Raw genomic sequence first — 72,089 nt, forward strand, 5'->3', positions numbered from 1 at the left:
TAAAATGATTATATTTAAAAAATATTTATTTTGATTTATTAAATAAAAAAAAAATTCTGACTTATAAGGAAATTATCCAAACACTTATATAACTTGTAAATATTTGTTTACTTATTACTTATAAATTACGTATTCATTATAAGTCATAAGTTTCCTATTTTAAGATTTCTCAAACAGGCACTAAATTACATCTAATTCTGATTATTATAATATAGTATATGATAGATGAATGGTGTAAGAGCAAGTCCAATGCAAAATTCAAAATAACTATAACTATTGCTATAATTTGGCACCAAAAAGTGTCTTTTGATGCTAAAATAAAACTTCAACTCCAATGATACTCCAATGCTAGATGTATTTTGAAACCAAATATTTCCTAATTTACCTAAATTTTGTCACTTTCCCCTAAGTTTCATTTAAAGCACAACAACATTATCTCATTTATAGTAGTTTGATGATGTGGCTAGATGCATAAATGCATCATTGATTTCAAATTTAGAACCAAGAATGCATATATGCATATTTGCATCCAAGTATAAAACTCCTCTGAAGTTTAAATTTTTGATATTTGATTTCAAATTATAGAAATAACATCACTTATAGCATTGCATTTGACTTGCTCTAAAAGGCAGTAGAAATACAAAGAAGAAGCGGCGAAAGATACCAAGCAGAGAAAAATGAATGAAATTCAAAAGGGGGGGAATGAAAGCATGGGCGGAAGCAGCTAGTCGCGGGGACAAGGAGCCGCTCTCTTGTCCAACTCCTTTGGAATTGGAACCCCTGAACTAAACTCCCCCCTTACTTTTTTCCACACCCTCTTTTGTCACTTTCACTTATTCCAATCTTTTCTTTCATTTGCCACTTTCAACTCAAATCCATTAACCAATACACCCTCCCTCATTTTTTTACTACCTCCCTCGACAATGTGTAGTGTAACCACTCGACTCTGACTAGGATTCAGGTTTAGTTTATCCTCATTTTTTCTTTTTTACAAAAGAATTATACAAATTGTTGATCTCATAGATTTTATTAAAAATTTAAATTTTAAAAGTAGACATGGGAAAATAATTTAGAATTTATAAAGCTCTTGATTTTCTAAAGGAATATCCATGAATTCGAATTTCAGGGTATGGGTGTGTTGTACACTGGTAATCTACTAAATTTATACTTTTCCCATTTTGACTTTTGTCACTGTTCACGTTCAGCGATTGACTATTAATTTACGTTTAATCTATAAGATCAACCATAATCATGAGTGATCTTGTTGTATTCGTGTTTACGAGTATTTTAATACATTAAAATTTTTATATTAAATACTAATACGAAATTAAAGATATTAATAATCATAAACATGTATTGACAAACGTGTCTGCCACGGATGAGAAAAGTATTTAAGGACAGATGGAGTATTAGTTGAGTCATAAAATTAATAAAAAAGATTGTAGGAATCATAGATAAATACAACATCATAGAGACAGAGCATACATGAAAAGTTTATAATTTAAAACAAGACATGAAAATTTCAAATTTAGATTCCATCTCCACTACACAACCCCACCAATAATTCACCCTTTAACCTTTTCCTACAATGCATGCATTTGTTTGCTCTATATAACTCCATCCCTTTCTTTCCTTCAAAGCCTCCCCCTCAAACATTCATTTCCTTTCCATATCTAACCAACACTCTCCTCAAGTTTTGTGTTTAGTCGTTGCTTATGCTGTAAGCAATGAGTTGCAATGGCTGCCGTGTTCTTCGCAAGGGTTGTAATGAGAATTGCATTCTTAGACAAAGTCTCCAAGGCATAGATCATAGCCCTCAAGCTCAAGCTAATGCTACGGTTTTCGTTGCTAAATTCTTTGGCCGTGCTGGCCTCATGTCGTTCCTCTCCGCTGTACCCGAATCCCAACGACCAGGTATAACACGAACTCAAGCAAGTAGTGTTCTAAAATTCGGTTAAACCAATATTATGTTACAGGATTAGGTTTGTATTTTTTAAATTGTACATTTTTATAAATAAATAAAATATTTATGCCAACATTGTGGATCTGATCATGTTTGTTATTTTGTGTAGCTTTATTTCAGTCATTACTATTTGAAGCGTGTGGACGGACGGTTAATCCAGTCAACGGAGCCGTCGGACTACTATGGACCGGGAACTGGCACGTGTGCCAAGCCGCCGTCGAAACTGTGCTCCGCGGTGGCGAATTATCCTCGTCGCCGGAATTATTCGCCGGAGCTCCTGCGCCGGGATGTGACGTCATCGACTTGTTCCGATCATCATCTCAAGATTTGAATGGATTAGAGAGATGTAATTTTGATCATGACGTGGCAAGAGCACAATCGAGCGACCTTAACCTAAGTTTGACATCTAATTTGCCGGCGGCGATGTTTTCCGGCGGGAGAATGAAGCGGCGGCCACCTTCTGAAGAGTCTGAAACGACGACGTTTGGGAGTGGGCTTGTTTGTAATAATCAGAGCTTACAAGGAGAGAGAAAACTACTTAGACTATTTATTTGAAAAATAAAAAAGGAGTAATTAAGGAGGTATAATTAATGGTTTTATATAAACCACCGGAAGTAATTTTTCTTTAAAATAATTAATGAAAATCTTTTAGTTTCGTAATTCTTTAACTTTCAAGGCATTAACTTTTTGTTGTTACCCCAACAATATTATAATTACAGTTTATAATTGATTGATTAATCAGATGAATCGGGTTGGAATATTTATTTTCAATATTTTTTGAATTTGAATAAATAAAAATTTCAAATTTTAATATAAATTATGTGATACTCGAGCCGATGATAATCCTTGTTAATTAGGGATGCTAAACTGAAAGATGTCACTAATAATGTTTGAGTATATATCAAATTTAGAGTTGGATATATTTACATAATGATACGGTAAGATGACAGTGAAACAGGAGAAGTAAAGTAAATAATGTAGGAGGAGATAGGAAGGCTGTTACTTTCGGCTGTCATTTTCTGGGAAAATTGAAATTCAACAACTACCCGCAAAGTATTATAGCTTCCAACTGGAGAAAAACAAGATAGATAGGATAGGAGTATATTAGTTTAAAAATAAGCTTGGCCAAATAAACAACATAGGAGACTTGTAGCGATTCGATTGTGTTTGTGTGTATCAACAACAACAACCTCAATATTCTTTAACCCTCTTACAATAATCCTTGACCTGCTGATAACTCCATACACATACTTACAACTAGAGTCGGCTAAACGAGCGATTTGACTCGGCCCGTTCGCAATTCAGCTCGTTGAAATTCACCTAATTCGACTTGTTGACGAGCGGTTAATTATTCGGCCCAACCCGTTATAATTAATGAACCGACTACGAATACAATTCTCATAAACCGGGACCGGCCCGTAACCGAACCGGCCCGACTCGCCTTATTCGTCAACGTTGTGCAAGACGCGAACCGGCCCGCTCGGCACGCGGTTAACCGGCTCGGTCACCTGCCTGTTTGCTGCTCTGCAAGACTGCAACTCAGATGTCACAGTCACAACGTTCAAATCAACTGTACTCCCTCCGTCCCCCTCAATTCTTTACATTGGGGCACAGGGGTTCGGCACGCACTTTAATGCTCTTATTAAATGTAGTTGCAAAAAAATTTTTAATTTTTTTTTTCTTCTAAATAAAAATATAATATTTAAACTTTTATACAAAAAAAATCTAAAAATAAATTATGGAGATATACTTTATAGTTGCCTTAAAATACGTGTTAAGCATATAAAAAAAACAAAGAAATGAGAGGGACGGAGGTAGTAACATTTTTTTTAATTAATAAAATTTATGGAGGCACCGTCCTATTTTCCTTATTTTAATACATATTATATTTTAATACATATTATTTCTTCAAAATCGAAAATATATTTTAACAGAAAAAATTAAGATCAGATTAAAAAAGAAAAAGTAAAAACAAAACATACATTATATACAGTTTGCGTATATGTGTATAAAAAAAAGAAAAAAACAAAAAAAAACAAAGTAATAAATATAAGGAGAAAAACGTGTACAAAAACAAACTAAAGCTGAAGTAGTGTGATTTGTGAACTGTGAAGTCGTGACAGTTCACAACATGGTGGAACAATTTTATTCGTTAGTTATTCGCCTAACCGCCTAAACCGTGTAGCTCGACTAAACCGCGTGCCGTTCACGATTGATTGTTTTCCGGGACCGGCTCGACACGGCCCGGACCGTAAATTTATACGGGCCGTTCAGGAATTATGTTCAACACTAACCGGCCCGTTGGCACGCACGGCCCGTCAACACTGCACGCCTAGACGGTAACATATATAATTACGTACATTATATTATATACTATTGTTCAAACAAAAGTTTGACAGCAACTGAATATGCTACTGTTCTGGACTTCCATCTATCAATCTGAGTTATTCAATATACCCAGTACAGTACATTTTAGAAAATCAAAAATAACAAAAAAAATGTTAGAAAATGGGTAAAAAAGTAGCAGTTGTGTATGTTTTGTAAGATTAAGCAGTAAAAGCATCAAGTAATTGTGGTCCCGTAGTTCATATGACTGTATAGTAACTGGAGTCTGGAGAGAGCTGTAACAAAAGAACAACAGGGTTCATTTACGGAAACGAGTACTACATGAGAGAGCCATAGATGCATGCACACAAGTATACGTTGGCAATTTGGCTTTATCAAATTCATCACGTTTCTGTAGACCAAATTAGTAACTACCTCATAATTACATTAATTAACTTGCAAATTCTAATCGTAATAGACCAAATCATGAGATGACACTCTTTACTCTTTATGATAAGAGGTCAAGATTTAACGAAAATATCAGGTTAAGTGTTCATATTTTTGTAGTCGAGCACCAGAGTGCGAGGTTCAATGTTTTGCTTAAACAGAGTTTAAAATAGTAATTAGTGGGGGCCTAAAGTGGGAGTAGCATACATGCGGCGCTTAGAATATAAGCTTCAACCTTTTATTCCATTATACATGTAATGTAATATTCCCGTGACCTTGCTGGATTCGAAAGCCTTGTAACTAGCATCGTGTGTGTGCTTGCTGAGCGTGTGGTTCTCTCTATAAGCTAAGAGCCTAAGACGCGTCTCTTTCTATACACCCTTCAAACCTTTACAACTATTCAAGAGAAAGCACAGAACTAATACATGGTTAGCCGTCATTTTCATATAGGATACATTAAGCCCTCGTTTTCTACTGATCTCCAAAAATTGCAAAATCAGAATCCATCATTGCTGTAAGACTTCGCTTGTTGCTTCTCCAGGGTGAAGGTTTCCGTATTTTTGTTAGCTTATCTTATCAGTCCTACACTTGTTGTCAGGTTGTTGGTATATGCTTATGCTGTAACATATGGGTTCTCAAACTACAGTACTTAACCTGCTTCGATTTAAAAGAGAAAAGAAGTTAAGGTGAAAGAGTCGAACTTTCAGTAATTGGATTGGAATGTGCTTTAAAGCACTAGATCAGAAGGCAGCTCTTACCTGCATAGCCGCTAGCATGGACAAGAAATCTTTGCACTGTTCCAGTAAAGCCCGCTCTTTTCCGCAAACTTGTACAAGTTCAGCCACCAAGGAATTCACTTCCTCCACCTAGATATGACAACTAAAGTTAGGTTTCATCGGAGAATATTCAAATCAGGTTAAGAATGTCCAGCTTTTACTTTGTCTTTTTATCATTATCGTAAGTATGAAAAAAATATTGAATATTCACGTGCCTACTCGCTTAATTATAGAAATCGATTAAACATTATAGTAGATGAACATTTTGCAAACTGAAATGAAATCAGATTTTCAGTATTGTACTCTACAAGCAACCTAATTGATGAAAATTCTATGAGATTCTGTTAAGCTACTCTAGATACTCAAGATTGCTCTTATGATTTATGAAATAGTAACATTAAACTCTCATCAAGTAAGCATTTCTATTCGGTCCAACATAGAAAATAAAGAAACATGCAGTTCACGCTAAAAGAAGTATAAAGAAACTTTGTTGATAAATTAAAGAGGAGAAAGTAGATGATATCTGCCAGTATTCAGTGCTTTTTCCATTTATCATCATTTCCTACCCTTCTATGTAAAACGAAAAAAGAAAGCTTCTACTACTTTATAGCTGCTTTTTATATTAAAAAGGAAGAAACATTAACCTAATATCATCTCTGAGAAGGCAATTGCCCACCTAGGTTTATTATACGAAAAATGACAAATAAATTACAATCTATTTACAACAGCAGCTTCCAGATTATCTAATTGGTGTTTTTATCAAAATAACCATAAACCTAATACTTCCAAGAAGGCAATTACCCTAGGCTAATTATGCGCAAATAAGAAATACTGATACATTTGAACCCATTCATAGCAGGAGCTTCCTGGTATCTCATTGTAGTTTCTATTAAAACATAACTAGGGGTGTGCATGGCACGATTTGATGCGGTTTCGAGCATTAACCGTTACCAAACTGTTATATGCAGGTTGATAATTGTTATTAACCAGTAACAAACGTTTAAAGCGGTTTATCGGTTTTGGTTGAACACTTATCAGTTTCAGTTTATGTAGCTCACCCATGTTAATTTCAAGTAAAACAGAGGAACAAGTTTAAACCTAATAATATCACCTAGAAGGCACACTCGTGAGGGGAACCACACATTGAATTCATTATTATTTATTACCCAAAATGAAAGATAAATTTGAACCGATTGATAACAGCAGCTTCCTGCAATCCAGTTGATGTTTTCATGGATCAGAAAGCAGCCACCTTCTTATAGTCCAAGCTCCTTACAAAGTGAATATATCTCATTTCAACAATATTAAGATACATGTTGCCGTTTGAGAACATAAACTTTACAAATCCATTTTCATGCTTCTTGAAGCCACTTCTCAAAATTTATACTACACATAGTTAGTTTAAGTGCTTGCACTGAAGCAAGATGTATCGCAATTCGCAAGTGCAACTTGATGAGTATGGAGAAAATATATTAACTCGATTTCACAGTCATCAATTACATATGACATCATGTATCGGTCAACCGACAAGATACGACACCAGATGACTTCTAATAAATATTTAATCGATGCATAACTGAAATATCTCATTTTTGTGATAGCATATTATAAGTTACTGTAATGTACTATGCCCCTGACCAATATAATCCATGAGATTATTAGTTATATAACTAGTTACTGATTTAAAGGAATTTACTGCAAGCTTCTATCTTAAGTGGTTACTGATAAACGCAATATTAGTAAAGCTCGAGCGGAATTGGAAAATTTTCACGTGGATAGCTGATAATAGTACACAACTGGTCTTAAAACCCAACTTTAACTACTTAATTAGAATCCATAGACAAATGATGAAATTAAATAAAGAACCTAAGAGAGAACTGAATAACTGGCCGAGTAATTTCTTTTGTTGCTAAATCATGGTAATGACCTTTACCAACAAGAACTTGTACAAAATTACAGAAGAAAACAAAGCTAACGATACAGGGTCTTAATTGAGAGAGATTACCTTTAACAAAAGTGAGCATACTGAGGAGCCTATTGCCTGCATCACGTCAACAGATGAACTAATAGCTTCTTCCATGCTTTGAATGTCAGCCTGCAAATAATTAAAAACAGCCCAATATGCTCAACTTCACTCATAAATGTGTTGAGTAGATGCCGTATACTTAATAATTGAATAAAGGAAATTTGTGATTGAGAAAATGGGCATACTAGTGCTCCAACAACTGGAAGCCGAAGAGTGCTAGCCTTCAATGCTTCTATTGCTCCAAGTAATGAAACAGAATGGTCTATATCTAGAGATTCCCAGTTTTCAAGGAAACCCATCTGTAGTATTCAATGGAAACCAAATTAATAATAAAAAAATTACTTGAAAATTCAATAAGTTATTAAATAAAATACAAATTCTCAGACCAAAAAGTATATCATCTACTATGTTAAGTCTCAGATTTTCACAGGATGTGCAAGTCTTTTAACATTTCATTTATGCATAACCTTAGACAGCTTAAGAACTGCTTTATAGGGTGGAGCTCTTTTGTATAAAAATATTTTCTTAATAAAAAAAGAATATAGAATGACCAAACATGCATGGAGACTCTATATGCAATGCAATAGAGAAATATTGATCTTATTTGTAAAATTCGCTAAAAAAAGCATAAAATAATGAAAAGAATTCCTCTTCATTATCATGAATGAATTGCGTTAAAGTTATTAGGTTGCTAGAAGTCCACAGCTAAGCTAAGTGGATTTGCAGAGGAAGGTGAAATAGAAGCTTCATCTACATGATTCACCAATTGGGTAATGCGATGCTTCAAGGGAAATTCCATAGGATAAGCAAAACTAAAATATTTTATTTTGATGGTTTCTTCAAAAAAATGCTAGTGGATTTAGCGATCTTAGCAATTAATAGTGTATATTTCTATATGAAAAAATCATAGATGACAGGAGAAAGGGTAAAAAGGGTAAAGGATACACATCTGTTAAAAAGGTATATGAGAATGATCTCTAACCAGATAAAGAAGACACACCAAGCCATAAATATTCATACATCCCTGTACGTTGAATCATTGAAGTATAATGGGTCTTACATCAGCTATTAAACTATCAGAACCAGAAAGAAATGAAGAAACAAGGTGGTAGGCTAGTTCATAAGAACGTTCACACATCAATTACAGAAACCATGTAGACATATTTACATTAGAATTCCCATATAGTAATAGGCAGACAAGAACACAACTTAGACTCTAAAACCTTGGCAGCCACTTTTTGCTACAGAGCTCTGCAAAAAGAACTGACCAGTGAATCACTTAAAATAAATGCATAATTTTATTTATAATAAAAGGAAAAATATGATTTTAAGCTCATGTGATGATAAGTACAAAGAACCTATAGTATCCCAGACAAAAAACAGTTTTTATGGGTCCTAAAATAGACAACACATAAGCAGTTGGGTTACGGAGGAGTAGTGGGTGCAGTAAATATTTTATATGCAAGCATCAGGCAAGAAAAAAAAAATTACACAGTACTTAAGTAGCTGGGTCAGAAACTGCTATCAATAGAGATATGAGGGACTAATACTGACTTGTCGTTTAAGGATGGAGGCTAATTTCAATTTTTGCTTTAACAGTCGTAATCTGTGCCTTCTTTTCGTGACAGAATCCCGTAGATCTGAGATTGTAAGCCATGCATTCCATAGATATTTCTGGTAGAAAGAAAGGAAATATTACACCAAATCACTTGGGATGATTAGCAACTTAGATAATTAGTTGGGTCACAACTTGTAACTATAGATCTGATACATCTTATCATCATAAGGTCCAAGAACAGCAACAATTAGTTAATTATAAAACTAGTAAAAATCTTAACAAAAACTTTTCAAATTGAAGGACCGTATTAATCCTACTTTATTTTAATCGCAAGACCCTCAACCATTGTAAACCTTCCCTTATATTAAGCACCATAAACAGCACCTTCGAAGCAGATTAATTTTTATATACAATATACATGCATGCTAAATATTTCAAGAAAAAAAATAATTATGTCCACTACCGTTGTACCTCATTCACTCCCTAAAACTTTTTGATCAAGCTGCCTTAACTCAAGGGTCTGGTTCCCTGACAAACGATTGATACAACCATCTATCAGCTGTTTTTTTATCGTTTAACGGGTCAACAGCTGATTTTATATTAAATGCAGGGTAACATCACCCTATCAGCACCTCAGACTAACATTTTAGTGTTTCACACATCAGCGATATTTAACTGCTGATAGTTGGTTGGCAATAAACACTTGTCAGGGACCAGCTTCCTCAACTCAATTACTTGGTAGTAGAGGATCATTCTGATCTGGTGGTGAGCATCAGAGCAGAAATAAATCCGAAATCAATCCCAAACCATAATGATCCCGAGAATAACCTTACCAAGAAGCCAAACCGATGAACTGGTTTGGCTCTGGTTTCTCTAACAAAAAAAACCATAATGACCAAACCAAATTCCTAATTTACATTATGTATACATATTTACATATGATGGGGTATGCCAATAAAGCCAGGAAGTTCAGCAGAAATTTCAATTATATACCACGCCCCTCACTGAATTTTAGAAATCTTGACTTTTTAATATTTACTATTTATTAACTTTATTTTAACAAGATAATTATGCAATTATGTAATGGAAATGGTAGACAATATTTTTTTCTGTTTAATAATTACCAGTGCTAAGATTGTAGAAAATTGTATATGTAAGTTAAAAACAATTGTTCAAGAAACAAAAACCAAATATCTTAGTAAGGTCAAAAATACGGCGGGTCTTTCACGGTAATCGTTCATGTGTCTATAGAGACCTACCTTCATCTTTTGAAATGTTCTTGGCTTGGAGAAGGTCCTCGGAATTAAAAAATGCAGCCTATAAGTTAAATATCTTAACTTATAATCTACTTGATCAAATTAAAATTATATTGACAATATTTGCATGCCTGCTTGTTTGACTTTGTAAAAGTTAATAGAATTCTCTGAAGGGACATCCCGAAGTCCGGAGATATAGCATATTACCTTTCACAAGAAAGTTCAAAAATTGGCATGCACTTGCAGTCCGAGATCTTTAGAAAAAAAATTATAATAATAACTCTATAAAGTTTGAGCTACATGCTTTCTATATCATTCTATCTAATCGTTTACCTTGTGAAACAAATTAGCAGCACAAGAAAAGGTTTGTTATCATCAATTACAGCAGAAATACACGTTCACTTTCAAGGAGAATTAAGAAAACATATTCTTTGAATTGCTTACCTCCGCTCTGCGTCTCTGCACCAACAATGTAGCTTCTATCCTAGCATTTACATAGCACCACTGCAGTTGTCGGTTATACAGAAGCCTCAAGAGATGAGCATCAACAAGACGATTCTCCCCCACTTTGCCCCTTCGGACATCAACAGCAAAACTAAGAACTGAGGGTGATTCACTAAAATGACTACTAATCGTACTGCTAACTGAATGGCGGGCCCGGGATGGACTAATCACCCCCCTTGACGGTGATGATGAAACAGATGGCATTAGCTTACTTGGTGATGCAGGTCTAACTACTCCTTGATTAGGAGATGCCATTGTGCGTGGTGATGACAACGGACTATCACTTTGAAACTTTTTTAACTGAATAAACTTTGGTGGGACACCCATTTTTGAACCAGGACTTGTCGATAATGGTGAACCAGGATCTTGTAACCTTCTCAGCCTACTGTTTGTTTCTTGCCAAAACTTTGCTGATGCAATAATTCCACGAGACCTGTTACGTCCAAGGGATACCCCACTGAATTCTTGAACGCCTGAGGTGCTTCCTGAAGAAACACTTTCTGTATCTGATGTAGTAAGATCAGAAGCCACAGATGAAAAATTAATTGAGTTACCATATGGGGATCGTTCAACCGACTTTAGAACCTCGGCATTGCCCAGATCAAGACTTAATCTACCATCAAAAGATGCCCTCCTACTGTCACCATTCATCGACTGCTGAATTTCCCTCACAACATTTCCGGATCCAATTAGCTTACTATCTATGTCACTACTACAATCTGCACTCCTGTATAAAGGATTCGGTTGTCTGCTTCTAGCAGGCCACCTATGCTGGTCAGTTGGTCTAGAATTCTCCGCTTGATCTCCGCCGCCACCAAGCTTACCCCTCACTGGAGTATTACTCCTCCTCCTTTCAGGTGTACCCTTCCTCACATTACTCACATTAGGTGAAGCCGGAGCAACTTTAGTCTTACTAATGGGAAGCGAAAACGCCTCCCCTTGAAACGAAACAGACAAACTCCTAGTAGAAGTCACCAGCATTTTACTAGCAGCTGAAACCTCACTAACATTCCCTAATTTAGAACCAAGATCCTGCCTAAAGGGTCTTCTCCGGTCCACAGATACCGACCTTTTAGGCAACACAGCAGGACTACTTAAACTATTTGTACTATTTCTTGAAACCAAAGGAGATGCACATCTTCTACAAGTAGAAGATGATGTAGACACTGAAGAATTAGAAGTTGAAGGTGAAGGGGTCAAGTATCTTGAAGAAACTTGCCTTAATTTGGGTTTTCTAGGGTTAATTCCATTATCTTTTTCCAATGGTCTTCTTGAATTATCATCTACTTGACTTGTTTTAGCATTTCTTGATGAATTATTCGAAACCACTTCAGAAATTGCAGCTACCATCATTACTCAAACTACAAACACACACAGTACAGATTGGAGCACTAACCTCGCATTATCTTTCAAAAATGACACATACCCATGAACACCATTACTGCAAAAAGCCTGCAAATTTCAAGATTTAACAAAATAAGTAAAAATCAGTTGATGGGTAATTGAAAGATCCCAGCTATTTCAAAATTCTATGCTTGTAAATGAAGCACGCAGAGAAGAGAATGTTGAGTGTGTGTGCTTGTGAGTGAGAGAAAGTGACTACAAATGTCAGACACTATAGGTGCATATTTAGGTGAGTATTTTTGTAGTATTATCAATCTTTGGAGCAACGTTACGTTAACAAAATCACCATTTTTATGTATCTATAATTAAGTACTTGTCATTACTTTTATTAAATACATTTGTGGGTTAACCATATGTTTTAGTCTTGTGATATTTATGGGAGAGAAAGTTGTATTCGGACCACTAATAAAGTACTTAATAAGCAGAGATTGATGGGAGTGTTGCAACTTAAGATGAGCCCACATGTAAAGTCTACTCTTAATCAAACTGTAGGTCCCCCTCAAAAAAGACCTTTGGGTCCAACCCTTTTTCGTTTTTACTTTTTTCCCAAATATTAAAATAATAGTTCTGGGCAAGGAACAGAGAAATTCATGATACGTGTTAGGAGTCTAATCATCTTTTACAGAGAAAATAAAATTTCAATTACTGTACTAATTCTATCAATTGGTACATTGTACTAAATTTTTATTGCTCACCGTATTTTCTTCGAGTTAGCAATGGCCCCGAATTATATTTTTCAAGTACGGACCAACCATTTCTGAGCATGGATCATCATAGGTCACTCAGATGATAGGATCATAGCAGTGGAAATTTGTTTCTCAAAGTACAATTTAACCATTATCAACCAACAATATTCAGTATTTAAAAATGAAGATGATATATTTTGTAATCAAACTCTTTAAATTATATAGATATATATATATTTTATTTAAGAATATAAAGCAAATATGTTATTTCAATGTAGTAGAATTTTTTTTCACTTTTTCAATCTAAGTTTGAAAAATGTGTAACCGAATGTTTTGTAAATAATATTCAAATCTTTTCAAAATTAACAAAACATTCTTAACATGACCGAGAGACACAGAGAGAATATCAATAATCAACATATTAATGTAATCAGAACAATAAAAAAAATCTTTTTTTGACAGGTAAAACAAAACTTATACTACTATCACAGTAATTAGTAAATGTAAGATATAGCCCCGAAATTGACAAAAACAATGCATGAATATGTATTTCGATCATTCGATTATATCAAGTACAATTACTAGACAAACACAGAACCGTGACAAATTAACAAATGGGATCTATTATAATACAATAATAATTGTTAAAAACAACTATGACTGACCCTGCAAAACACCCCCTTTATATTATGCTCCATACATTCGTGTATATTGTAATATGCTATGTATGCAGGTAACAAGTCATTAAGCCCACTTTATAAGTGATTAACGCTTAACTACTTTTAAGCATTGCTTTTGCTTCAAAACTCTCCCCTTTCTTTTTCTTTTATACAAAAGTATATGGATTATAGAGGCTCCATCATGCTAAACTGTTGAATATGACATCACAAACTATTTTCATCAATCTCCTCCCCTTGTTGCGTCTGGATGGAAATACCAATACCATTTCTTCAAGTTTATTCCCCAAGACAATGTAATATTTCCTATTTTTCTCTTCATTTCTAATCTATACTCTAAAGTTGTAATGTTTTTTGGAAGACTACCTGGGATGTAAGGCAAGAAATTTTAAAATTGTTTGCAGCGCTAAAGAAATAACCTTGACGATCCGAGCTTTTCATAAATAAACTTCACTTCCCATTCTAAATATATATTTTTCATATATTTTATAATTTTTCTACCTAAAATCTTATATTTTAATTTACATTAATTTTTAATTAAATATATATTAATATTCAATTAACACGACATACACAACACGAAACAAAAGTACACGAACATGAATGTACACGAACGCTAAACATGTCGGTTGTGTTTAGCATTCAAGTACACGACACGAACGAATTGCCAGGTCTATACCTAAATCATTCCCAAGTCTACAAGATCTACACTTCCGTAACACCAAAATGCAAAACATTCACTACGGATTTTCACCAGACTACAACCAAATCATATATAGGATGTTTATAGATCGAAAATACAAGATGTAACTAAACAGAAGGAAAAAAACAATAACTCGCTTAGAAAATTTCTAGTCATTTAAAAATAAATTCAGAGTCTACAAATTACTTGGTCAGCAAATACACCATCTGGATAAATAATTTGTCTCCAAAATCACAATAATAATATCATAAAGCTCCATTTATATGAAATCAACTACCAAAATCCTGCTTTGGCATGATCATCTTCAATATAGATCTGAATGACATGCCCTCATTAACGATACTGCAAAAGAAAACCAATTTAATTATAAAAATATTATAAAAAGTTCCACGTCTATTTTGCAAAGAAAAACAACCAAATAAATTTAGATATGTATAGCACAATAATATATGTATGACAACTATGGATCCAAGTAAAATTGCACAATATGACAATCAGATACAAAAGGAAAACTGAAAGACTATAAAATATATGTGCAACAAACATTGATCTTTATAAATTTCATGTCTTTCATTGAACATTCAACATGAAAAATACTATTTACCTTAACAAAGCCAATCTCCTTGGCATTTGTTTTAAAGCATTGTCTGCAACACATTATCCCATACTTTCTAATTAATCCATGAGGATTACCACAAACACGGCTGCAAAAAGAAAAAAAACACATTATAAAAATAAAAATAGGATAAATATTAACACAAATTGAGGTGACCAGGACAAACAAATTCAAGTAGTCTGCTGTCAACACTACAAAACTTACATTTAACAACAATAATAAAAAAAATTAAATACTATTGACGTCATACTGGCTTCATTCGTTTAACATCTTCTAGAAGATTCTCAAAGATATTCCTATTGCTTTGCAAACACAAGACCGTATTGTTGTCCAAATGTAAGTCACTTAAAAATTTCAATTAAGTCCACATATATAGAACTTTAAAAACATAGGCCCAAATCATTTTCAGCTTTATTTGAATTTCAAAATTGTCTGCAATGTTTTGTAATCCACCATGTCTCCAAGAATGAAATGAATATATGATGGCAGGGGCACAGTGGATGTGGAATAAAGTAAAGATCACAATCAACGCCACAATGACAAACTTCATTTCAGACACACTTGTGCAATCGTTTCCGACCATAACCTTCGTTCCAAACACAGAAATATAATGTAATAAAATGAAACAGAGATAATAGCATCAATTGACCTTAGCAGAAATCTAATCTTACATGTTAATTATCACAATTACATATACTAATAGAAACAGTATCCGTTTAGCATACACAAACTATTTAAATAGCTATATCAAGGGACTGTAACGACAGGGAACCATCTAATTACAACATTTTGTACACCTTTAATCCAGCTTCGCCTCTCGGAAACCCGGTGTCTTTATTAGAACTTAAAAAATGCACCTGTCTAATTCAAGTGCATATCTTCGCTCCCAATCTACTACTTACACTAAATTAATAAACATATAAATTGTGTTATACATAAACAAAATTCTACATTATATAGCTATTTTCTGATTCGACCAATCAGCAGCATACAGCTTGGAAGTAGATAAAATAAAAAACCACGATAGCACTACAGTAATTAAACGAAAAACATGGGAGGGAGGGAGAGAGGGAGGGAGGGAGAGAGAGAGAGAGAGAGAGAGAGAGAGAGAGAGAGAGAGAGAGAGAGATTACCAAGCACGAGAACCAGGACCGTATGTCTTAGGATGCGCGTTCCAAATGTTGGAGTGACCCATCTTTCTCTTCCTCAATGTGACACACTTTTTAGCCGCTGCAGAGACTGAAATAATAACTTTGAGCTTCGAGTAAAGGAGGGTGTGATAATATTATATGACTAAACCCTAATTAGGTTGGGCCTTCAACTTATTGGATTGGATTCATGGGTTAAAATGCCAAATTTGGCCCAACTTCAAATGGTAAATAAAGTAGGCTTTTTATTTTTATTTATAGAATATTCAAAATATTATGTGCAAGATTTTTCTTCGCTTCAAAAATAATTTTTATAACTAGTCAACAGACGCGCTTGGCTCAGGCTGTGGTGTGATTAATTATTTTTTTAAAAAGTCTACAAAATTATATAAATTAATTATATATATAAACAATAAATTAATTATTTATATATTTTAGATATATTAATGGGTTTTATTTTTTTTATGGATGCTCGTTGTAATAAATTAATATTGTGTTATTGTGCAAAACATACTTATACATAACGGTATTAAGTCATATTGACAACTCTAATAATAATAAGTTGTATGATAATTTAATTGTACTATGTAATTGTATTTCTTGAGAATGTAAAAATGCTAAATAAATTAGAATGAAGGATTTTTCCATGAACAACTATCAAACTAAGAAATAAATTCTGGAAGAAGATTAATCTTGATCATAACTCAGAGAGAAGCATAAAAGTTTGGAGTTGAATAATGTTGTCCTAAAAAAATGTTTAAAGTCAGATATCGACAAACCACAAATTAAGGAATATCGAAAACTATGTCAAGAATTTTGAAATGACTTGTAGAGAAGTCGCAAGAGATATCGACAAGTTAACCTGCATGTAGAGAAACAAATATATCGACAAGTCAAAAAGTCCATATAGAAAACTAAAGATATCAACAAGTCAATTCCTCATGTAGAGAACTATAGATATCGACAAGTTCAAATCCTCGTGTAGAGAACTGGAGATATCGACAAGTCAAAAAGCTTATGTAGAGAACTGGCGATATCGACAAGTCATTCTACTTGTAGAGAACTAGAGACCTCGACAAGTCAAAAACCCATGCAGAAATCCCATGCAGAGAACTTGAAACATCGATAAGTCATTTTACTTATCGATACTAGCATAATAACTTGTGCGAGGCACGAGTCTGGTAATATATCGAAATTCGACGTATAAAATTTTAGAATTTTTTTTAAGATTAATAAATAAAGTATAGTTCCTAATGATTTAATTAAAATTTCACGAATGGACTAACGGAAGTTTCTCTTTTGAGTGGATTTGAGAATGAGCCGTTTGTAACTGGTCAGACGGCTACAAAATCAGATGATGCAAAAGTGCGTAAACATGATCAGGCATGCAAAAATAATCAACATGTGTTCATGACTTTTGCTTTTGATATATTTGGAATATTGGCATATGATGTTGTTGGGTTTCTTAAGAGAGTTTAGAAGATCATGAATAAAAAAATTATGACTACAGGTTCGGTTGAATATGTTTTTTGTATGGTATGATTTGCAATCCAACGAGATATTGGGTGCAGTTTGTTACTCGTTTACCTTGTACACTTGTATAGACTTTTTATCCTATTAATTTATTTCATTAAAAAACGTGCAAAAAATTATATTGTAAATAGTTTGTGTTCAATTAATATTTAGACTCTAAATTGATTATTTATTGTGTTCAACGAGATATTGTGGCGCAGTTTGTTGCTCGCTTACCTCGTACACTTGTATAGACTTTTTTATCCTATTAATTTATTTCATTAAAAAACTGTACAAAAAATAGCATTGTAGATAATTTATGTTCAATGAATATTTAGACTCTAAATTGGTTATTTATTGTGTTACAAAATTTTTTCGTGGGTTTGATGATTTCGGTGATAACAAATATGTACATGATCTCTAAGTCAAATAAGTTGTTATTTTTATTTAAATCTGCGTAGTTCATATATGAGTGTAATGTGATTTTCCATTTGATGTAGAAGATGTCTCATCCTAGTCAAAAAATTCGGTGTTGAAGTGTGAGTATAATATTATTAAATTATTTATTACGGTGTTTAGTTAAAAATATGTGCATATATACTACTATTTGTACATGTGATATGTATTTTAAAATATTGTGTGTGAGAGGGTTGATATTATACTGCATATTATTTCTAATATAGAGACTAATGTAGCAATATTTTAGTCATTGTCATTTTCTGTGTATGATTTTAACCGTTTTTCATATACATATTCAGTAATCATATATATTGACTTGATACGCCAGACTACTATAAATCAATAAAATATTCATAAATATTAGTAATTAAATTTCCAGTGCTTTAAATTATTAAAAAATAGAGAATACGATAATTATATGATCAATATAATTACTTTTCATTTTTAACATAAAATAAATCAAATTAAATTATAAATTTCAGTGTGGATACAAGTTTTATACATATATTATAATTTCAAATATGAAAAAATAGAAATTAGAACATCAAATTTGCTATTTAAGAATTTGCATGTATTAAAAAATTACATACATTTAGTTTAAATTATAATACTACTGTATATTTTGTTTTAACAAAGTGAAAATAAAAAAGAAAATGGTTGAGTACCAATAAAAGAGGTTGTTAAAGGATGTCAAATTGAATTTACATAATGTTAACATGTTAAATATATGGCTCCACAAATCGTCTAACTCACCTTTGTAAAAAGGTTGTTAGTGAGTCAAAGTACGGAGTTTGTAAATACAATGAGGCACAAACAAATGATCCCTATTCTTTCTGCATTATGAAAGTTATGACTCATGAGTTGGGAAAGGATCTAAAATAAGTTAACTTCAGATTTGCGATCAAATAAAAAAATACTAATCAAACCAAGAATGTTGTTTCTTTTAAATATTCAAGTTCTACTTCTGCTAACTATGTCAAAAAGAAAAGAGTGCCCAACACTGCTTGGGTAGCTAAACACACTTAAATCTTATTGTGTGCGGGGTAAGAAGAATAAAGTCATAGGATCATTGACAGTGGATGTTCCAGACATATGAAAGGTGATAAAGCCCTGCTACATAGTTTGAGGAGATGTCTGGGCCACTGGTGACCTTTAGAGACAACATCAAGGGATTCACAATAGGATATGGTAAGTTAATTTATGAAACTTTTGTCATTAAAGATGTAGCACTGGTTGCAGGTCTTGAAGTGAATCTTCTTAGTGTCAGTCAATTTACAAACAAAGATTTTAAATTTATATTGGACAAAGAAGATTGTCCAATCACAAATAAGAAAAATGGTGAAGTTGCTCTAAAAGGAGTAAGAAAGGGAAACCTGTTATTGCAGACATGAACTCAGCAAATAAGGACATAATATGTTACTTCTACACCAAGGTATATAGTGAACAAAGCAAATTATGGCACAAAAAACTCTCTCACTTGAACTACAAAACAATTAATACTCATCTGAAAAAATAATTAGCGAGAGATATGCCAGCTTTGGAATTTGCTCAAAATAAAGTTTGTAAAATTGTAAAAAAGACAAAATGAAGAGGTCCCATCACAAAAGCAGAGCTGTGAATTCCAATAATGCTCTACGACAACTTATCCACATAAGTTTTTTTGGACCTGTAAATGTCATGTCCATGTCTAGAAAAAAATATGCTTTGGTGATGGAGGATGACTACTCAAAGTACACTTGGGTGAAGTTCATGCATTCAAAAGATGAAACTCCACACATCATCATTGAACACATAAAAATGAAATTGAGAAGCAGGCTGAAGACCAAAATTTTGTCAAAAGATTGAGGAGTGACAATGACACAAAATTTAGGAATGCAATACTAAGTGAATTTTGCAAAGATAAAGGCATTGTTCAAGAGTTCTCAGCTGCAAGAACACCTCAACAAAATCTGCGATTGGAAGAAAAAATAAAACTCTAGTCGAAGCTGCAAAGATAATACTGCGAGATGCCAAACTGCCAACCAAATTTTGGAAAAAAGTTGTTAACACAACATGTTACACTCAGAACAAATATATACTAAACAAAGACATTGGCAAGTCACCCAACTCAATTTTGTCAAAAAGAAAGCCTGTTGTTAAGCATCTTCATGTGTTTGGAAACAAGTATTTTGTGCTAAAAGACAACTCTAAATATGTTAAAAAATTTGACTCCAAAATATTTGAAGTGATTTTTCTTATATATTAATTGGAAATGATTTTTTTGAAGCAGGAATGTGTTGACGAACCTGAAAAATTGGGTGATTTAGGAGGAACCGGAGAAATAACTAAATCATTTTCCTATTTGGAGAGGTGATCGAATCAAGTATGTGTGGTGCGGGTTAAATCACCATCCCCAATCATCACTAACATAATTCTCCTCCACCAAATAGAATAATCTATCTTTAATAAAATGCGATAGCACTCCTGGAGACGATGTCGAGTAACACTATCTTATAAAAAAGAGATCAAATTGTTGTACGGTTTAAAAATTACATAGGATAAAAATATAATCATATTAGATTTTTTGAAAGTTATTTTCCAATAATAGAACTATATTTGATTGTGTCAAATTGAGGCGAAAACAAATATAAATTTGAGAAAATCATATTTTATTATTGGTTTTCAATCTCAATTTTTATAACTTCAATTAAACAAATTCATATTGTACACTCAATTATAAGGCTTCAAAAGATCAAATTATGGGATGAAAAGTGCAAACAATGATGGATGCACAGATGAAGAACAAAACGTTAGTGAAATTAATATCATGTGCGATTGTGAACAAGTTTACAGGATCTTGTAGATAATTTATACTGTTAAGTTAAACTCCGAGTCTTCAAACATCATTCTGTTAGGCACTACTCCATGATAGTTAATTCATCACGTTGTACCTTCTCATTAATCTACTGAATTAAACTATTTTAGCCAATTGTTGGTCCTCTACTTGAACACACACATGCTCTCCCGCATCATTGCACATATTAGGTATTGACAAATATTTGTAAAATGAACACTGGCCATTAAACTCTGCATAGTAAATAAAATACATAAAATTGTCACGACTCATTCAGATGCAAAATTTTTTGTGTGTACCTATACATGTTAAGTAATATAAATGAGGTAATGTACATTTTATATTATTGAATAAAATTTTCCGATTATTACCGAATTATGATTCATAAGAACACATGTAACCGTTAAAAATTTAAATACACATTTTGCTTAAGACTCAAATTTTGCTGGAGAAAAAAATTCTTTCATTTATATTCAAGTGTTTTACCAACCAATAGTTTATGTAGTTTTATTTACATACCATGATCATGTTTTTCTATACAATTTTAAATTTTTTAATTGTTCGTTAATATAATTAAGAGGATGAACATTTTAAAATACGATGGTGCGATTCCTTTCTTTTATGAGAAGTAATACGGTACACGCACACACACATATATATATATATTCTAATATAATTAAAAGGGCGATTATTTATTTTTTTTACATTTCTAAAATATCGAATAATAAACGTGCACAGGGCGGACATAAGTCCCTAGTTAAACCAACGTTGTAGAAATCGGCATATTAGCCGATAAATCGGCCGAAATATCGGCTGAAACCATATTGCCGATCTAACTCCGGCTAATCGGAGCATTATACGTTTTGTTCATTTCGGTCGAGAGTCGGTAAAAGTCGGGAAAATCAACGACAAATTAACAGAACACAGGTCGGCGATATACATCAACAAACACAACACATGCGGCGACAGAATGGAAGAAGATGAAACATGAGAGAGATTCACGTAACTCGGCTCGGAAGAAGTGGCCGCCGACAGGATTTCAGGAACTGAACTCAATTGACTGGACTCATTCTTTATTGAATAAAAAAAGTATATATAATGAGAGCACAGTTAACCATCTACATTCACGATTTAATAATTAAATAGTCACTGGTTGAGGAATATATGAAGTGAATTGCCTGAAATCTGGTTAATATTTTATTTATGTGTTGTTACATATTGATCTCATAGCAATTGACAAACGATGAGTTAATGATTATTTTTTTACATAAAAATGTATTTAATATATAATTTAAATATATATTTAATTTATATATAAATATGTAAATAATAATAAGATTAATCCAATAAATCATATATTTTTGAAAAATAATAATAAAATATAACTGATTTTATTTCGATTTAACATTCTGATAAATCCCCGATTTCCGATAAATCGTAAATCGGTAACTCGACCGATTTAGTTCGATTAGCGATTTCTGTAATGCTGAGTTAAACTAGTGTTGTAAAAAGCGCATTAAGCGGACCTGAAGCGGAATCGGAGGTTAAAGCGCCTGAATTAGTGCAGAATCGGATAATTAAGCGTTTAGTAAGGTTTAAACGGGTTTAAGCGGCTTTAAGCGGAATTAAGCGGATTTTGACTGTTTAAGCAGTTTTGACCAAATTAAATGGGGGTTAAAAACAATTAGAATAATAATAATATTATTTTAAAAAAGGTGTAATTTGATATTTTTTAATGTTACTTGTATTTTTTAAGTTAATTATGACTTTGTGAATGATCATTTTATTGATTTATTATAATATATGGATGTTATCTCTTTATTCAAAATAAATATTATTATTTTTAATATATATATATATATATTTATTTATAATCCGATTAATGGTCCGTTTTAAAAACCGATTAAGCTTCCGCTTTAATGCATAAGCGCTAAAAGGTGGGCTCACCGTTTAGTTCCGATTTGCGCTTTTTACAATATTGAGTTAAACTAGTAAATGTAAATAATTTATTGAACTTGCTAATAATAATGAACAAAAGAATCTCCCTCTCAATAAATTTTTTCGGTCACACTTATTCTGGACAAACACAAATGTAAAATGTAAAAAAGGGTAACAAACGGAGCAAAGGACGTGTAAAATAAATCCTAATCATCGGGGGCGAGAAATTGTTGACTCCAAAAGGGCCGGAATAGAATTGGTGAAATAGTGGAGAAATGGCATCGTCATCTTCATCATCATCATCACAACCAAGCTTTAACTTTGTTTATGAAGCTGACGGATCCGAATCGGGTTGGGTCGAAGCCCGAAGCCACTGTGATCATCTCGCCTCTTTGTCTTCCGATTTGACCCATATTCCCACTCCCGATACTCATTGTAACAGGTACCCTTTTTTAATCTAGTATTACCATGATTTGTTTAGTTGTCATTTTATATTAATGCTCATTTTACTGGTTAGCCACTTATATTGCTTGTAATTATTGTGTTCGTGTCTTGGTCGGGGTATGTGGGGGGGGGGGGATTTGTGTTTCGGGTTGTTATGATGCTGCGTAAATGAGTTATTTTTTTTCATTATCTGATTTGTTTTGTTTTGATATGATTGTAATGTAAGGTTTATGGATTGAGTTCTTAATTGACTGATAAACTCTGTGGTTTTGGAGTCATGTTTGGCCTACTGTTATTATGTCATGCATTCTTCATATGATTTTTGATACAATAAAAATTAGTTGTATTATCAAGTATATTTAGATTTTTTGTTGCTATGTTCAGTTACTTTTTCCGATTCTTTTTATAAACAAGGCTTAGGGGTCTGATTATTACAGAAACGGGTGTATACTTTCCCTGAGTCATGTTGCGTCATTTTTAGTTGTTGTGAGTGATTTTTTAATTGTTGTAAATGATGGAGCTGGGTGTTTCTTGGTCGTGTCATTAACACCCTCTAGGGAGGTGGGGAAGAAGGGGTTGTACTGTGCACGGCAAGTGTAAAGTGTGCTATTAGTTAGTAGAATGCTTCTGTGCTTTATGCTTTTGAGCAGCTTCAGATAAGAATTTCTTACTAGAAGAATTAGTAAGATGATTAGGTGATTGATACCATATAATTAGTAATTTGAACTTCCTTAGTTACTCTGTTTTCTTGTTATACAATGTGTTTTTGTTCACTTTTTGCTCACAGTTTACGTCATGTTTATGGTTTTCTTTTCGTCGTAATAATTACTATGATTATAATTATTGTGTTTGCAGTTTTACCAAGCTAGTGTAATATAATCAATCTGTAAAACTCATACCTACCTTCTTGGATTAAGGAAAGGTTTATGCAGCCGGATTTATGGTGCTACTCTGGTTTATTAAGCTCTAGAATTTGTAGGAGAGTGGTTTGCTTGAGGTGTTATAGAGTTGGACGATTTAGAAAATTTTATTGGGAACACTGCATTGAGAAAAGGGACACAGCCTTAGTCTTTATTATACATCTAGTTTGGCTAGAAAGCTTTATTAAATCTGGTTTGGCATTTTGTTAAAAACAATTATTAACATCCAGACAGATATATAAAACACGGGTATCAAACTTTTGTGGGAGAATGCATATAACTGTGCCACTAAAGTTCCGCTATAAATAAACTTTTGCAGTTTTCCGAGTAGAGGTCAATGGTTAACCAATAGGTCATATTTTCAAAACAAAGGATAGATTGGTGTGAAGTTATGTTCTCAACAAAGTATAGTTGAAACTGAATACCATAAATAGCCAGATAAAGTTACTGCTTGTTTGGTTAAAAAGATTCTTAAAATAATGAGTTCGTTTATTGGTTTGATACAAGTACAGTACTGTGCGTGTACATTTGAATATGTACAATACTTATAATTGTCCTTCTCGAATATTAAGATTAATCTGTTCCTTATTTTGCATTTGGTCTAGTCCATGTGTTGTTTCCTTGACCATTTGTATCTAGCTTAGCATTGGACTATATGTTTTGATCAACCTACTCAGGAACTAGAATAAGTCCGTTTGTGAGTGTATCTAGTTGACTAGTTCTGTAATCAGATAGACTTTGACATATATATACGCTTAACAAAAGTTTGCTCGATTAGCCCAATGTTCTAATCTGTACGTATCACCGATATCTGACAGTCATTTAGTTCTTTTCATTTGTGAATTATTTTTTTTTTCCAAATTTAGCAAGTGATAGTTGCTCTTTAAGCTCTACAGTTATCACATAATTTGCGTCATACTAACTTATATGTGATATGTACTAAAAGTATCATAATTACATGTCTAATAGCATAAGAGTACAAGACTATTTAAAATGTTGTCAAATGTATCTAATCGAACTGGTGGAATAAATATAGTGTAGTAAAAAGTTAATTACCTAATGCACTAAAAGCCCAACCTTTTAGCATATGTAGAAACTAATCCTGCCTGTAAAACTATAATTTAAAGGTGCCAACATCCAAGTGAGAATTGGTTATGCTTATGCTGCAAGGAAGTTCTTTGCAGTCGTTTTGTGAATAAACATATGCTCGAGCACTCTCAAAAGAGCAAACATTATCTTGCACTAAGCTACAGGTATGCCTGCTCTCACTTCCATTCTTTAATATATATATTTATTGCCATCAATTTCCATGTCATTGTTATCTAACATGGTGCTCTGAAATACAGTGATCTATCAGTTTGGTGCTTCTCCTGTGATGCATATCTTGATGCCCAAGTGATTTTGCCTCTGAGGCCAGTGCATGAAACTGCTTACATCTTGAAATTTGGTGAAGCACCGCCAATTCCAGCAGATGGTAGGCAATAGAGACAATGAGAATGACCCGATGTGCAAATAGGAAGGGGGAAGTGTCAGTTATTGACGACTATATCTTTAAAGTTCTACATACTTTAAGTAACTTGGTACAATTGTGAATTGCCTATAGACACTTTGACAAGTGATCAAAACAATGGTCAATTTCTATCGAAATTATATATTGTTGAATGAGGGTAATTTTACCACGTAATAAGCTTTAGCCTGGTGCCCCAAACATGTCGTTTAGCCTTGTTGATAATGCGCTATCTAAAACATCCAAAAAAATATATACACAGGAGTGATTGAGTTGAGCAAATGTCCAATTTTACGCCTAGGACTTTGGGAATAATTGTTTCTGTACTCTTCAGAAAGAGCAAAATACTATAATATAAGAATACTATAATAAACAAATGCTGATGATGTTGTGTAACACTTTACAAGCGTTGGGGCTCATTTGTAAACAACTGAATGAGACAATAAATTGTCTAACAATTTACAAGAGTTCAGAGCAAGGGCTCGGATTGAACTGAGAATGATTCATAGTGAAATCGTTAAAGATTGTTTGTATGGATTTCATTCCTCTGGACGAAGAACAAATATCATATGGATTCTCTGAATTAGCAATTTTTTTGCTAATTTGATATAATTCGCAAGTATTGATTCATAATAAAATCGTTAAAGATTATTTTCTCACTCTTCTACTGCTCTGGTGATAAACAATCAATATAGATTGTAAGTTCGTCATGCTGTATTAAATGACTGAATAATTATTTGGTCACCAAATATCAAATGAGCTAGTGACGGAAGGCGATATACTAATCTGATGATTTGAGACTGTTATTATTATAGAGTCCTTTATAACAAAGGATATAACCATTGTTTGACGACTAAACAGATGATTTGAAACTGTTATTATTATAGAGTCCTTTATAACAAAGGAAATAACCATTGTTTGACTGCGAGAAATAATCTAAAATGATTCGATAGCAATCATAGATATTGTAAAATTATAAATATTTATTTCATATTATTTTCTTGCATATTACTTTGCCTCAATAATATCTTACTATTATAAATCACTATCAAATTTATTCAAAACATCAGTCGACATGCATGCATTTAAACAAAAAAAATGTCATATGTTCATTCAAATCAAATTTGTTCATACATTAAATTTAAGTACTAAAACTATATTAAAATTTTAAGAAAATAAAAAATATATCCCAAACACATCTAAATTATGTAAGCTACAGAAAACCAAAAATGAATTGATAAAAGTGCGCCAATTTTTGGTAGCAAAACAAGCCATTTCCTCCTTTTCATTTTGGGCCATCTTTACTTCTTTATTTTTCCCAAAATAGAAACCAATAACGAAACACACCTTAGGAACTCAAAGCTTCTTACCTGAAACAGATCGGAAGAGATTATAGTTTGTAAGTAATTTCTTGAAACATGTTCAAAAGTCCGAGCTTTTCATACCGAGCTTTTCTTACATAAGTCCTCGTTTGGTCTTCTTCATTAGACTCCCAAAAAGTTCAATTTTTCATTCAGATACTTAAACACCCAATTTGGAGAAAATCAAGAATTTACAACTATATTTCAAGAACTACAACGTGGGTGTTTCATCAATTTAGGTATTTTCTTAACTTGTTTGTGTTCAGTTTCCTATTGAAATGGGTTTCAATTAGATTCAAGAATTATGGTTAAATGGTGTAGTTTAGTTGTATTTATTGTTTATGTGTTAGTAAAGCTATATATTTGTGTGATATTTGTGTGTGTGTTGGTATTACTTAATATTGATATTTCCTTAATGGGAATAATCACTAGTTTTGGTTTTGATATACTCTTGATTGCTTTAGATCCCTACTAGGTGAATAATAAGTAAAAAATATGTTTTTAGCATGATAGTTGTTTTAATTTTTGAAAATATGATAGTGGTTTTGTTGGAGATGATGTAAAATTGTACAAAAAGGAACCTTGTATCTTTTTGTATAGTGTTGGAGATACTGATGGAAGGTTTCTGCTGGTCAATGTTAAGGTGTCTTGACTCAATATGGTGTCTGACCAGAAGTCTACTCCAGTTGGTGCCCTAGAGCTAAAGGCAGCTATTTATCGAAAAATTGGGCATCGGAGAACAGAGAATTACTTTGATCTGCTCAAAAGATTCTTTTCATTTAAGCTCAAGAAATATGAGTTCGATAAATCCTGTATGCGCATAATTGGAAGGGATAACATTTCTCTTCACAACCAGCTTATTCGAACGATCCTTAAGAATTCTTATGTTGGTAAAGTTCCTCTATCGAGGGCTAAAAACGTGGCAGTGGTAGCTTCCCATAATGTAAAAGTTTCTAACTGCCTTCCAGTAAATAGTAGGTCTCTGGTGAATAGAGATCAAAAGTTTCGTGATCGCCCAAGTCCCCTTGGCCCACTAGGAGAGAGTCAGCAAAGTGAAACGGAACTACTTTCTCTTGGTAGCAGACCCCCTATTAAGTTGTATCGGTGGAAGATGGGGAAGAAGTCGAGCAGGCGGCTGGAAGCCCTAGCATTCAAAGTAAGAGCCCTGTTACTGCTCCTTTGGGAATATCAATGTACAAAGGTGCAAGTAAAGAACTTTCTAGTGGAACTAAACAGAAGTTTCAGTCATTGACCTATCAGCAGACTTTTGAGCTGCCTGATGCTAGATCTTTAATGATTATTCTGGAGCGGAAGTTGGATATGGAAGGCCTTAAGATTTCTGTAGACTGCGTTAATGTGTTAAATATTAGTTTGGATTGTTACCTGAAAAGATTAATAGAACCTTGTATAGGATTGGCGGGTTCAAGACGTATGAAAGAGCTCCCTCAACATTAAGCTGGTCAAAGATTTACTGCTTTAAATGGAATGTTATCTGCGAGTGGGATGCTTTTGCCAAAACCATCCAGCTCTATATGTGCTTCCCTTTCAGATTTTGGTGTTGTAATGGAATCAAACCCTTGCATACTTGGAGGTGACTGGGCAGTGCTGCGTGAAAAGGCTTATGCTCAAGCATTTGAGGAATAATGTAATCATTTTCTCTTCTTGATGATTACCTGAACCTTGGGTTCACCATGATGCGGTAGCTTACCTAGTCAGATAAAATATCTGCTTCAAATTTTTCTAGAACTATAGATTTATACTGTGAGATAACATCACATATGATTAGCCGTAATTGGGATGTGAGTCTGTTTATATGGTCAATACATGAATTACCTTTTTGTACTTGGGGACTCACTCTCAAAACTCCATCCTCATTGATAGAATGGTTTTTTTTTTTGTACCAGATCTTTGCTATAGAAAAGTTTCATTTGATACCAAATTGATATGTTATATGATTGCTTATACTCGATTATCATCTTGATTTCAAACTAACATTTTCTTATAGCAGTTAAAATCTATAATCTTGTATTGATCTGTATTGTTCTTTTTTTGGCTGCACCTTGAATTTGATGTTATTGTCTATCACACGTTTATTTCTGCAATGTGTCACTAGTTGCCTATACGTGTCAACAGTTAGCTATAGAGCATGTGGGAACATACTAAAGTTCCCTGTTTATATGTTTTATAGCTTTCTCCTTTCGTTCCCTTATAATGATAATGTTAGTACTTGATTTAAGAAGAGATTAACAATCTACCTCGCGCTTTTCTATTATGGATGGCATTTATATATATAAAGATATTGTCTATTATATCGTCGTGTTGTTAGCTTTTTCCAAGTAGGACGACTACATATTTTTTATTTACTTGTAGTACCCATTTATCTCCAGTACCGTTACAGTTTAAATACATGTTAAAATATTGTTTATCATATTTCTTATAAAATACCTAATAATTCTGAGGGTCAAATATACATATAACACTCCAATTATCTACACTTGGTGGCTTATTCCGGGGTAAGTTAAACTCGGACTAAAAATAAAAAGAAATTGGAGAGGTATTGAGCGAGTGAGCAGAATTGGCGAGAAACTAGCGAATTTGGGGAGAGCTCTCTTGATTTTTCATCCGGAACAACGGGCGATTGGGGATAATTCCTCTCAAATCTTCTTGTCACCGTCTCTTCTCCTGAATCCGATTTCGCGAAAGGTATGTTGTTTTGTGATATATGGTAATATTCTTTAATTTCTTGGTGTATCCTATAATATTGGATTATAATTGGGGTTTTTTTATAACTCACAGCTTCTTACCTTATAAAGATCGGACAAGAATTATAATGTTGTATTTTATAGAAACATGTTTTGAAGTTCTAGCTTTTTTTACATTAGTTCTTTTTTTGTATGCTTTATTAGACTCCAAAAGAGTTCAATTTTAAGATATTAGAACAACCATTTTTTGGGAGATAAAGAATTTACAACTATATTTCAATAACGACAACGCGGCTGTTTCATCGATTTAGGTATTTTCTTTACATGTTACATTCAATTGCTTATTTTCTTAATTGGGTTGTAAGATTTTAATATTTTAATGAAGTTTAAATGACTTTTAATTAGATTTAAGAATCATTCTTGATGATGTAGTGTAGTTGTATTTTATTGTTTTAAGTGTTAATTAAACTATATATGTGTGTGAATGTTTGTATATGTATTCTTCTAGCTGAATCTTCAGATTCTGCTTGTTTTCCTTTTTGGGGATTACTTCAGATTGGATGTTAGGAACAGTTAAATTTCCTTTTAAATTATAATCACTAGTGTTGTCTGTGATGTATTTTTTGATTGCTTTAGATCTCTACTAATTGAATTATGTAAAAGGTGTGCTTTTTGGCATGCTGGTTTCTTTATTTTTGAAAAGATGATAACTTTTATACGTGTATGTAGCTTTGTAATTTTATTGGATAGGGTGTAGAATTGTAAAAACAGGAGTTTTTTCTGTGTGTCGGAGATACTGATGCAGGTTTTCTATTTGTCAATGTTAAGGTGTCTTGATAGTTGATTCAATATGGTGGCCAATCAGAAGCCTACTCCAGGTTGTCCCAATAAGCTGAAAGCGGTGATTTATCAAAAAATTGGGCCTCAGAGAGCGGGTAATTACTTTAATCTGCTCAGCAGATTTTTATCTCTCAAACTCAACAAATGTGAGTTTGAAAAATCCTGTAAACAAATATTTGGAAAGGATAATATTTTTCTACACAACCAGCTCATTATAACCATACTCATGAACTCTTCCTTTGGTGAAGTTCCTCTGCTGAGGGCTAAAAGCACGGCTGGGGTAGCTTCCCATAACGTGGAAGTTGCTAACGGCCTCCCAGTAAACAGGTCTATGGTGAATCGAGATCCCAAGTTATATGATCTTCCAGGTCCCCTTGACCAACAATGGAAGAGTCAGCCAAGTGAAGCAGGACAACTTTCTCTTGGTAGCAGACTCCCTATTTTTGCATTGGTGGAAGACGGGGAAGAAGTTAAGCAGGCTGATGGAAGCCCGGGCATTGAAAGTAAAAATCCTGATACTGCTCCTTTAGGAATATCAATCTACAATGGTGCAGGAAAATCACCTTCTAGTGGAACTGAACAGAAGTTTCATCCACTGACCTGTCAGCGGACTCGTGAGCTACCTGATACTAGATCTTTAATGATTCTTTTGGAGCAGAATTTGGAGATGAAGGGCCTGAAGATATCTGCAGACTGGGCTAATGTGTTAAATTATGGCTTGGATTGTTACCTGAAAAAATTAATAGAACCTTGTATAGGATCGGCGGGTTCAAGACTTATGACAGAGCGTCCTCAACATATAATTGGTCAAAGAATAATTTCTTTAAACAAAATGTTACCTGCAAGTGGTATATTCTCGCCAAAGTCATCCAACTCCATAAGTGCTTCCCTTTCAGATCTTGGTGTTGTAGTGGAATCAAAACCCTTACATACTTGGAAGTGACTGGGCAGTTCTGCATGAAATGCTTTTGCTCAAGCATTTGAGGAATAATGTTATTCATCCAACAACTGTTTGAACCAGAAGATTAATTCTCATCTTCATTATTACCTGAACCTTGCGTTCACCATGATGTGGTAGCTTGCGTACTCAGATAAAATCTCTGCTTTAAATCCTTCCAAAACTATAGATTTTATCATGCGGTTACATCACATGTGATTAGCAGTTATTGGGATGTGAGTCTGTTTTCATGGTCAGTACATGAATTACTTTAATTACTTTTAAGACTCACTCTCAAAAACTACATCCTCATTGATAGAATGAATTGTTATGTATTGTGTACCAGATTTTTTCTATAGACGAACTTTACTGAGTACCAAATTGCCATGTTACTATGATTGCTTATACTCACCATCTTGAAGTGGCACAAGCATTGTCTTATTGCATTTAAAACCTATAATCTTGCATTGTGCTGTATTGTTCCTTCCTTCCTTTTGTGGCTTTACCTTGAACTAGCTCTATAGCCCGTGCGAGGCACGGACAAATTCTAATCTCAACTATTATAGTTCTTATAGGCACGGGTATGTTCTAACCTCAACTATTATAGTCTTTGTATACATATTTTTAAATGGAATATATGTAATATTGTGAGGACTTATTTCTGTTTGGGTACGTTAGACCTCTATTGTGTGTGGATCTATTGTGTGGATGAGTTTATGCGGTCTGTATACTTTATAGCTCGTGCAAGGCACATATATTTTTTAAAATCACGTGTGTTAATAAACCATGTTCATGTTACATATATGAAATATATGTTATATTTTGTTGTGAAATAAACTTTTTGCCAATTTTGCATTAGATAATTGATAGATAATATTCGTAAAAAATATATTTAAAAGTTTTTTAAATTTTGCAATTAAAATTGCTGCAATTGAGAATGAATATTTATTCATGTTGATCGATTGAGAAGAAATCGAGGTAATATGTGTAAGTTACCTAAATTTTATATGTTGGTTTATATTATTTATGGTACCGGCTAAATTCATTTTGATCAATTAAGAAAAAAATGAGTTTATATATGTTAATTGGCTTAATTTCCTGTGTTTGGTTTATAGCACTCACCATAACATCTATCTACTGTCTCTTTCATTAATTATGAGAGTAAGCTAATTGAAGTTTTTCAACACGTTCTGTGTAGGTTTGTTTGTTTCGAAACGAAGAAGGTATATCAGTGTATCAAAGTATAAACGGTCTTTCTAATGTGTGTCTAGGGTACACAATAGCAATAAATTTTATGAGTTTGGTACATTTTTATTGGTGGAGTTGTTGTAAATGCAGGAGGTCCATCAATATTTATGATTAGAGGACCAATCAAAATGCACTAAATAATGAGAGTTAATGCTTATTGTGCGCAGTTGAACACACATTAGAAACCCCAAAGTATAAAATATAAATATTGTTTGCACAATACTTTGTAATCATGTTTTTACGCAACACAACGATCGTGCTCTAGATAAAAATAAATTTTTATTATTTGTAATATATATATAAATGTGTATATATATATACACACACATGCATTTAATGTATTTGAATGTATTGTGATTAATAATCTAAGTTGTTAATATACAATAATGAAATTGTAATAAATATATTTATATTAATAATTAATGGCTAGACATCATTAATATATGGTATTAACTTGATATTTATTAATATATATAAATGATGGGTAATTTAGTAATTTTAAATGAATTAATTGTCTCAACCAACCCCTAGTTGTTCTATTATATATATAATAGATTTGAGGTTATCGTCTATCACACACTTATTTCTGAAGTGTGTTAATAATAGTTACCTATGGAGCAGGGGTGAGCAGAAAACCGCAAAAACCGCAAAAACCGCCCGCACCGCAATATTTAATATATTATAAATAAATATAAATATAAATATATATATATATACACACACTTATATTCCTATCGGGTAACATAAAGAACCATTTTATGTTCTTAGTTAAACTGAATTTCACCATACGGCCATAGCATCCTTATTGAATTAGAATTATATGTTAAATTCATTAAGGAATTCAAATGGACTACACGATCTTCTGACAAATAAAAAAGAGACTACACAATCTCTTGTTTGTATTTCTTCACTAGGAAAACCAAAATCCAAGTATTTATACTAGTGAACTAAGATGTTGCATTCTGATTGACTAAAACTATTTTCGGAAATTTGATTAAATTTAAGTTTTGTATTTATTTAATTTTTTTGAATTTGTAAAGTATAAACCCCAGTGAACCGCACCACACCGCACTGCATTTTTGTGGTGTGGTTTATGCGGTTTTCGAGGGTACGCGGTGCGGTTGCGGTTTGGAAATTTGAGCAAACCGCATGTGCGGTTTGGTTTGTGGTTTGAGGAAAGTGCATTTTGGTTTTAAAATAAAACTTACTCTCCAATGCTAGTTGCATAATTAGTTTGAAATTTCCATAAATTTTTTAACTTCTACTTAATTTAATATTGTTTTGATACTTTAAGATGTACAAAACAATAATTATTTAACTTTTCTCCTCCATTTATAGTAATAGATAATGTGGAAAGGATGTATATATGCATCATTGGTTTCAAATATAGAACACAAGGATGCAATATGCATATTTGCATCTAAGTATGACATACCTTTGTAGTTAGTTTTTTTTGCATCTAGTGCTATAATATAGCAATAATAGAATTCCATTGAACTTGCTCTAATTGATTAAGATGAGATTTACATTTTGCTAGGGATAATATTTATATAGAAGGATCTTGATAATAATACTGTCATTTTCCTAGTGGGAAAAAAAAATATTGTTAACTTGCCCCTTTGTTTTTACTCAATAGTTCCAGCAGCGTTAGAGTTTAAATACATATTAAAACATTACCTATAATTTTTAAAAAAGAATTATAGCTACTAACATATAACACTCTAGATTATCTACACTCAGTGGCTTATATGAAGCTGAGCCAAATTAGGCAGAAAATAAAAGAAATTGAAGCGGAATTGAGGAAGCAGAATTGGGGCGAAAGTAGTAGAATTATTAATCTAGTGTTTTTTTTTGATTCTTGACATTTCTCTGGAGGAGCAAGAATGCAGATATGAGGGTAGAGGTATATAAATGTTAGTTGTTGAATATTGTAATAGGGTATGAAGAGAAAGCTAAATAGCTAGGTCAAATGTTGGAGTTCCATTTTCCAACTTGTGCTGATGTTTGTAAAAGGGAACACCAGGAAGTAAAAACAGATAAAAATCTAATGTCTATGTTCAACAGGTTGTCTGAAAAGAATCTGATTTATATATGGGTTGGGACTGTAAAAATGCCTTGTTCCTTGTATAAGTTGGTGATGAATTCTAGGGAAAAATCTAAAAGCTAGGAGATTGTAGAGGTGTGATGTGGATAAGGAGCATCAAAATGATTCCCTTCACCGAATGACGATTAGATTTTATGTCTTTCCTTGATTCTGTTTCGTATGAACTAATAATGGTTTGTTTGATGGTTTTCGGTTTTATTGGTAGCTTTGCTGACTTCTTTTGTTTCTCAATGTCTCTCCTGTGTCTCTGTGCAGTGGCATAGAGCTAGTACTAGTCTGTCTAGGCTTATGCGAGCTAGCAGAATTATTAACTGAAAGCAACTTACATGATGGTAATTGGTCCATTTGTGGAACATATACCGTACATTTCAATTTTTCTATAAATTTTGCTTGCATTATTTGTTTTCTGTCAAGGGAGTCCGCCCCTGCTCAACCACTGTTGAGTAACCTTGTAAAGTGTCTCGTTATGTAATTTTAATGCTTAAATAATACAGTTCACTGAATATCGGGAATGTTACAGGGGGCACAAAAATTTGAAACATTTCTCATTTTATTTTCATCAGACTTCCGAGGGAGGGAGTATTTGGTTGATGGTTAATGTGTCCGGTTAACGGAAATCGGAACCTTAAACCTGTTTGGATTACTAATTTAGTGGCGGAGAATGAGAAATTCATTATCTCTTGGTGGGTAAATCAAAACCACCGTATCCCTTGGATTTTCATTTCATTCACATTCCCATCAACTCTCATTCCCAAATCCTCCATTATGATTCTCGATTCCCATTTCCATGGTGCATCCAAATACCTTCATAATATTACACTTTTCTCTCAATTTTATAGTTTTTTATGTTCTATACCTCATTTTCCTTGAACATAACAAACGATAAATCAAATCATGGTATAACCCCACAATTGTTTTGAAAGATATAATGCTCTAGCAAATGCTGTATGATATTAGCACCTGACTCAGATTTAATAGTTTGGCAGGGGCAACAACCAACAACATGTAAATATGTAATTTTGCTTTTGATGTCCGCTAGGCATCATATGTATAACAATTTTTTTTTTATACCGAACAAATTAGTTGAACTTAGATGTAATATAATCAACTACAAATTAAGGCAAGCAACATTTTGCAGGATAAATTAATCTAATGTAATTTCTTATATACAAAATTTATACGATGCTACAGCTTATTGAAGGCCAAAATTTTAGTATACAACACATATCATTGGTCTTTATTTAAGAGAACTCTGTCAGCATCTTTGATGCATGACCAACATATTGTTGGCATACCAATTTCTCATGATGATGATCTTTCAAGATGTCTGAGAACAGATTGCAGATTATTTAGGTTATATATTTTAATGATAGAGTTTGTTGTAACTTCTGTTGCATACGAGAATGGACAAAAATGCTAGTGAAAAAGAAGTATTTCAGAATCCACAATCTGAACAGTTAAGTGCATACGATGACAACCCACAATCTGGACAGTTGAGCATGAGTGAAAGTGATACAGACTCAAGAAATACGTCTCACAACGAGGTAAACACGCTATCACTCAGTAATACTCCAATATACGTTATGGTGCATTTTCAAATTCTGACAGTGAAGTAAGCAGCCAGCCACCTAAAAAATTTAGACAACTGACAGACATATATGATGCTACTGAGAAAATTAAGGTTGATGATGAACTTATGTTGATGGGAACAGTTGAGCCTACAAGCTACAACAAGGCTGCAACAGAGCACAATTAGCAACAATCAATTAAAAGTGAGATCGAGTCGGTGGAAAAGAATATTACATGGAAGCTAACTGAATTTATCGTGGGTAATAAAGTTATTGGAATGAAATGGGTTTTAAAGCGAAGAAAGACGCAAATGGAGCTGTGGTGAAACACAAAGCTTGCATTATTGCAAAAGGTTATGTTCAGCAACAGGGGATATATTTTGATGAGATATTTGCGCCGTTAACACGTTTGGAGACAATGAGGGTTTTCCAGTTTTGGCAGAGAAAAATTCATGGGAAGTGCATCATTTGAACGTTAAGTCTGCGTTTTTAAAAAGAAAAATCCAAGAAGAGGTTTATGTAACTCAGCCGGAAGGTTTTGTGAAGAAAGGGAAGGAGTACCTTGTTTATAGGCTCGTGAAAACCTTGTTCAACAACTTTTATTTCATTGAATATGTTCCAAGACTTGGCCGAGGAGTTTCCATCTAGTGTTTATCTTGATGCTTTTATCCATGTTAGTGAACCAATACGAAGGAGTTCATGCACATCAATCAAACATATAAATTCCCTTGAGGGATGAAATTTCGTATGGCTCGTGATAACGACTGGACTTGTCACTGGAGTCTTACTCGCTTATGTATATTCAGGAGCTCTATCCTTGCGGGACTAAAGTTTCCCGTTCATCCTTTTATTGTGGAACTGCTTTCAGAGATAAGAGTCCATCCTTGACAATTGTACCTAAATGCATAGGCTTTGATTATTGTGTTCATAGTGAGATGCCATCAGTTGGGAATTCTTTTAAGCACCACCATCTTTAGGATTATTTTCTTACTCAAGAACCCTCCCTTGGTGAGGACTGGATGGGTTCAAATCAATCATAGACCCGGAGTAGACAACATTGTTAACTCACTTTCCCTTCCCAAATCTTATCATGGCTGAAACAAGAAATTCTTTATTCTTGAACTAGAAGACGGTGACTGGGGAGATATCTTTGTGCCTACCTTTGGCAATGTAGTTGATCATCCCGATCATATTTTGAAACTTACTATTCGTGTGACACCCTCAATCTCGGGGTTAGGAAATGAGGACCAACACACCATTAAAATAATACAATAACATCAGACATAATAAACTCCGATAATAATAATAGGATCTAAACATGATTAAGTATGAGATAAAATTACAACTACCAACCAGAATAAATATATTACAATCCAAATATACTTAAATTCAAATTTATTCGATCTTGACATGGAATCGACAGATAACCAAAAGTATCTGAACCAACTTATACAAGTCCTCCAACTAACACGCTTTCTCACATACACAACAACTGCCTGCTCTGTCATCTGGAAACCTACAACCCTGTAGGGACCGCCAGGAACGCTCTTGCGAGCGGTGCGCCTAAGTATGACCATCTTCTTGCTTAACTGTCATGGTTAGATAAAAACAAATAAATGAGCAAGAGAACTCAACAAATAACTATATAGACAGTTCTACAATGCAATATCAATAACAATATTTGAGGCATTCTACTTTTAAATTTTTAGGTGGCAGCTTTCTATGATTGGCTAAGTAAAGGTTATGAAAAAGGTTTCGGGCTTTCAGAATTCAAGGCTCAAGATTAGGAGAAAACTGACATCCATCACAAATCATTAGCAGGACTCTGAAAGAGTTTCTCAACTGAAAGAAGAAATATTCAAGCCTCGAGATTTCAACAACTAATTAAAGTGACAGGGTTCATAAGTTTCACATCTTTAACGAAGTTACAAATCATTTAATTTCATTTAAAAGAAGAAAACTGCTTTAAGTATTATATTCATTTTCTCTTTTATAAAATATAAAGGAACCCTTGATTGAAAAATCCATCTATTAAATATAATACGGGTGATCATCCCGTACCGACCTCCATCTAGTCGTTATGGTACCTATGGCATTATTTCAGCTTTATATTGGACTAGCCCCGCTAGCCTCGTACGTGACTGGACTAGTCCCACTAGTCTCTTACGTCTCTATCCAATCCATCAGGAATTCATTTGGAAAACCTTTGTGTTGGAAGAAGGAAGAGGTGACTAAATTCATTTAATCATCACCAAGAATATGAAATCATTTGGACTCATTCAAGTCGAAAATTATTCTTAAGTTCAATTCAAGAATTCAAGGAAAGCGAATGAAGCAAAAGTAAACAGGGATCAATATTAAAGATCTTGATCAAATGGTAAACATGGTATACTAGTTCGAAATCAAAATAGTTTCAAACATCAATACATAACAAGGTTCACAGGTTATCGAAGAATCCATGTTAATCAAAACATTACGTAAGGAGATTCATAAAGGTTCTTTTAGAGTTTACGAGATCATAAAATAACAAAGGGAATAAGTAAGGTAATCAGTGTATGAATCAACAGGGTTACTATAAAGGGTCGAACAGGGATTGATATCAAGTTATCACAAGAAACAATATCAGGGTTTCTCAAAATCAATAACAGGTTTATCACAATTTCTATAAAGAGTCACTACTTTATCATGGCATCAATAATTTCCTCTCTATATTCAATTCATAAGAGAAGGAAGAGTTACTTGCCTCAAATAGCTTTCCTGCTTTACGATTATCGAGCTACTGCCACCTAAGATATCCTTCCCTTTACTAACCTAAACGCCTCCGCTATTCGAATCTACAATTCAACATAAAACCCTTATTAAATACTCGATCACTCTCGACGTTTCTGAGAACGTCTTACGTCTACCCCAATCGCAATAATACTTAAATTATATACACATGCATCACACATAGCACATAATAACACATACTTATATACTCTTATACACCAATTATCCCGATACTTCACATATAACAAGTAATCACGTAATCTCATGATTTTAACAACTCATTCTTATTGAATCGTATCTACGCAACCACATTTTGACACTTAACACATAATATGAAATTCCTAAATTACCTCCATGCCTTATTTCGACTTAAACTCGATGATCAAAATCATAACATTCATATATATATATATCACAAAATTTGACTCAAACAAGTTATCCGTAATCACTAAGATCGAATTACAATCACCAAGTTATCAAAATTGCGAATCTTATCAATTAACCAAGTAATTTGATCCATTTCTTTCTGAAAAACCAAAGCATCATCCGATCCTAATCCATCAAAACAACATGCAACTCCCAAAATCAATATGCAAAGTTAATTTCCACAAATTAAACTTAACTCAAATCAAACTCTAGCAATAAACAACTTTTTAAACCATTTTCTTTTGAAGAAAATCGAACCCAAACTCAAATTTAAACAAAACCTATGATGCATGCATCATACTTATACTTTAAATCACAATTAATTCTTAACCCAAATCCAACTATAATCATTCAATAATTTCTCCAAGTTTAACAACAAATTTTCAAATTAATTTCTTTAAAAACCGAAAACAATAACCGTACTTTAAAAATCTATACATGCAATAATCAAAATCGAGTTTATGGACTTTGGGAGCTCAATTAAAACATCATGGCTCATCACCGGTGTAATATCCCGTATTTTTAGAATTATTATAAATATTATTTGAATATATATATATATATATATATATATATGTGCTTTTATGTTTTTTAAGGAATAAAATTTTGGATATTTTATTCCTGTTTGACGAGTTCGTATTATTAAATGGCAATGTGCCAATTGTTAAGTGTTATATCAATCCTTATTAATTTTTGAAAATATTTACTTAAATGTATTATTTTCAAAAATTTATTTGAAAACCGATCATTTTATTGATATCGGTAAATTGGGTTCATTTAGTAATATTAGGTATTAGATGGATATTCGGTCTGATATGTGTTGTATGTAATATTAATTGTGTGGGACTTAGTTGTGATTGAGGATTATTTGTATTATTAATTACTGAGTCGTATCGTTTTATTTTTGTCTTTAAAAGTGATTTTATTGAAAATTTAATTTTATAAATATTTAAATTATCTTTAAAAATTATTTTATGACTTTATAATTACAATAATTATTTTTGGGATTTTATAAAATTTAGAAATCAATATTTCATCAATTTTTTAGCACTGTATGATTTTCTGATTTCATTTATTTGTAAAATCCGTATTTAATTCCAAAATTTTTCAAAAATTATGAAACTCGTATTATTTAAGTTTGGAATATTCTGAGAATTTTAAAATTATTTTGGGAATTTTACGGATTAATTTTACCCGCGCGTTGAATCGTTTAATTATTAAAAGCGGGTATAAATTGTATTTCAAAAATTATTTTAAAATTTCGAAATTTATGTTTTTATAATCTTCGGGACATTTGTAACATTTTAAGACTATTTTCGTGATTTTCCGAATTTGTTTCAAGTGCAGCCCGGTTCGTTAAATTGTGTAATGCGGGTATAGCGAGCGAGTCAAAAATAATTTAAAAATTATGAAAATTTTATGTTATTAGTTTTTAATTATTCCGAGAATTTTAAAACTTATTTGATAATTTTCAGGTTAATTCTACCCGTAAGTCTGCTCATTAAATCATAAATTTCGGGACAAAATTAGGCTTGTAATTACAAAAAGGACGCGTGTGAGCTTACCAGAAACCCTGTGCTACGTATTGGTGTTGTAAAAAAAAAACAAAAGAATAAAATCTTAAAACTACCCACCTGCACCCCCACCCCGGCCCTGCCACCTAACCCCCCATTTACCCCTCCCCTTATTTCCTTTCCTTCCCCGAGTTCCCTCACCCTTCTCTCTGTCTCTCTTTCTCTCGTATTATTTATTTATTTTTAATTTTCAAAAATTCATATCTTCTCAACCGTATATCCAAATTTTAATTATTATATATATAAACGATCAGCGCTTCGATACCTACGCATATGTATATATTTTGCAAGATTTTGAGGAGATAATTTGTGGGGCATATTTCCGTTTTAAATTATTCTCGGGACGTACAAAAGGAGTTTGATGATTTTGATTACTCCACATGGCATGTCAGCATATGTATATCTATGGATATTAATTTCGGATTTTTTTGAAGATATTTTCCGGACATCAGATATTCTGTTTGGAGTGACCAGAATTCATTTTGGGTAAGGGTTCCGAGATTCTGATTTTATATTTTGGGTATATTATAGCATGTTAGTGTTTAGATATTTATTTCGTAATTTTTAGAAGTGGGTGTAGAAGTCATTTTTGACCGTGTTATTCATTTATGGAGTGTTTATACGCGTAAATATAAATTATTGTGTTGATTCTTGTTGGTTGTGTCGATATGATATCGACTGGCACTCCGAGAAATAGAGGAGGTGCTGTCCGATTTCCAAGAAAATATTATTTTTAGTTCTGAAGATTATTATTTTTATTATTATTTGAAAATAAATCCAAATTATTTAGTTAATGAATTTTATTTGATTATTTAATTTGAGTTAATTATTTCTTATGATTTAAAAATTCTGAAAAATTGTTCGAGCTTTAAAATATTATTTTAAATTATTTTCCAGGCCCGATAATTCTTATAAAATTATTTTCGGGTGTTCGAGCCCTATTATTTAGTTATAAAATGATTCGGAGACCCGTTTTAATTCCGAAAAATGTTCAAAAATTCATAATAAATAAACCATTCGTCCGTTTAATACGAAACGAACGCCTCTAGACTCAGAAAAATATTCTGCTTTCATTAAAAATACTTTCGAGACCCAAATCCTTTTGTTTTGAAAGGTTGATTGTTTTACAAGTCATTCTGAGTCGATTGTTGATCGAAAAATCATATTTTTGACCCGATTTCCATTTTAAACGTACCGAGTCGACCCTTTTTACGAACCGAGTCATATGTGATATGAATTATGTGACACGTGAGTTATGTGCTTATGTGCTATGTGAATTATGTATGTATATGGATCAAGAGTCCTGTGTTTATCTGTTTTAATTATATGTGGGCTATCGTATTGGTAGACGATAGGCTTTTGACGCGTAGTTCGTCGAGTGATTATCGATTAGATGATTAAAATTATATATTTTAATTATAAATGCGGATCATTCGAGTTGATCAGGACAAGACATTGGATAAAGAATGGAATGAAATGACATTGGATATCTGGCTTCTAGCAATCGCAGAAGCAGCATACCGGTGAAGTGTTGAAAAGAAAGATGGTGATATTTTAAGACAGAATGTCAGAATAGATGCATTTTTGCGAGTGTGACTAACTGCTAAAAACCAAAGGCAAGTATCCCTATCATCACTTATTGTTCAAGTGATATTTATTTTAAATCTTTTCATGTAAGTATTGCTTTCCCTATTCAGTTCGTAGTAGATTAATGTTTTACATATCGTTAAATTAAATAATTTTGTTTATGCAAATGCTCATCTGCTATTCTATGTTCAGAATAGTCAAGTGATTTTACTTATCCAATTTTCGGATTTATAAATGTTTTGGATTTTGAGAAAAGTGGTTTGGTTGCGAATATTCTTACCCAAGCATTGGGGGAATAAAATTATTTCGGGTGTCGATTATCATGATCCAATTTCAATAAAATGTTTTAAGATTGGATCATAATTGCGTAAGTGACCGGGAAAGACGGTCCAGCGGAGGGCTATTTCTAAGTGCCATATGGAATATTATGACACCATTTTTGCCACATGCAGGTATATTGCCTTTTGTTTGAGTACTCGTGTTTTTGGGGTCACGTTTCTATGAATCATGACCTTGTGCTATCACACGGGCTGATCAACATATGATAGTACGTCCGTCGGAGGATGATCCTAAACTAAATTATCATATCATTTTTGATATTCATAGAATAAATGATTTATCAACTGTTCTGTTTTGGATTAACGGTGAAATGCAATTTTGATTCAGATTCGGATTTATGCTGATACTTACGTTGTTGTTAAATATCAAAGGTGGTATTAGTAAATATGATTGATGTTGACTTCAGTATGGAATGCTGTGAGCATCAAAGTAAATATGCTATCACCATTCAGAGTAAACACGTACCCTGACATGGATTTGCTATCACTTTCTGATTGAAAATTAGAGTCAGTATAACCCTCTATTTTCAACTCAGATTCACCACCAAAAACAAGAAAAATGTCCTGAGTCCTTCGCAAGTACTTAAGGATGTTTTTCACTGCTTTCCAGTGGTCTTCACCTGGATTGGACTGATATCTGCTCGTCACACTAATTGAATAAGCAACATCATACCTTGTACACAACAACGCGTACATGATAGATCCTATTGTTGAAGCATAAGGAATCTTACTCATACGCTCTCTTTCCTCAGGTGTCTTATGAGACATTTTTTCGGAAAGGGACACTCCATGGCTCATCGGTATCAGACCTCTTTTGAAGTTTTCCATGCTAAACCTTTTAAGCACTTTCGGGATGTATGTACCCTGGGTAAGACCTATCATTCTTCTAGATCTGTCTCTATAGATCTTCATACCGAGAATGTAGGATGCTTCTCTCAAGTCCTTCATGGTGAAGTTCTTTGATAGCCATACTTTGACTGATTGTAGCATCGGTATATCATTTCCTATAAGAAGTATATCATCCACATACAATACAAGAAATGTTACCGCGCTCCCACTAACCTTCTTGTAGACACATGGTTCATCTATGTTTTTGATAAAACCAAACTCTTTGATTGTCTCATCAAAACGGATGTTCCATCTACGAGAAGCTTGCCTTAAACCATATATGGTTCGCAACAGCTTACACACTAGGTTTCATTTCCCCTGGAAAGAAAACCCTCTGGCTGTGTCATATACACTTCCTCCTCAAGTTCCCCATTGAGGAAGGCCGTTTTCACGTCCATTTGCCAGATCTCATAGTCGTAGTAAGCAACAATCGCAAGCAAAATCTGAATTGATTTTAACAGGGCTACAGGCAAAAAAGTTTCATCAAAGTCAATCCCTTGCCTTTGTTTGAATCCTTTTGCCACGAGCCTGGCCTTATAGGTCTCCACCTGGCCATCTACTCCAATCTTTCTTTTGTATACCCACTTGCACCCAATAGGCTTAACACCTTCAGGCGCCTCAACCAGAGTCCATACTTGGTTGGTATACATAGATTCCATTTCGGATTTCATGGCACTATGCCATTTCTATGAGTTAACACTACTCATAGCCTCATTATAGGTCATAGGGTCGTCATCATCAATGATTGACAACTCATTGTCATTCTCAATGACAAGGCCATAATACCTCTCAGGTTGGCGAGACACTCTCCCTGTCTTACGAATGGGCTATTCCACAGAAGGTTGTTCAGTCTGAACAAGTGTTTCCACTTGATTCGTAGTAGTTTGTACTTCTTGAACTTCATCAAGTTTAATTTTGCTCCCACTGTTTCCTTCAAGGATAAACTCCTTTTCCAAGAAGGTAGCATGTCTGGAGACAAACACCCGATGATCGGTGTAAAAGTAATACCCCAAAGTCTCTTTAGGATATCCCACAAAATTACATTTTACGGATCGAGATTCCAGCTTATCTGGGTCAACTTTCTTGACATAAGCTGGACATCCCCAAATCTTAACGTGTTTAAGACTCAGTTTCCTTTCTTTCCATATCTCATATGGTGTTTGAGGAACAGATTTGGAAGGCACCTTATTCAGTAAATATGCTGAGGTTTCCAATACATAACCCCATAGGAATACTGGAAGATTCGCATAGCTCATCATGGACCGAACCATGTCTAACAAAGTTCGATTTCTCCTTTCAGATACCCCATTTAACTGTGGAGTATATGGAGGAGTCCACTGGGAGACTATACCATTTTCTTTGAGATAATCTAGAAACTCTCGATTTAAGTATTCACCACCTCGATCTGATCGAAGAGTTATAATACCGTGTTTGGTTTGTTTCTCCACTTCATATTTATATTCTTTGAACTTTTCAAAGGCTTCAAACTTGTGTTTCATCAAATACACATATCCGAATCTAGATATATCATCTATGAAATTAATGAAGTACGAAAATCCACCCATGGCTTGCGTAGACATTGGTCCACATACATCTGTGTATACCAATCCTAGCAAATCTGCAGCCCTCTCTCCATGTCCACTAAATGGAGATTTGGTCATTTTACCCAATAGACAAGACTCGCAAGTAGGATATGATTCAAAATCAAAGGGGTCAAGTAACCCTTCCTTATGCAATGTCCGCAGTCTATTTTCACTAATATGACCTAGCCTACAGTGCCATAAATAGGTCATATTTTCATCATCTCATTTTCTTTTATTAGTTTGTTCAATCTGAAGTAAATCATGCTCTACGTCACATACATACAGACCATTATTTAAAATGCCACGTCCAAAAAGAACATTATCTCTAAGGATAGAACATTCATTATTCTTAATAATAAATGAAAAACCATCCACATCCAACATAGGAATAGAAACAATATTCCTCACAATAGAGGGAACGTAATAACAATTATTCAAAATAATAGTCTTGCCCGTAGGCATATGTAAACTAAATGATCCTACAGATATGGCTGCAACCCTTGCTCCATTGCCCATACGTAGAATCACCTCATCTTTTTCAAGAGTTCTACTTCCCTTTAGTCCTTGCAACGAATTGCAAATATGAGAACCACAGGCGGTATCTAATACCCAAGTAGAAATTTGACCTAGTGACATATTAACTTCGATCATAAACATGCCTGAATCAGAAGCGGTAGTCTCACTACCCTTCTTCCTCAATTCTGCAAGGTAAACCTTGCAGTTCCTCTTCCAGTGCCCCAACTTGTTACAGTGAAAACAAACAGCTAAATTAGGACCAGTCAACTTGTGAGCATCTAGTATGCTCCGGAGTGATAGTGCAGAAGACATGACGAATATAGTAAATCTGTAAATGATAAACACATAACAACTCTTAGTAAATATTCAATTTCATTTTAAAACACTATATGAATCGGGTCTTTATTCATAAGTGTCTCCCACTAGTTTATCTAATTTTTTCAACCCCCTAAGTGAAAATTAAGCATTCATAATGCTAGTGGGAATATGGATCCTACATTCCATCACACAACCTCGGCTGTGGCACGAAACGTCATGTGATGTTCAATAGGCAGACAACTCTTGTCAATTACATCTTATGTTATTCCCTAATATAAGTTTAGCCTCTTGAATAATTGAGTCACGGCTGTGGCACGACAAACTCAATATTCTAAGTCAAGTATAACCCAATATTTCGTACAATTGAATCAGTCTCCAACGGCCCACGACTGTAGCACGTACCGACCTTTAGATTCTAATTCAATGTACACATCTCTATGTAATAGACAAGTATTTCTTATTTCGAAATCAAAGCCCTCGGCTGTAGCACGAAACGACAATGATTTAAAAATAAGAAGCACTTTCTACCATGTTGGAAGGCTATGATCGACACAAGCCCGTTGTGTCATTGGACAATTACTACTTGATATTATTTAATTTTAGAGGGATTATATTACTTTACAATCATAATCATATTATAAAGAGATTCTTCCTTTTAAATTAAATATTTCAAATCAATAATCGATAATCAGATGATTCCCAGATCGGGTGGAGCATTGTCAAGAGGCGTCACTTAATAACCATTTCTTACAGAAAGAAATCTGTTGTTGACAGAATCATCCTTTCTCTCAATATTGAAAATTCATATTCAATTACGTGTTTCATAAACACAAGAATCTCATGATCGTATTCATAATATTTATTTTTAAGGCAAGAAACGATTCCTATTCTAGATTTTCTAGAGCACGCCTTATATTGATTTTGTTGGGTTCCGAAGGCATAAAACGCAGCTGATAAACGTAAATAAAACAAAAATTTTGAAACCCAAAACAGGATCCATGTATAATTATGGGCAGATTATGGAGATAACGAATCATACCTTTCAAGAGCTTAACTTTCACGAACTCAACGGAGATCCTAGCTATCACACTTTGTGTCTACCTCTCGGAGAAACACCTCTATGGTATCCACACGAGCACCTTTAAGAACGTCTCACGAACTTGACTACGGAATGGATGTACTAGCCTCCTTCTTGACGATCTGAATTGCCTCTGCCTCTCTTTGCTGCTAGGGTTTTTTTCTTAAAAACGTACAAGCCTCTTTAACCTATCATTATCTATTTATAATGGCTGATTAAAAAGGCCCATAATAGCAAAGCCCAACCCTAGTAGGTATTGGATTAAATAATAAAAACAAATTTCTATTATTTAATTTATAACTAAGTCATACTTAATTATTATGGGCAAAAACATTCCTTTTAATTCGAATTTATATTATCTCAATTAAGTCTTACTTAATTATAATAAAATTATAATAATCATCAATTCATTTAAATCTATAATTTAAATTAACTATTCCATTAAGTGCTCTATTTGTGCGACCCTATAGGCTATTATTTAATTGACAATAATTTTATTCTCTAATAAAATTATAAACAATGAGCGGTATCTAGTAATACATCATTGTTACCCAATTAAACAATAATTAAATTGTGATTAGATAAAACCTTTCGTGATTAATATTTTTCGTGTAATATAATCCCTTTAACCATACATATTATAGATTAAACTCGAGGCATGTATTTAGTCATCCTCTTCAACATTTAATCCGGGTTTACTTGATCCATGAGTAGATTATCGAGACAAATCATTATTTGAGCATGACCATGCTTTTATAATCTCACTCAATCAAGAGGCCAATAATATCTCTCCTAATTATAGGAGGGTTAAATCCTTTATCTATCATTCATATTTCTCATACGACTCATGATATACCTGATGTCCACTTTTATCATCACCCGATCAAAAGTAACTTTTAATGTAGTCAAAGTATATTAATCCTCGTATAGAAATATAATGATTTCAAGTCAAAGGATCGTTACACCATTATCACTGTGAGTCTTTTTTATGACTTTATTAAACATGAAGAATCTCACTGTGGGTCTGTCCAGTACCATGTACTCTCACATGTACCTATGTATTGACTTTAGTATCCCCATACTTATAACCAATGAGATGTGGTTATCTTGTCAAACAACATACTAGTCTATCTATGTATTATTATTGTCCTATATAATAATACTCGACTAGGGACCTTTAAGAATATGATATATTATATAATCTCAAGTTCAAGTCATGTACTTAAACTATACAATTTGTATCATGATTCTAAGGACATTTATTATGCTAACAAAATATCGCAGTAATTAAGGTCATAATAAATACATTTATTGAATGATCAAATGACATAAAGATTATAAAAGAATAACGTATTGCCTCTAGGGCACCTACACTAACAGATATAAGTTCACCTAAATCTATCATCGCATGGTAAACATAGGCATATATCTCATATATAAAAATAAATAAACAAGTAAATGTAAAGTGCAATAAAGTAAATGTGTTTGGTTATGACCCCATCCTATGTGATCTTTATCAAGCTCATGATAAAGATCAAGGTCAATCTAATATGGTGATGGAAATAAATACAACTACTTATTACATAAGTCTTCTTCTTTGTTTAGACTTCTTGTATGCCTCGTCTTCTTCTTTGTATGACCTCCATTGGATAGCCTTCTTGAGTCTTCAATTACATTACATGATTGAAAGTAAAACTAATCTAATGAACTTACAAGAATAACTCGAGTTACATTCGAGATTTATGATTACAAAGATTGACGACATGCAAGTCGTATTTAAAATCAAAACCAAAACCATTACACTAAGGTCGAAAGGCCATAACCATCCACCATGCTCATACAACACATAAAAGCATGTTAAAACACATAATCTGATCTTAACATATCATATTATCAATGATCTAATCATAAAAAGAAAATATGACAAAAATCAGAAAAATCAGAATCAAATCAGAAAAACAAGAATCACTGTTTACGGGCAGTAAACGACGTCAAACGCCTTACAAACGAGTAGTTGATAGCTTTTGCTATCAGTTTTGTTCAGACGCTCGTTTACCTATGGAATAGGGTATTCATTTGTGTAAATCGGACACCAGACCCAGATTTCAGCAAATCTGCAGCAACCAATTCAGAATCCGTATCTAATATGATTCTCATAATTAGAACAAACATAAATGATGTATATATCAGTATATATACAGATTACATAATCATCTTATGATTATACAACTCACATGAATATCATATATTCAAAACCATACATATATAAGCATATTATATCAACATCAAATCATGGCGAATCACGTACATGCTCATATATCGAAAAACAGTTAAACACATAAACGAATTAAAAACTTTTTGCAAGTAGCTCTGATACCATTGAAGGGTTTTTAGTACATAAACGCAGCGAAAACGTAAATTTAAATCTTAAAAAAAACCGAAACCCTCCGCAGGATCCATGCGAAAAATAATATTTAATTCGTAGTTCAGTATGTTTACCTTAAGAAGCTTTACGTTAATGAAAAGATGGAGGTCTTTAATGGTGATCCAAAAATGATGAACGGAGATCCTTAACAGCTGCTCCTCAAGTGTGAAGCACTCCACCGGTATCCACCAAGAAAACGATGTAATGAAGGAGGAGGAGATGGAGAGAATTAGGGTTTTGTAAATCTTTTTGGTTGAGGCAAAAATAGGGTCTATAATAGTATATTTATAGGCAAAATTTTCAGCTAAAAATTTTCCCATAAAATATTATTATTATTAACCCTTTATTATTCTCACTAATAATTAAAACACCTTTTAATTATTAATCCTTTTTCTAAACTCTTTAGAAATAATTCTCTCACTTGATTTAATTTCCAAAAATTAAATTCTTAATTAATAATATTAAGAACCTTTTCTTAATTAATTTATAATCAATCAAATCTCATTTAATCAATTATTAAATTTGCCAATTATTTATTTCATAAATAAATAATTATCGGCCATTATTAATTAATTCCTCCACCATTAAATCATTCTCTTTTATGGTGTGACCCTGTAGGTTCAATATTAAGCCGGTAGTAGAAATAAATAATAATAAAACTATTTTATCATTATTTATATAAATTCTCTAATTCATTAAATATGATTAATTAATTAATCATATTTATTCTACATCGTGAGGGATACTTCTCAGCGTATCGCGACTATCCGGATAATAGGAATTCACTGCTTAGAATACCAAGAACCTATTCAGTGAGTAGTTACCGTACAATCAATTTCTTCTATCCTGCAATGTCACGATTAAATACAAGGCATGGAACTTGTGTCAAGCCTATCTTATCTAATCACTTGCTTTCCCATTCACTATGCTTAGTTCTATTTAATGTAAATTAGAAACTCCTTTCTAATTTCATTCACTCTGGCCAGAGATTCCTGAACTAGCATAAGTGGATCAACATTGAACATTCTCTTCCTTCAATGGAAGGGGTAGATCCTTTATTGATCATACACTATCTTCGTGTACAAATTTCTATACCCAGTAGAGCCCTTATAATTGTCCCTTGAGACTAAGAACTAAACCAAAGCATAGTTCAGTGTACATAAGATGACTATGATGACATCAAGTCTAAGGATACTTGTACAACTATCACTATGTGAACAACTGCTAACACGTGAGTGAACTCCATCAGTTGTTCAGCTGTGTGAGTTATGTTCAGTGAACTTATTCTATAATAAGCACCTACATACTAGCTATAGTGTCACCACACAAATGTCTATGAGAACAGACATCCTTCATAATGAAGCAAGCATAGTATGTACCGATCTTTGCGGATTATTAATTACCAGTTAGTAATCCTACGACCAGGAACTATTTAAGTTTAGAGTTATCATCTTTTAGGTCTCATTATTATGATCTCATCACAATCCATAAAAAGCTTTACTCTAAACTGTGGTATATCTTATTTAAACATTTAAATAGATTGAGCCCGTAATAAAAACAAAACAAGTCTTTTATTAATATCAATGAAATCAAAACAAATTATATAAAAGTTATTCCTAAATCCTCATACATGATTGAACTTAGGACATATCTCTTTCAGATAGTACGTCCGTCGGAGGATGATCCTAATCTAAATTATCATATCATTTTTGATATTCATTGAATAAATGATTTATCAACTGTTCTGTTTTGGATTAACGGTGAAATGCAATTTTGATTCAGATTCAGATTTATGCTGATAATTACGTTGTTGTTAAATATCAAAGGTGGTATTAGTAAAGATGATTGATGTTGACTTCAGTATGGAATGTTGTGAGCATCAAAGTTCATATTGATATCTAATTTGATATGACAATAAAATAAGTATTAATATCAAGTGTTCAGTTTTGAGTAAAGTTATGATTCATTCCATAATCATTGCTTCTTGTTATTATTGTTTACGATATTTCCGTAAACCCTGTTTTACGAGTTTTATTCTCGTCAAGATTCAAAGTATTACTGAAGCCTTTCGCTCAAAAATATTAAAATGGTTTTGAATACAATTAAGGAATCAATTCTGGGGTTCCTCAACTATAATTTTATGATTCAGCAATTATGATTTTAAATGTCCCGCACTATTGCAGATGTCGGTTTTACATCAAAATGACCCGATATTTACTATAATGAACTTTCTGAGCATTTTTTCTGCTCATACTTGCCTGTTTTTAAATTTAACCTCCAGTGAGGATTAGCGTGCGCTGTTTAGCTGCGTAATTCGAGGAAGCAAAGAAGAAACTTTTGGAAGGTGGTGGGTCCAAGGTTTGCGGACTAGTGTAAATTTTATTGCATAAAGTTGTTTATATTATATTATATTATAGTTGTGTATTTTATAGTTGGGCCTAATATACTTCTTTTCGAAGTTATACTAGCGGGTTAAGTTTTGAGATTGAGAATTGTTGAAAAGAGTTTTAAAAGAAAGTGAAAAATTTATTTGTGGAATTTGGATATCTTGTTTCTAGAACTGTAACCTTAAAAGTTCTTGGATTAATTGGGGTCATAAATGATAAATATCTTCTGCTGTCATTTGTTTATTGATTAAACAGGTTAATTTGGATTGAAGTTTCATAGTGACGACCAAATCCCTTGACCCCGGATTTGGGGGCGTTACAGGTTGGTATGAGAGCTGAGGTTATAGTAAACTAGAAACGAGAGTGTGAAGGAGTGTGTATAGCTATGTGAGGACGTTTGAGCTCATATCGAGTTCCTGTTGGACTATTGGATATAGTACCAACGAGTAAGTTAAGATAGGCGCATTCGTTCGAGATGGTTATGTTCGGCTGGATGAAACTCCGGGAAGCTGCAAAATTCTATTGTGGAATCTTTCGAGGCTACTACAATTTGACGATGATGAAGATTATCGATATCCTTGAAACATGAAGAAGTGTCTAGAATCGGACGACGAGTCAACAGAAGAGTTCAGATAGAAGATAAGTATTAAGACTTTGGCAATACCTTCTCTTTCTATAACTCCCTTTTGACATCTCTCAAAAAGAAGTAATTGTTGGAGGATATATTCCCTAACACTCATTTTCAATCATATATGTGTTTTAAATGTGCCAGAGGCTGTCATGAAGCCTATTTTTCAGGTTTTGATAGCTCTGCCAAATATGATAATTTAACTTCCACTTTTCTTATTTGGTGGATAGTTTCTTGGTGATGTGACACCACTTGCTCATTTGGTGCCATAATTTTGTTCTATGGATTTCATTTCCTCCAGAAATATTAGCTTTGAAATCTTTTCCAGTTTTATTCATCTGAGTTTGAATTCCTTTTATATTCTTTCATTCTGACTGAGATGAACAACCCTAACTATATGGGACACAAGGTATACCTGTCTGTGTGATAGGAGTTGGATGGGACGCCATCACTTGTGTGTGTTGTGACTACAAGAAGGTTAACAACCTTTAGTAGTGTCTTAATTTGGACACGCAATACCAAGTTCATTTGATCATATTGATCTCTCAGTTATTCTTTTATTTCAACAATATTTTTTCTCAAATTCAGATTTTGTCCTGTTATGATATGAAATTCTTTTCTCTTTATAAGTCAATGATTTTATCATCTCAAATATTCGAAGGTATGCCAATCAAGTAAAGTTGAGTTATCCTGGTCAAGTTAAAGCAGGGTTATGTGATGGGATTACCAATAGCAACAACGGATTGTAATGCGATTAAAATGTCAGTGGCGTATAACGAAGTCAACCATTCTCTATTTATCTCTCTCTTTCTTTTTCTTTCTCTTTCTCTCTATTCTTTTTCTCTCGATCTTTAAAAGTGATTCTATTGAGAAATTGGTCAAATGACATGTGGAAGGAACAATTGTGCGGAGTGAAGCTTCCGTGATAATTGTGTGGTATAAGGAATTGCCGTGTTATTGGAAATTTTGAGAAAAGTTGCGTATGCAAGATTGGGAAGTTGGTTAGAAGACCCTTAGTGCTTTCTTCTGCTGATTCCGAGAACGGAATCCTTATAAGGGGGTAGATTGTAATATCCCGTATTTTTAGAATTATTATAAATATTATTTGAATATATATATATATATATATGCTTTTATGATTTATAAGGAATACAATTTTGGATATTTTATTCCTGTTTGACGATTTGGTATTATTAAATGGTAATGTGCTAATTGTTAAGTGTTATATCGATCCTTATTAATTTTTGAAAATATTTACTTAAATGTATTATTTTCAAAAGTTTATTTGAAAACCGATCATTTTATTAATATCGGTAAATTGAGTTCGTTTAGTAATATTAGGGATTAGATGGATATTCGGTCTACTATGTGTTGTATGTAATATTAGTTGTGTGTGACTTAGTTGTGATTGAGGATTATTTGTATTATTAATTACTGAGTCGTATCGTTTTATTTTTGTCTTTAAAAGTGATTTTATTGAAAATTTAATTTCATAAATATTTAAATTATCTTTAAAATTATTTTTATGACTTTATAATTACAATAATTATTTTTAGGATTTTATAAAATTTAGAAATCAATGTTTCATCAATTATTTAGCCCTGTATGATTTTTTGATTTCATTTATTTGTAAAATCCGTATTTAATTCCAAAATTCTTCAAAAATTACGAAACTCATATGTATTTAAGTTTGGAATATTCTGAGAATTTTAAAATTATTTTAGGAATTTTCGGGATTAATTTTACCCGCGCGTTGAATTGTTTAATTATTAAAAGCGGGTATAAATTGTATTTCAAAAATTGTTTTAAAATTTTAAATTTTTTTTTCCATAAATTTCGGGATATTTGTAATATTTTAAGACTATTTTCGTGATTTTCTGAATTTGTTTCAAGTGCAGCTCGGTTCGTTAAATTGTGTAATGCGGGTATAGCGAGCGAGTCAAAATGATTTAAAAATTATGAAAATTTTATGTTATTAGTTTTTAATTATTCCGAAAATTTTAAAACTTATTTGGTAATTTTCGGGTTAATTCTACCCGTAAGTCTGCTTATTAAATCATAAATTATGGGACAAAATTAGGCTTGTAATTACATAAAGGACGCGTGGCAGGTTACCCTAAACCCTGTGCTACGTGTTGGTGTTGTAAAAAAAAAAACAAAAGAATAAAATCTTAAAACTACCCACCTGCACCCCCACCCTCCGCCCTGCCACATAACCCCCCATTTACCCCCTCCCCTTATTTCCTTTCCTTCCCCCGAGTTCCCTCTCCCTTTTCTCTGTCTCTCTTTCTCTCGAATTATTTATTTATTTTTAATTTTCAAAAATTCATATCTTCTCAACCGTATATCCAAATTTCAATTATTATATATATAAACGATCAGCGCTTCGATACCTACGCATAGATATATATTTTGCAAGATTTTGAGGAGATAATTTGCGGGGCATATTTCCGTTATATTTCCGTTTTTAATTTATTCTTGGGACGTACAAAAGGAGTTTGACGATTTTGATTACTCCACATGGCATGTCAGCATATGTATATCTATGGATATTAATTTCGGATTTTTCTGAAGATATTTTCCGGACATCAGATATTCTGTTTGGAGTGACCAAAATTTATTTTGGGTAAGGATTCCGAGATTCTGATTTTATATTTTGGGTATATTATAGCATGTTAGTGTTTATATATTTATTTCATAATTTTTAGAAGTGGGTGTAGAAGTCATTTTTGACCGTGTTATTCATTTTTGGAGTGTTTATACGCGTAAATATAAATTATTGTGTTGATTCTTGTTGGTTGTGTCGATATGATATCGACTGGCACTTCGAGAAATAGAGGAGGTGCTGTCCGATTTCCAAGAAAATATTAGTTTTAGTTCTGAAGATTATTATTTTTATTATTATTTGAAAATAAATCCAAATTATTTAGTTAATGAATTTTAATTGATTATATAATTCGAGTTAATTATTTCTTATGATTTAAAAATTCCGAAAAATTGTTCGAGCTTTAAAATATTATTTTAAATTATTTTCCAGGCTCGATAATTCTTATAAAATTATTTTCGGGTGTTCGAGCCCTATTATCTAGTTATAAAATGATTCGGAGACCCGTTTTAATTCTAAAAAATGTTCAAAAATTCATAATAAATAAACCGTTCGTCCGTTTAATACGAAACGAATGCCTCTAGACTCAGAAAAATATTCTCCTTTCATTGAAAATACTTTTGAGACCCAAATCCTTTTGTTTTGAAAGTTCGATTGTTTTACAAGTCATTTTGAGTCAATTGTTGATCGAAAAATCATATTTTTGACCCGATTTCCATTTTAAACGTATCGAGTCGACCCTTTTTACGAACCGAGTCATATGTGATATGAATTATGTGACATGTGAGTTATGTGCTTATGTGCTTATGTGCTATGTGAATTATGTATGTATATAGATCAAGAGTCCTGTGTTTATCTGTTTTAATTATATGTGGGCTATCGTATAGGTAGACGATAGGCTTTTGACGCGTAGTTCGTCGAGTGATTATCGATTAAAATTATATATTTTAATTATAAATGCGAATCATTCGAGTTGATCAGGACAAGACATTGGATAAAGAATGGAATGAAATGGCATTGGATATCTGGCTTCTAGCAATCGGAGGAGCAGCATACCGGTGAAGTGTTGAAAAAAGATGGTGATATTTTAAGACCGAATGTCAGAATAGATGCGTCTTTGCGAGTGTGACTAACTGCTAAAAACCAAAGGCAAGTATCCCTATCATCACTTATTGTTCAAGTGATATTTATTTTAAATCTTTTCATACAAGTATTGCTTTCCCTATTCAGTTCGTAGTAGGTAAATGTTTTACATATCGCTGAATTAAATAATTCTGTTTATGCATATGCTCATCTGCTATTCTATGTTCAGAATAGTCAAGTGATTTTACTTATCCAATTATCGAATTTATAAATGTTTTGGATTTTGAGAAAAATGGTTTGGGTGCGAATATTCTTACCCAAGCATTGAAAGATGGTCCCTCATCCAAGCATCTACGGGAAACCTGCTCCACCATCTGAATACGAACTCTCCACTCAGACTCCAGTACTGACGTCTGCTGCCTAGACTCACGAGCCAGCCTATCTACCAATGCTCCCAACTCAGGAATACGGGAGTACACAAAGTCTCGGTCCTGGGATATCTTGCCACCAACATGGGCAGGTATAGATACATCAGGCTCTCGCTTAGGGGCCGAGGTCTCTAGAATTGGTCTCAGGGGAGATACCTGCATAAGGGCCTCACTGCTTTCAGATGGATCCTCCTCAGGGTCTGAACTAACATACAGGGGCTCCACTGAAGGGGTTGGAATAGAGTCCACTGGGGAACCATGCAAACTATGCTCAGAATCTGAATCGCTACCACTACTAGGGTCCTGAGATAACACCAAACACCAACCAAGAAACAACATTAGGGTTAAATAAAACCTCCAACCTCTAATTGCTATTTTGACATGTTTACCTTACTTAGACTATACCTAATAGTCTAAATCAACTTTATATGAGTCGAACACTCTCGCAATATATATATATATATATATATATATGCACTTACTCAAATGAGAACCCTCACTATTGTGAACACTGAGATCTAATCTCAGCCACACAATTTTAACCCTGAACTAAATCACAACCACACATTTTTAATTTTTATTTTACACTTAATCTATTTCATCCCCTTCCATCTCATTTCTACCCACCGCACCCACCACTACCTCCACCCATCACCGCCACGTACCACTACCTCCACCCATCACCGCCACGTACCAGCCGCCGCTACTCCAGCGCTGTCCCACCAGATATGCTCTCTCTCTCTCTCTCTCTCTCCCTCTCTCTCTCTCTCTATCTCTCTCTCTCCCCTCCCCGATTCAATTACAGTCGACGATCCTCTCTCCTCCTCGCCGTGTCGACACCTCTCCGTTCCGTTCTCTCTCCCCACCCCCTTTCTCCCATCATTCCCCTTCCTCGCATTCAGATCTACAACTCCGATTTGATTATTATCCGATGAAACTCCGTTTGACCGAACGGTGTTTTAAATATTACAAATGGTGGTGTGTGGTAGGGATGAATATGGTGTTTTAGTGGTGATGGGTGATGTTATTGTGGTGGTGAAGATTGTAGGTGGTGGTTGGAGTGTGTAATATTGTGATTTTAGTGTTGATTCGTGGTGATTCGTGGTGTCTGGTGGTGATTTATGTGTATACAGTGGTTGGACTTGGTGACCGTGGCTGGATCTGATGGGCAGAAAGTGGCTGAAGGTGGTGATTTTTAGTTCCCAGTGGTGATTTTTTTATAGTATTGGTGATTTTAGTTGATGAACGGAGTTGGTGGCCGGATCTGGTGGGTACTGGCAGTGACCAGTTGTGGTGATTTTTTGTTTGCTGGTGGCCGAACGTGGTGATTTTTATGTTTCTGATGGTGATTTTATATTTTGACGGTGGTGATTTTATGTTTGACAGTGGTGATTTTCTGGAGGTCGCCGGAATTGGTGGTGGCCGGAAATGGTGGTTGCCGGTGATTGGAAGATGTGGTAGGTGGTAAGTAGAAAGAAGATGATGGAAGAGATGATGGTTGGAGATGATGATGAGATTTAAAATGAGTGGTCTAGATTAAAAATAAATTTAAATTTGTGTGATTGAGATTAGATCTCATATCTCACTAAAAAAAGTTCTTAATGGACTAAGACCCTATATATATATATATATATATATATATATATATATATATATATATATATATATATATAACCAAATACCCTTTTATCCTAACTTGTCTAAGGGACTAGATCCTATAGCTCTGATGCCAACTTGTGAGTTGTGACACTCTCAATCTCGTGGTTAGGAAATGAGGACCCACATACCACCAAACTAATACAGTAACAACATATATAATAAACCCCGATAATAATAACATGATCTAAACATGATTAAGTATGAGGCAAGATTACAACTACCAACCAAAGTAAATATATTACAACCCAAATATACTTAAATTCAAATTTATTCGATTCCGACATGGAATCAATAGATAACCCAAAGTATCTGAACCAACTTATACAAATCCTCCAACTAACACGCTTGCTCACACACACACAACAACTACCTGCTCTGGCATTTGGAAACCTACAACCCGGTAGGGACCGCCAGGAACGCTCTTGCGAGCGGTGCACCTAAGTCTTGCCATCTTCTTGCTTAACTTTCATGGTTAGATCAAAGCAAATAAATGAGCAAAGAAGCTCAACAAGTAACTATATAGAAAGTTCTATAATGCAATATCTATAGCAATATCCGAGGGATTCTACTTTTAAATTTCTATGTGGCAGCTTTCGATGATTGGCTAAGTAAAGGTTATGAAGAAGGTTTCGGGCTTTCAGGATTTTAGGCTCAAGATTGGGAGAAAGCCGACATTCACCTCAAATCATTAGCAGGACTCTGAAAGAGAGATTTCAATAACTAATTAAAGTGAAAGAGTTCACAAGTTTCACATCTTTTTAACGAAGATACAAATCATTTCATTTTATTTGAAAAAAGAAAATCGATTTAAGGATTATATTCATTTTCACTTTCAAGAAACATAAAGGAACCCTTGATTGGAATATCCATCTATTAAATATAATACGGGTGATCAGCCCATACCGACATCCATTTGCTCGTTATGGTACCTATGACATTATTTCAACCTTATATTGGACTAGCTCCGCTAGCCTCTTACATGACTGGACTAGTCCCACTAGTCTCTTACGTCTTTATCCAATCCATCATGAATTTGTTTAGAAAAGCTTTGTGTTGGAAGAAGGAAGAGTTGACTAGATTCATTTTATCGTTACCAAGAATATGAAATCATTTGGACTCAGAATAGTTCTTAAGTTTAATTCAAGAATTCAAGGAAAGTGAACGAATCAAAAGTAAACAGGGATTAATATTAAAGATCTTGATCAAGTGGTGAACATGGTATACTAGTTCGGAATCAGAATAGTTTCAAACATCATTACATAACAAGGTTCACAGGATATCGAAGAATCCAGGTTAATCAAAACATTACGTAAGGAGATTCATAAAGGTTCTCTTAGGATTTACGAGATCATAAGATAACAAAGGGAGTAAGTAAGGTAATCAGTGTATGAATCAACAGGGTTACTATAAAGGGTCGAACAGGGATTGATATCAAGTTATCATAAGAAACAATATCAGGTTTTCTCAAAATCAATAACAGGTTTATCACAATTTCTATAAAGAGTGTTAGATATATTTGATAATGTCATGACTAATGTGATTTATGTTTAGTTTACAGATCTTACTTAAACAGGATAAATCAGTACTTAACTGAAATCAGCACTTATACTGAAGTCAGAACTTAAGTCGTCAGTACTTAAGGTTCAGGAGATATTTATCAGAAGATAATATCAGGACTTAAAGGAAACGTTCAGATAAGGAAGGTAGTTGATTTACAGGGAGAGAAGATCGAGACAAACATAAGAAGAGATATGCATGAAGAAGGAATTCTATGAAGAATAGAATACTTGGAAGAAAAGATATCTGATTGATATATTTTAGGAAGCAGAATTATATTCCATATCAATTAGCGATTATCTTGTAACTGTGTAGTATATAAACACAGACATAGGGTTTACACTATAAGTGTTATCACTAATCGAGAAGATTATTCATTGTAACCCTAGCAGCTCTCGTGATATTTGTTCATCACTGAGAGAGGACAGTTCCATACTGTAACAGAGTTTATTGTTTTGAATAAAGTTTGTTTTCTGTTACTTGAGTTATTAAAGTTCGATTTGATTGTACTATACACTGTATTCACCCCCCTCTACAGTGTGTGTGACGTAACAAGTGGTATCAGAGCCTATCTGTTAACACACACAATTTAAGATCCAAAAATAATCATGTCTGAAGTAGAAACTCCAACTAAGCCCACCAAAATTGAAGAACCTCCAAAGACACAAATCCAAAGCCGATATGAGATTATTAGAGTTCCCATATTGAGACCATCTGAATATCCCATATGGAAGGTGAGGATGACCATGTTTCTGGAAGCTACAGATCCAGAATATCTTGATAGAATCAAGGAAGGGCTTCATAAACCAACCAAGCTCGCAGTTGCAGTTGCAGGTGAAGCAGCAAAGTCAGTACCAAAGGAAAAGAATGATTACACTGCTGAAGATATCGCATCAATTGCTAAGGATGCTAAGGTACGACACTTACTGCATAGTGCCATTGATAATGTAATGTCAAATAGGGTAATAAACTGCAAGACTGCAAAGGAGATATGGGATGCCTTGGAAACAAGATGTCAGGGAACTGATACGATTAAGAAGAACAGGAAGACAATACTCACTCAAGAGTATGAACACTTTGACTCAAAGGCTAATGAGTCATTGACTGATTTATATGATAGATTTGTCAAACTCTTGAATGATTTGTCACTGGTTGATAAGGAGTATGATCTTGAAGATTCAAACCTTAAATTCCTGTTGGCTCTTCCTGAAATCTGGGATTTGAAGGCAACAACAATAAGAGACAACTATAATCTTGATGAAACAACTCTTGATGAAATTTATGGGATGCTCAAGACTCATGAACTTGAGATGGAACAAAGAAGTAAGAGGAAAGGAGGAAAGTCAAGGACAGTTGCTCTTAAGGCTGAAGAAGAATCCCCCAAGGCAACTACCTCAAGGAAAGGCAAAGGTAAAACTCTCTTCACAGAGTCTGATACTGAGTCATCAAGTTCTGAAAGTGATGATGACTCAGAATCTGAAAGCTTGCCTGAGACGGATGCTGATGAAGAGATGATGAAGCTGTGTGCTCTTATGGTGAAAGGACTGAACAAGGGAAAGACTTAAGCAAAGTAAGTAAGACAAATATCCAGAGATTCTCAAAATTTTTCCAAGCATTATGCCCCCACGAGGAATAAGATTAGGGGCAAACCTTGAATGTGATAATCAGGGAGGTCGCAATTAAGATATAAGGAACCCAGAATTTAATGAAGTGGAAAATGAGGATTTTAAATTAAAAGATGACCCCAATTATGGGGAGTAGGAATAAATATTTAGACTGAGAAAATAGAAGTCGAGCAAGATAGGAAGAACCAGGATGGTACTCCTATTGGGCAATCCATGGACCTGTCTAAACAGAACTTAGACTATTATCCCCAACCACCACCCTGAGGAAATAATGCGGTGAGAAATTTTTTCAGGTTCTTTAAGTCGCCAAGCTCTCAGAGTTCCAAGGAACAAGCTGACCCAGTCGAGGCAAGAGCCTGGCTAAAGGAAATATAGGAATTATTTGAGATTCTAAATGATTGACGAAGTGCAGAAGACTATTTTTATCACTTACCTTCCTAAGAAAGAGGCCACCCACTGGTGAAAGACCAAGAAAGGCACGAAACTAGAGGTTAGAATAAACTGATTAAAGTTCAGTCAATTGTTTTCGGGAAAGTAATTCCCAAGGTTATGGATATAGTGTAAAAGCTTTAGAGCCAGAACAAAGGCAGACGAGTATGATGAATTATGAATCTAAGTTGTAAAAGTTGTAAAGGTTCGTTCTGAGGACAAGAATCCCAGAACGACGTGATGTTTGAAGTCAATGATTAGTGGGTTCATGTAATGGTTGTAATAGAAACTAAAATAAAGACTGGAGTGGAAATGAATAAAAAGGAAATAGAGTTGAGAAGTGATAAGGGAGTTAGGTATGGGGAAACCCTAAGATACCCTTGCAATAAATATAGAGAAGTGTGTCATCATCAGCGCGATGGTGACTGATCATGAGATAAATTCAAGGTTTGAAGGCGTAAGCGATACGTATAGTTAATTCCCTTGAAGTTGACAGTATTCGATGAAAATTTGAGATAGATCGATTGATTAATAAGGAAACACGGATGGACTAAGGAGACAAGAAAGTAAGAAATTAGGAAAATTGGATGAAGGAAGTGACCTTCAAGAATGTGAAGTGTAAGACCGGGGGCATGATACCCAGAAAGGGAGACGCCAGGTATGAAAGATATCCCAACATTGAGATGACTGTGGAGATAAATAAAAGAGGTAAATGAGTAGTTAGAACTAAAAGGTTCACGTTGGACATGAGCAATATCTTCCAGAACATCCATGTTGTCATTACTAAATCAGGCAAGAAAAGCGGATAACCGTTGTTATCTTTTGGAGGCCATATTGATTGACCTCATTTTGAATAAGGATGCTATTGTGACATATGGTATAGACTATCGAGATGGGAATGATTAAATAAGATAATCTATCAAGGATATATGACTTGATTTATCCATGGAAGGATGCATGTACCTTTTTAAAGGTGGAATTAAGGATAGAACCTCGGTAACTTAAAATGAATCCTAGGGAATGCATAAAGGTTGGAATTTCGCCCTTAATAGGGACAACATGAGTTTTGACAGTATGAATTGGAAAGGACTAAGGTAACAACAACCTTTAAAGATTAGTAGAGAAATTTTTCAGAACTATATAGACAATGGTTCTAGTATTAGTAAATGGTATTTTGATATGCCCTGTATCTAGGGAATACAGGAGGAAGGATTTCAGGATAACCTTAGAGGTTTTACAAGGAGAAAGGTAATATTCAAAGTTCTCAAGAATAAAAATTTTGATGAAGGAAATATGACGTAATTATAATAATGCCAGGTGGGAACGGGTTAAACCATAAGAAGTATAGATTGAACCAATGAAGGTCAGAATTATTAAAGCAAGAAGGGCCCAAGATACAAGACGTCCTAAGTATGATCGAGAGTCAGCCATGATAATGTTTACATTTAAAGACTAAGGCAGTGACTTATGGAAAAAAATGGTAATTTTTTTTTACTTATTTTATCACAAGGACTTAAGAAAAGCATTTTCACATAAGCAGTGATTTGAAATGAGGTAGAAAATTTAGTTGGAGATCGTTCAAAAGACATTGATTATAAGGAACTATTACTATCAGGAAAGGCCAATGAGGTGGCCGACACTCTAAGTGTAAGAGAGCAATTATAGGCGCTCGTGTCAGAGGAATACAGTGATGATGGTTAAAGCCGTGAAGGTTGTATTATGGTGTGAAAGATTGACATTCCTTCTGATGATTGTGCGATACTCAACCGTAATATTTAATTCATGTAGCGCTGTGAACGAGCTTCCTATCTTAGAAGGTCCTATCTTGAGATAAGCCAGGACTATGTTACGAAAGGACTAAATGAACCTTTGAGCTTCATGTCTCCTAATAAAGACATATGGTTAATAATGGTATTAGCCTGCTATCGTTGCTTTCATTGAAACTCTTATGCAATTTTATCTGCTTCATGTCATGTATGTATGTTAGGATCAGGAGTGTTCTTCATGAATCATGAATGGTGATTATGTTAACTCCTTAAAAAGGTTTTGATACGGCAGATATGGACTCCGTATGATTAGATATTAAGATTCCGAGGAAAACAAATGACTACAGTAGGTCAGCGATGGACCATAGTAATGCAGCAATGATTCTGCGAGTAATGAGTCAATTACAACCGTAAGAGTTGTATTAGAATGGATGTTGAGATTGAGTACCACTAATCGGGTCGTGGTGATGTATAAGTTATCATTGATAGACTAATTAAGTCGATTATTTACCTATGAATATTTATTCCTTCTTATCGATAAATAGTAGTATTACTATACGAAGAAGGTTGCGGTGTAGCAATGGATTCCAGTAACGATGAAATCTAGAATGAAATCCCTTATTCGAGTTTCGATGTCGAGGGAGTTTAAAAAGTGAGTGTTTATGAGCTCGAGCAAGAGCATGGGTCCATGGAATGATGGACGAAATAGTAAATATTCTGGCACGTGAAATGCGATGCGATAATACTTGATATTGATATATATATATATATATATATACGTATATGATTTGTTCTCCTATGACAAACCTCTATAGTTCAGAGGTAGATTCCAAGCCAAATATTTTGTGGAAGTATATTTTATATATATACAATTCTCTTCAATTCGTTCTTTTCTCTCCTTTTTATTTTGTATAAGCTGAGAAGAACAACCCTTCCAGAAGGGGAGGTATTGCCGAATGACTATCTATCTATGTGATAGAAGCCTAGTAGGATACCACATGTTGTTTAATTGCTTGCCAAGTACTAAAGGCTGGCCACCTTCTATACTAACTATGCGATATAACAAGTGTTCATGATCATAGTGATCTCTCAATAAATTCCTTTACTTCTATATGATTGATCAAGCTTCCAAAGATAGAAGCAGCTAGAAAATGAGTACTGCAAGTGTGTTGTCTCCAAAAAAAAATCGAAACGCGTTCGTGATACTAAGGTTGACGCGGTTATTAAAAGATTATAGAACGCTAATGAGCAAAAGTATAACCAGTATAATATTAGGAACGGAAGGTAGTAACGATTAAGAACTGGAAAAGAATGGGTATTGAGAAGCAAAAGCTATAATGCTAGAAGCTATGATGAGAGTCTGTGCAATAGACTTGAAAGAATTTGGAATGGTCACTTAGCACGGATTGAGTTTTCTTACGACAATAGATGGTATGTCAGTATCGAGATATCACCTTATGAGATCCTTGATGGAAGACAATGTCGATCTCCCTTATGTTAGGATGAAGTTGTAGAGCACAAGATGCTCGGACCCGAAGTGGTCCAATGGACCAAAGACATAGTGGATCTAATCAGAAGACGGATGACAGCAACCCCAGGATGGATAAAAGAGGTATGCTGATTTGACTCGAAAGGACAAAGAGTATGAAATAGGGGACCTAGTAATGTTAAAGGTATCCCTTGGAAAGGATTGATGAGGTTCAGAAAGAAAGGAAAGCTAAGTTTACAATTTGTTGGACCCTTGGCTATATTAAGACGTATTGGGAAGTTAGCATATGAGCTAGCCCTACCCCCTGAACATGTAGCAAGTTCATAACGTGTTCCACGTATCAATGTTAAGGAGGTGTAATTCGGATGCCAGACAAATAGGGGCATATAAGCGCATAGACATGCAACCAGACGTAACCTATATGGAGCAACTGAGAAATGTTATAGATTGAAAAGGAACAAGTGCTTAGGAGAAGGGTTATCAAACTAGTCAGAGTTTGATGGTAGAACCACAATGTGGGAAAATTGACTTGAGAGTTAGAAAGTGCAATGCTAAGAAAGTATCCCTATTCATTTTTATCTGATTCCGGGACGGAATCCTTTTAAGGAGGGGAGACTGTAATAACCCCAAAATTTTGAACTTTTTGGTAACCCTTATGAATAGTGTTTTTGCTGATTATGCTGAATAAGAAAACTTTTCATGCCACACTATGTAGGGGTTCTTCTATTGTTATTCTGAGATCTTATTAGTACTCTATATGGTATATAAGTGTATGTAAAGATCGTCAGAATCCAAATTCGAAACTTTGATTTTTCCCGAAAATCCACCAGATACCGAAAGAATTGAGTATAAGGTAACAGGATAAAAAGGATTTAAATCAAAGGATTATAAGAGAGGATCATAAAAGGAATATAATGTACTGAGACAGGTTAAGGAAACCCATGTAATAAGATCCTGGGTATGATCCCTCAAACGATAAACGAGAACGAAAGTTATGCGAACCGTATAACAGATCAGAGGTCATTAGCCAAGTAATTAGGAGTTAATCAAAGAGGTTAATGATGATGATGTCATCACACCAACAAGAAGAGGATATGCGTGGGAAGGTGACATAGGAAAATGACATAAGCATGACCAAAGGGAAGGAAGTGTTGGTTGATTATAAACCACACAAAATTTACCATGGTTAAAAGGTAATTAATCAAAACAAAAGCAAAACAACCAACAAAACAAATCAAAAATCACAAAAACACATTTTCTCCACCTTTCCAAGCAAGAAGCTCTCGGCTTCTTCACTTTTTCAAAGAACAAGAAAATCAAAATCCAAGTTCCAAGCTTTGTTAATTAGTGAGGTAATTATCTAAGATTCCTTGTACATAGATATAGATATCCTATAAGTCTAAGCTTCAAATTCCTTCACAATCTCTTCCTAAAATTCATGGAAGAAGAGAGTGAATAGTGTTTTTTAAGAACTTGAAACTTTTGATCTTGTGTTTTTGTTTAGATATAGCTTTGGTAAGGATTTTCAAGGGTTGTTCCAAGCTCCTTAGTTACTTCTACTCACCAAGGAAGGTATAATCTCATACCCTAGCCCTAATTTTGAATATTTAGAGTTTTTATGCTTGGTTTAGTTCTTGGGAAGTATGATTCATGTATATTTAGAGCTGGGTTGGATTTATAATGAGTTTGGAGTTGTAAATCTTGATTATTGGTTAATGAACTTAAGTAAGCTTTTAGTTCATGATTGAGAAGTAGTATAAATTGGAGAACTTGAGGTGTTGGGGCTGTTGTAGTATTTTATGGATGGAGTATGGTTGTAGTAATGATTGTGGGATTGATTGTGGATTGATTTGGAGTTGTACAAATTTGGTAATCGCGTAAACATAGCCGTCGTAATTCCCGATTCACCTTAGACTGCTTTTGTTCTTAACATCAGGACCCGTGAACTCACTGTTAGGTTTTGACCATTGCCATGTTTAGATAGTTCATGTTACGAGCTTCGTTTTGATATGTGGTTCGCTTGAATCCGATGTACGGTTTAGGAGAAATGACCGTTTTAAGTAACGACGTTTCGCGAGCGAACCATTACCCCTCGCCTTACTTTGAAACCTTGGTTAAGGCCCTTAAATGACTAATTGGAGTATGAAACATTTATATAAAGTGGATTAGGCAGTTGGTAGGGTACTCGCGAAAGAATCTCCTTAAAATTCTTAATGGTTAATTTATTAAAAATGGTGGAGCCGAGGGTACTCAAGCCACTTAAGTGAATCATTAAGCGCAAAAGTGAACGTTAGGGTCTAATTGGTTAAAGTATAGATTCTTAAGCGACTTTGGTTTAATTCCAACTTATATGATGTTTATAGGTTACCAGACTCATTCCAGGACTTTTACCAGCCCCCGTCGCTCAGGCAAGTTTTCTACCCGTTATACTGTTGTTGTGATGTAAATATATGTATATGCATTATCTTGTGATAGATGCATGATGGTTAATTAGAAAATCTTGCGATATATTGGAGCATGCTGATATGGGATATATGCATGTCTATTTCGTAATCTTAATATCTATCTGTTGATTCTAATGCTTATAGTTGCATAATACCTATGCTAGAGATAAGCAGTAGTTGCGTATACCCTTAGTATAGGGGATCCAAAGGTGAACATTTTCTAAAACCGGGAGTCGATGTTCCCGAGTATATTATATATATTTATATATATATATATAGATATAATTTTCAAAACTATTAATCGAATAAGGTTTATTCAATAACTTTATTTTTATTAATGAATATTACTTGCAATATTCATTCAAGGACTTATGACTCGGTTTATTCTATTTAATGAATATTACTTTGAATATTTATTCGAGGACTTATGACTCTGTTTATTCTATTTAATGAATATTACTTTGAATATTCACTCGAGGATTTATGACTCTGTTTATTCTATTTAATGAATATTACTTTGAATATTCATTCGAGGACTTATGACTTTGTTTATTCTATTTAATGAATATTACTTTGAATATTAATTTGAGGATTTATGACTCTGTTTATTCTATTTAATGAATATTACTTTGAATATTCATTCGAGGACTTATGACTCTTTTTATTCTATTTAATGAATACTATTTTGAATATTCATTCGAGGACTTATGACTCCGATTATTTACTAAATAATATTCTTTATTTTATTAAAGAATAATGTTTCGATAATTAAACTTATTTTCGATTATTCAAATAAAGATAGTACTTTCGTATAAGTATATCTTTGGTTATTTAATATTCATTTTAAGTATGAGTTTTAAAACTTCTACTTCAAATTATTTATATAGAGATTATCCTTATGGGAATATTATTTAAATAATAATATTCAAATATTTTCTAATATATTGTGATTGATTTATTTTATTAAATCAGCATTACTCCAAACATTCTTAAAAGTGTTTTCGAGTCTTCAAAATGATTTTGAAAGTTAGAGCGGATCCCAAAACTCATTTTTATATTTAGATCTTCCTTTCAAAGGGGATTTAAATACTCGCTCAAAACCTGAGGGATCCGGCTCAGTGGTATATTCATATTCGCAACAAGGTTGTTGTTTTGATAAATGAATTGATTACTTACCCAACGTTCGGGAAGTAAGTCCATCTATTGAGTCAGCATAAGCAACATGGGCTCAGTGGGCGTCCATGAAAGTGTAAGTGGCTCAGTGGGAGTCCATCAAATGCGTAAGTGGCTGAGTGGCAGTCCAGCATAAGGTCCTATTGCGGCCAGGGTGATGACCAGTGGGGAATTAGTCCATCTACTAGTAGAAAAGGTTACTTATTGGTATCTTTGCCTGATCAACAAGATATCTGGTTTATGCCAAGGTTTTCTCCTTTCCAAAATTCATTGGATATTGTAACTCTGTTTATAATTTTCATAACAGAGGTTTTCAAGGAGTGTATGAAATGTATATATATATAGGTGTATATATATATATCGGGACTTAATGAAGTATCTCGTAACTTCATTTCTTTCAAATGATATTTCAAAGATTGAATCTATTCAAGTCTTATCATGTAGTCTCATCAGTGTGATTAACTTTTGAAACTAATTATAACTTGGATGGTGGTAGTTCAAGTAGTATTCGGAAAAGATATAAGTATATTGGAGTATCTTGTAACTTCATCTTTTGAAGTTATATCAAGTAAATGATTATCTTATGCATGTCAAAGATTTTCAGAAAAACGTTGAGATAAGGTTAGATATATGAGATCACCTTGTAATGATATTTTTATACAGTTATAAACTGGAACTCTGTGTATATTATACATGTCAGAGGATTTCAAAGATTGTGAAAAGTATATATTTATATATATATACTGAATATTTTGCGACTTGGTCGCGTTAAGATATCAACTTGGTTCATTTCTTCTTGACCAAGACTTTCATGAGTACTATGAGAATGCTCATATATTGTTAATTATTATACATATTATTTCGGTGGGCTTGTTGCTCACCCTTGCTTTCTTCTTCATCACACAACAACAGATAGAAAAGATGAACATGACCAAGCTTCCAATTCGCAAGCGGTTAGGAAATGTTCCGCAGTATTCTGGAAGCATTGATGCCGCCGTAGCTGAGGTAGAAACTACCACTAGGCTAGGCTTTCAACTATTGATGAACCATACTTATGTATATTATGAATTGTAATAATGGCAAAGAATATGTAAATTATTCAGAAACCCTTTTGAGGTGAAATGGTTTATAATTGTGGAATAAAATGACTTGTGTTATTTTTGGTTTTCATCTCTGAGACTATAACTTGTGGTGTGTGTGTGTGTATATTGCGGGGTCACAGTACGCAGCAATTGGTTGATTGTTAAGGTTAAGTATTATTAAGGGAAATGGAACTCGTCACAACCCGAATCCCCGACCCCGGATTTGGGGGTGTTACACCAAATCTGAAGTATTTTCACGTATTCGGATGCAAGTGTTTTGTTCTTAAGAATCATCCAGAACAGCTATCCAAATTTGATCTAAAAGCTGATAAAGGAATTTTTGTTGGATATCCACTTTCCACAAAAGCCTTCAGAGTCTATAACTTGAGAACAAGAGTGGTCATGGAATCTATCAATGTCTCTTTTGATGATAAGAAGCTTACTGGACTTGAAGATTTTATTGATCATGATCAGCTGAGATTTGAATATGAAGACTTAAATTCTGATACTGAAAATCCTGACAGTCTAAATCCTGATACTGCAAACTCTGATGGATTAAACTCTGATGTTATTGAAACTGTGGTGACTACGCCAAAGGAAGATGCACCTATGCATGGGGAGCATACTCAAGATATAACCACATCTCAAGAAGCATCAGAATATAGCTCTTCAAGTTCCAATTCGTCAAGTTCTGATAAGCCAAGTTCTGATAGTTCTGAAAACTTAAATTCTGAAGGATCCAACTCAGAGAGCATAGTTTCAGGGGGAGCATCAGAAAATGTTGATGAAGATAGCATGGATAATGAGGGAGCATCCAGTTCTAGAGAAAACCTTCCATCTGCAAGGAAGTGGACTAAATCACATACACCTGACTTAATTATTGGAAATCCTGATGCAGGTGTCAGAACTAGAACAGCTACTTCAAGTGAATGTCTTTAAAATTCTTTTCTTTCTCTGACTGAACCAAATAAAGTGGAAGAAGCTCTTCAAGATGCTGATTGGGTGCAAGCAATGCAGGAAGAGTTAAATGAATTTGAAAGAAACAAAGTCTGGACCCTAGTGCCAAGACCAAAGAACAGATCTGTTGTTGGTACAAAGTGGGTATTGAGAAATAAAACTGATAGTGATGGCATAATTACAAGGAATAAGGCAAGGTTGGTTGCAAAAGGATATTCTCAACAGGAGGGAATTGACTATGATGAAACATTTGCACCAGTTGCTAGATTGGAAGCCATAAGGATATTTTTGGCTTATGCTGCTCACAAAAAGTTTACTATCTTTCAAATGGATGTGAAAAGTGCTTTTCTCAATGGAGAATTGGAGGAGGAAGTATATGTTAAACAACCTCCAGGGTTTGTAGATTCCAAATATCCAGATTATGTCTACAGGCTTGATAAAGCACTCTATGGCCTTAAGCAAGCTCTAAGAGCATGGTATGAGACTTTAGCTCAGTTTCTTTTGGAAAGTGGATTTAACAGAGGAACTATAGACAAAACACTGTTCTACCTCAACCATGGAAAAGACTTACTTCTGGTTCAGATATATGTTGATGATATCATTTTTGGTTCTACAAATGACAAACTTTGCAAGAAGTTTGCCAAACTGATGCAGTCAAGATATCAAATGAGCATGATGGGGGAACTTAGCTATTTTCTGGGCCTTCAAGTCAAGAAGAATGAAGAAGGCACTTTTATTTGTCAAACCAAGTATACCAGAAATTTGCTGAAGAAATTTGGAATGCAAGATTGTTCAAGTGCATCCACTCCCATG

General features: G+C 33.7%; 5 protein-coding genes and 1 pseudogene across 7 annotated transcripts; 4 read left to right on the forward strand and 2 right to left on the reverse strand.

Annotated features, from left to right (window-relative positions):
• The first annotated feature begins 1,610 nt into the window (after positions 1-1,610).
• Positions 1,611-2,623, forward strand: LOC141720959 (LOB domain-containing protein 37-like). The gene is made up of 2 exons (XM_074523680.1): positions 1,611-1,914; positions 2,073-2,623. Exons 1-2 carry the CDS (start codon positions 1,728-1,730, stop codon positions 2,516-2,518), a joined length of 633 nt encoding a protein of 210 aa, XP_074379781.1. The 5' UTR covers positions 1,611-1,727; the 3' UTR covers positions 2,519-2,623.
• A 2,328-nt stretch (positions 2,624-4,951) lies between these two features.
• On the reverse strand, positions 4,952-12,600 carry LOC141667407 (QWRF motif-containing protein 2-like). The gene is made up of 6 exons (XM_074473902.1): positions 10,796-12,600; positions 9,092-9,211; positions 7,723-7,836; positions 7,517-7,606; positions 5,494-5,601; positions 4,952-5,389 (listed from the first exon to the last, which is right to left on the reverse strand). The coding sequence occupies exons 1-6, from the start codon at positions 12,206-12,208 to the stop codon at positions 5,330-5,332; spliced, it is 1,905 nt and encodes a 634-aa protein (XP_074330003.1). The 5' UTR covers positions 12,209-12,600; the 3' UTR covers positions 4,952-5,329.
• A 1,843-nt stretch (positions 12,601-14,443) lies between these two features.
• On the reverse strand, positions 14,444-16,234 carry LOC141667419 (small ribosomal subunit protein uS14z/uS14y/uS14x-like). The gene is made up of 3 exons (XM_074473914.1): positions 16,075-16,234; positions 14,930-15,029; positions 14,444-14,667 (listed from the first exon to the last, which is right to left on the reverse strand). The coding sequence occupies exons 1-3, from the start codon at positions 16,134-16,136 to the stop codon at positions 14,659-14,661; spliced, it is 171 nt and encodes a 56-aa protein (XP_074330015.1). The 5' UTR covers positions 16,137-16,234; the 3' UTR covers positions 14,444-14,658.
• A 6,728-nt stretch (positions 16,235-22,962) lies between these two features.
• LOC141667428 (uncharacterized) lies at positions 22,963-25,888 on the forward strand. Its single transcript, XM_074473925.1, has 3 exons — positions 22,963-23,273; positions 25,323-25,448; positions 25,542-25,888. Exons 1-3 carry the CDS (start codon positions 23,107-23,109, stop codon positions 25,678-25,680), a joined length of 432 nt encoding a protein of 143 aa, XP_074330026.1. The 5' UTR covers positions 22,963-23,106; the 3' UTR covers positions 25,681-25,888.
• A 1,071-nt stretch (positions 25,889-26,959) lies between these two features.
• Positions 26,960-28,990, forward strand: LOC141667457 (uncharacterized; annotated as a pseudogene).
• A 502-nt stretch (positions 28,991-29,492) lies between these two features.
• On the forward strand, positions 29,493-31,949 carry LOC141667437 (uncharacterized). 3 transcript variants are annotated; one of them, XM_074473945.1, is made up of 3 exons: positions 29,495-29,766; positions 30,594-30,751; positions 30,854-31,949. In XM_074473945.1, the coding sequence occupies exons 2-3, from the start codon at positions 30,616-30,618 to the stop codon at positions 31,546-31,548; spliced, it is 831 nt and encodes a 276-aa protein (XP_074330046.1). In that variant the 5' UTR covers positions 29,495-29,766; positions 30,594-30,615; the 3' UTR covers positions 31,549-31,949. The 3 variants fall into 3 exon arrangements, with proteins under 3 accessions (XP_074330038.1, XP_074330046.1, XP_074330054.1); XM_074473953.1 differs by having other exon boundaries at positions 29,499-29,766; positions 30,594-30,700; XM_074473937.1 differs by having other exon boundaries at positions 29,493-29,766; positions 30,594-31,949.
• Positions 31,950-72,089: the final 40,140 nt, after the last annotated feature.

The sequence above is a fragment of the Apium graveolens genome, chromosome 1, assembly GCF_009905375.1.
Source record: "Apium graveolens cultivar Ventura chromosome 1, ASM990537v1, whole genome shotgun sequence".
NCBI classification, from domain to species: domain Eukaryota; kingdom Viridiplantae; phylum Streptophyta; class Magnoliopsida; order Apiales; family Apiaceae; genus Apium; species Apium graveolens.

Excerpts from the sequence above, each read along its gene's own strand:
- LOC141667407 (XM_074473902.1), bottom strand. The coding sequence starts at position 12,208 with ATGATGGTAGCTGCAATTTCTGAAGTGGTTTCGAATAATTCATCAAGA. Across the intron at positions 9,212-10,795 it reads TGCAGAGACGCAGAGCGGAG|AAATATCTATGGAATGCATG; the intron begins GTAAGCAATTCA and ends TCTTTCTACCAG. Across the intron at positions 7,837-9,091 it reads CCTCCATCCTTAAACGACAA|ATGGGTTTCCTTGAAAACTG; the intron begins GTCAGTATTAGT and ends TGAATACTACAG.
- LOC141667428 (XM_074473925.1), top strand. The coding sequence starts at position 23,107 with ATGGCATCGTCATCTTCATCATCATCATCACAACCAAGCTTTAACTTT. Across the intron at positions 23,274-25,322 it reads CCCGATACTCATTGTAACAG|GTGCCAACATCCAAGTGAGA; the intron begins GTACCCTTTTTT and ends TATAATTTAAAG. Across the intron at positions 25,449-25,541 it reads TATCTTGCACTAAGCTACAG|TGATCTATCAGTTTGGTGCT; the intron begins GTATGCCTGCTC and ends TCTGAAATACAG.
- LOC141667437 (XM_074473937.1), top strand. The coding sequence starts at position 30,616 with ATGGTGGCCAATCAGAAGCCTACTCCAGGTTGTCCCAATAAGCTGAAA.
- LOC141720959 (XM_074523680.1), top strand. The coding sequence starts at position 1,728 with ATGAGTTGCAATGGCTGCCGTGTTCTTCGCAAGGGTTGTAATGAGAAT. Across the intron at positions 1,915-2,072 it reads ACCCGAATCCCAACGACCAG|CTTTATTTCAGTCATTACTA; the intron begins GTATAACACGAA and ends TATTTTGTGTAG.
- LOC141667419 (XM_074473914.1), bottom strand. The coding sequence starts at position 16,136 with ATGGGTCACTCCAACATTTGGAACGCGCATCCTAAGACATACGGTCCT. Across the intron at positions 15,030-16,074 it reads GGTCCTGGTTCTCGTGCTTG|CCGTGTTTGTGGTAATCCTC; the intron begins GTAATCTCTCTC and ends TTCTTTTTGCAG.